Below are 72,089 nucleotides of genomic sequence, written 5' to 3'. Positions count from 1 at the left end.
GAATCCTATTGTACCTGAACAAATGAACTTGTTCAATTTTCTTTTGTTGTGTATTTATTTACATTTCGCGTACTAAAACTGTATGAAAAAATAACTGGCTAATTACCTATTATTTAAAAGCTTTGTCCACTCTTTAGTACTAACGCGTGAGGATTTGAAATTCATTCTAAGAGCCAGCTATAATGATGGTTGCCGTTGCCGTTGCCATATGGCAACAGTGAGTGTTAGGAAAACATAATAGATAAGAATGTGAAGAATTCGTCTATCTAAGGAATATAAGTTATACGTTCTATGTCTAATTTCACAGAATTTATATCTTAACAACAAAAGTCTTTGTATTCAAAATTAAATAGGTACATAAAAATATAATATTAACGTGAAAACTGAATGGAGACATAAAAAATAAGTATTACGATAATATGCACAATACCTATATAAATACCGCCATTATCCGGACACTGTTAATACATAGGTACTCGTATATAAACAATATGTATAGTAACGTTTAAAAAATCAAGCACATATGTGTGTTTGTCCATATACCTACTTATTTTTATATACACTCTTTGGACGCCATGTGGTTCCATATGGTATCTCGATTTATCAGGAAAATATAATATTCTAGCAGTATTAAAAATTGGATATCCAATATGTAGTATAGCATCCTTACAGGAAAATACTATCTATTTTTATCCATTTCTTTAAATTGATTATAAATACAGGGTGGGCCATTAATGTGAGAAAGTAAAATAACTCCGTCCCAGCAACAACGAAAATATACTCTTAGCCCTAGACAATCTAACTTAACACCTAGTACAAGGATCATCATTGAATTTTCATTTAAAAAAAAAAGAAAACATGTTAAATATTCTCTGAAGTTGGTTTTTTTAACCTAAATTAAGAAAGTAGTGAGCTTTACTGAATATTTCTGTTTGGTTTGTGATCAAGACGAATCTACGTATGACAAATATAATAAATAGTATTGTAACAAAATCGTTTATTAATTCAAAACATTTGTTTTAAATATCTACATATTAGTACACATAATTTAGAAAATGGCGTTAAAAAACTTAAACCAAGAAAATTTGCTGTTTCAGATGGAATAACTTGTATATTCAAAGCTTATGAGTAGATTCTTTTGTATTCAATGTTAATATTTTTCAAGCTGAAACTACATTTCCGAGACAATTTAAATTAGCAAAGGATCTAATCGACGATTTATTTAGTGGGGTCCGGTGTACCACAAAGTTCAAATTTAGAGCCTCTGAATTTTTAATTTGCATTGACGATTTTCCAACGAAAACGTCAACAGAATATCCCAGATATGCTGATTATTTAAAATTATTATATGTCTCGTTTGAATGTATCGTAAACAATATAATTGCAAATTGGAATATATTAGATAGATGAAATATAAGATTCTTATGTAAGTTATCGAATGGAGGACTTAGCCGTCATTTGTGGTTGTCACAAATAAATAGAAATGTACTTATCGCCTCATTGATCCTACCCAAATAATATTTAGTACCTACTAACTGTATTTCTAACATATTTGAAACTTTTAATAAACAGAAAAAGTTATTTGATATATTTGATACCCCGTTTAAACGATCAGACACGTTTGTTGATATCAATACATTTGTTCTGTTTGTTTGTCTTAGTTCAATACAATAATAACAATTATGCTATTTACTCAATATACACAGTTATTTTGTTTTATAGTAAATATGTCTTTAATGTTAGATGATAAATTTATACATATCCATTTTTTGTATAGTGTTTGTTTCGTATATAAAATAAAATATTTAGGGGCACCTATCTTAATGAATCGAGTGGAAACTAAGAGAAAAATAAATAGAAAAGACAGGTATCTTCTTGCCCTCAACACTTATCAAAGAAAAAAATTAGGATTTATAAATGAAGAATGAGATATATCAAGTTTGTCTCCAAGTTTTAAGTATAATTTAGCAGGAAATGGTAACCAATTAAACAAAGCAGAAATTCTGCACCAGAATAGTTAAATGGTTACATGTATAACTGAATAGGGTAAATATTTTTTTCTGACATTTCTTAATAAATCTACCGTGAATCTCGATATTTTCGGGCGACGAGAAAAAAATGTCGAAAAAAATCGTATGCCTCAGTACCTTGAAACTTCAAATTTAGTTAGTCTAGGAAAACTCTTTGAGAATTTTAGCCAGAAGCTATGTGTTGCCTGTGAAAATTTCCAACAAAAAATTCTCAGAATATAAAAATGTCCAAAGTCTAGATAAATAAACCCAACACAAAAATACACGTTTCTTTCTTAATTAAAGTACTAGAATTAAAATAAAAAGGAAAGGGTAGAAAGATACGTATCTGGACCTGTTGAGTTTGCTGAAAACGGTAAATTAATGTGTCACTCTGCATGATCCTTTAAAATTTTTCAACTGATAGAATAAAATAAATTTCAGTCAAGTATTCCATGCATGTGGACTGGCACGCATGCGATTCCACCAGGTAACATTCAGCACCAGGAGAACATAATGTCTTAGCAATACAAAGAAGCAAATTGAAATTATTTGTAATGTGTAGACTGTAACAACATACGTCTACTGTTAGAAATTCAAAGACGTATTGGAGGAACTGTATTTTCTAATAAATTTAATATAGCGACATAATATTTTATTTTCTAACATTTTTGTTTTATTCGTAAGTTCAGTTGTTTATTTTCTTAGTGAATTTGACAATGTTGCCTGACATATTTAAAAAGTTCGTAAGATGAGTTCAGTTAATGATACGTAAGTTAATGCTTTTGTACAATAATATTTAAATCTAAATATACGTACTTATATATTTTTTAAATAATGCCGCCTAAAAAGTTACACAAATTGGTTATCGCTTTCTTTGTTGCTACATAATAACAGCGTAACGAACAAGCTAATACACTCAATGACTACAAATGTTTGTGCCTTTCCTAAAGCTTAAAGATAAAAGGTATATTTTTTCACTACACTCAGTCAGTCATTCGCCAGGCATCGAATCGTATTCGCGCTCCGTGGAGATACGACTCTTTTCGAGTATTTCATCGACAATTACTATTAGGAGAACAGGACATTGAAGAAGCTTATGGAATGGCAGCGAGAATAGTTCTCAATATGTCGATCTATTTATTATTGCTTGCTGAGGCTTCTTGATTCTTGATCATGAAAACTAGATTAACGTACCACATCGATCAAACAGGTGCTTAACAAAGATTTCCTATTTTTCCAAATTATTTAATCTCGCAAAAATCTAAAAATTTAGGTACCCATTTTAAAGTCGAGTTAAAAACTAAATAAATATGTTTACTACATTTGTACATGTAAAGGTGCTGATTGTTTGTGTACCTATGATTTATGATACAATAATTTTCCCCTGTAAAATAATTTCTTACAAAAGTTAAATGCTCAATGTTTAAAAAATTCTGATATTTATAAATAAACAAATACTTAGTTTCAAATTATACGTCTTGTCACTTTTCAACCATGCGAATAACCAATATCTCTTATCAGGATAGCAGAATGCCGCAAGTCATATTCTAAGTTGAATTGACGCAGCAAAATATAATAAACCAAGAAGAGGTACTTTTTAATATTAGGTCGTTGAACATTGTCTACGGGTAGGATTTTATTTAGGAATATGAACATTGAATATTACTAATAATGCTATTAATTCAATGAGTTTATAATAGTAAGATGTTATTTAGCATGTTTTTATAGGATATATTTATTAAAAGTTGAATTAAAAAAGTTGTGAATAGCATAAAGCAAAATCTATAGATTTTCCGGATGCTGCTAATAATCTGATAAACATTGGACTGGCCAAGACTAACCGGCGATCGCGAGTGTCAAAAATTATTATTTAAAATAGTTATTTTTGTATCTAAAATGCGAAATGGTACTTTTGCAGAGGCAAAATGTCCATTCAAGAACGCAAAAACGTTTAGCGTTCGAGATGCAAACAATATATTTCGAAAACTGCAATAAAATAAGACAACTGTGATGTACAGGGTGTTAGAAATTTGAATGCCTTAATTTTAACAGATAATAGGTCTGGAGCTTGGTAGAAAAACGGCCAATGTCCAAAAATTACATTTAACAGCCAATGAGTCTCCTGGACTATACCCATGTTACATATTTGCATCACAAAAAGGGCCAATGTCAACAAGTATTATAAGCCTAAATTATTTAAATTTTAAAATGGCCTAAGTCCATCTTAGTTTAATAGAAAAAGGGCCAATGTATGGACTTTGGTCCTTGAAATACTTTTAAAACGTTTGACAAACGACCAATATCGACTGCAATGGACATTGGCCCTTTTTCTACCAAGCTCCAGAGATTACATTAAAATAAACAAAAAATTTTATATGACATGGGTCCTAAACTCAACCATTTCCGTGAAAAGAATTAACAAAATCCACAACTTGATGTATAAAACTTCGATTAATTAAGGAATATTGACATAACTGCGTACACAGAATACCATAAAATGCAATGTTTATCAATTTTTTGAACTTCTTTATGCTTTATTCTAAAAAATAATTAGCGTTGTTCGTTGTACAAGTAATGACAGTGAAACTTCTTACACAATGTATTCAACAATTTAATTTATATTTGAAAGCGTTTGAACCGTGTTTGAATCAAGACGGTTTAGGTGCGTGATGAGCTCGGAAAGATAAGACGAGCATTTATATATAGGGGAAGTATTGGAAGCGGCACAAAGTGCTATTTTACAATTATTAATCCCCAGAAAATCGTCGAAACAGTACAAGATTGCCTACAACGAAGTCAAAGGGTGATGTAGTTCGAAGAAAATTGAAAAAGTGTAAGAAATTGAGAGATTTTTACAAGAAGCATTTGATAATAGGTTTTTGCTAGAAAAGGTAATTCAAATTAATGTATACAGGGTGTCCCAAAAGTGACGCCTGTCCTTCTAGGATTTGATTAAGGAGACAAAAACGAATTGAAAATCAAGAGTGGAACATTTTCCGATTGTTTTCCGTTGTTGAGATATTCAAAAAAGTATTCAAAAAACTAAAAAAAGTGAAAATCCATTTTTTTGTCTCAAAACTGAGGTCTGTGCTTATGGGAACCAAGACATATAATTTATAACCAATAGTAGGTAGATAAGTATAGTTTTCGACTGTCGGTTGTACCTGGGTGTAAAGAATTATTTTAACCTGAAAAGGATAGAGAAAAACATTTTTATAATAAAACATAAACTAAAATCATAATGTGCTTAAATAATAGAAATTGTTTTTACAAAAGGTGTTCAAATAAGTTGCCTTCTACTTCAAGACAAAGATTATCACGATTCAACATTGAATCATGAACTTTTTGTAGCATCGCTTGGTCTAATAACGCGACAGCTTTTCTTTTAAATAACCCCAAAAGAAAAATCTAGGGGATTCAGATCTGGTGATCCAGGTAGCCATGGTCCACCTCTTCCAATCCATCTGTCTCGGAAGTTTTGATTCAGATAATTTTATATTCGTAAACCATAATGTGTTTCAATCATGTTGAAACCAATAATTTAGTCTAACGGAACGTCATGCAGCAATGGCAATGGTTAATTTTCATTTAAAAACATACAGCTGCAGCAAATACACCTTTGAACTACATAAATATTTAATAACCCGGCCCAAATGTTTATTTTTAGTTTTTTGAGTAATTTTTTGAATAACTCAGCAAAGAAAAACAATCGGAAAATTTTCCACTATTTGATTTTCGATTTGCTTTTGTCCCCTCAATCAAAACTCATAAGGACGGGCGTCACTTTTGGGACACCCTGTATAATAAAAAATCTATCGGTTTAACTAATTTTGGACAACTTTTCACGTCATTTTAATAATTGGAGTTTGTGGAGCTTTGAGATCAGATTAGCTACTGAAGATAACGATCGATGATATAGAAGATAAAGACTCAATTATTATGATAAGAATTACCGATTCCAAAACTCATACTCCGAGATGTTTTGTGATTTCAAGTGCAGACCAAATAATGAAGGTATACCGCAAATACTGTGCTTTACATCTGGCAATTACTACAAGTCGAAGATTTTTTGTGAAGTATGTCAGGGAAAAATGTGTTAACCAAGTGGTTGGCGTCAACAAAATTGGGAATGTGCCAAAAAAAATAGCAACTTATCTCAATTTGCCTCATCCGGAAACTTATACAGGGCGCTGCTTTAGACGTTTTTCCACCACTCTGTTAGCTGACAGCACTGGATCTGGCATAAATTTAACTCACTGCAATATCGGCACTTTCAATTTACATGTAGTGCAAAATAAATTGTATTGGTCCTGTTTAAAATAGTTACTGTTTTGTATTGAAATATTATATTAGGTACTTAAAATGTATATTGTTTAATTAATAAAATTATAAATGTTTCGATAAAACAAATGACAAATTATTTTGACATTTGTTTTATGTTCTAGAACGAAAAAAGACTTAGGCGTTCTAGAACATAAAAGTATGTTGCAGCTAGGTGATAAGACTCACTTTGTCAACTGAAAATTTTACAAAAATATCTAGTTTTGATGACAGTTTTTGAAAAATAATATTTTTTTAGCTAACTGCCAAATTTTAACTTAACATTATTTTGTTATTGGCACTAGTAGTTAAAGCTGTCAGAAAACACTCTGTACATCTGAAATGTTGGAAAAAGCTTGGTTTTTCTTAACTATGATATTGCATATTATTGTGTTCTAAAGATAAAATCATCTAGTTTCTCGTACATGTTCACCAACATAAAATAACATTTTTAAATTCCTAATTTTACTTTTGTCAGTATAGTATGTTATCATCAAATTATTTTGAGAAAAATGTAAATGAAATTAAGTTAAGAATCCTACTGGTGCTTGAATTGCAAAGCACCTTATGAAGTTAGTCGTTAAACTTGTCGGCCTGCCTCAGGTGTAAGTCTCAAATATTTTCGAAAAATACCAAATTTCCGTCCGTTGTGTTAAAATGCAATAAACAAATATTTTTGACTCTTATTACTCTGCCGTATCTTAAAAAGGGGCCCTTCGAGAAAATTAGGGAAGAGTGACTAGTGACAATCAAAATAAGTTGAAAAATTTGAAAGGGCACAGAATAATATAAAAATTTTCATAACTTATAAATGAAACAAATTAACATAATTAAGGTATTAGGATCTTATTAATTATTTCTGTTCCGAGTAATCTATATTAACAGTGATTTTTCTCCCAACAAGAAATCATGATTTCAGAGTATTTCTTCAAAGAAGCGAGAAAGTTTAAGAAGTCAAGCATAATAAAATTACTGTCTCTTTCATTAGGCTCATCTTAAATTATGATGCGATTTGGATTCCGTGCCATAGTCATTTTCGTTATGTTAAATTTTTAATGGGTCTTATGGAGATCCTCAAATGCAAAGTCGCATATTCGAGTATAAAAATTAAATATTCCATCACTTTTAATTGGTGCTCCGGATACGAATCCGACAACGTGTAAATGAACTAATGAGGGACGAAATGAATTTTTTAGAACTTTGTAAATGTTTTATGAGGCGGATTGCATTTCTGCATAATTTTAATTTGGTTTAACGTCCAATCCTGTTAGGACGACCGTTATTTGTGTAACTGGGCTGTGATTTTGTTAATGCATTATTAATCGCATTAAAAACATAGTAATAAGCGTATTCGGGTAATTTATATTTATTTTTCAATTTCACGGGATGTTAAGGATTCGTTTTATGTATTAATAATGGGTGCAGTACTTTAAAAACGGACTATAATGTAATTTTATTTGTTTACAAGTTAGTTACATTGTGACGAATCCATTCGACTAAATAATACGCTGTGAAAACTGTCTTGTTTTTTACTTAAAGAATTTGCATTCATTTTTGTATATTATTTTCAATGATTCTTTGAATACATCTGAAAAAACCTTAGATTTAAATTACTACTTGATAAAATATCTGTTTTTTGTAAAAAATAACCTTCATGACAATTTGGCCGCGTTTATATGTACAGTGTCTCAAACCCGATAGTATGGACCTACCGTGAGGATACAAAAATTTTTTATTTAAATTTGGGACAGGTGGTGTTAAATGGGATGAGGTTAGCTCCATTTTCAATTGAAAATATTATCTTTGGGATTTGACAGAAACGACTAATGACGTCATCAATCATATTTTTTCCAGAAACATTTATTTCCTGTTAAAAAGTTCTCTTTTTTCTAATAAACTTTTATTAGAGAAATTTTTCTGTATTCCCGTTTAAAACTTATAAGCAATATCGTCCTAAAGCAGGGATGCACAGACTTATAGGGAACAGAGGCCACTCGGGAAAAAATATAAGCCTAGGACGGGCCACTACAAACAATATTTATTAACACAAACACAATTTTTTTTATTTTTAATTAGTGTGAAATACAATGATAAAAATAAAATAACCTTTAAAAATGTTTGTTGTAATAATTATGTAATCATTACAATGTAATATTTCATGTTTTATTATTTTGATGCATGACATTGCATTGAACTAACAAGTTTTTTTATATTTGGCTCCACATTACTTGTAGCCACACGTATAATTGCTTCCAAATTTTCATTTGCCAGACGGTTTCGGTTTTTCGTTTTGTTAAGTTTCATCACTGAAAACGTTTGTTCACAAATATACGTCGATCCAAATAAGCTTGCGCATTTCAATGCATTTATTCGCAACTCTTTATAAGCGTTTTTATCAACGCAACGGTAGAAGTTGAGTAAATTACCTTCATTAAATTTGTTTCTTAAATTATCATCATTTTGCATGTCTATTAATTCCAGCTGCATTAATTCCGGCGCATTTTCGGGTGAAATGTTGAAAGGATTGCTGAAAATGTCCAATAGCGGTTTAACTTTTTTGAAGTCTACAAAACGATTTTCAAAAGCTTGTATCAAAATATCAATTTTTTCAACATGAGCGAAATTGACGTCAGTTTTATTGAACTTCTCCATAATTTTTTTGTAGTTCGGAAAATGGCCGTAATTGGCTGAATTGATTTGTGTCCTGAAAAGACTCAATTTGCATTGAAAGGACGAAACATGAGAGTATAGCTGCGAAATCAATTGATCTTTGCCTTGGAGTCGCGTATTTAAGACATTCAAGTGATTTGTGATGTCTACAAGAAACGCTAAGTCACACAGCCAATCAGGGTTGTCGAGTTCGGGGACGTCGTTTTTCTTTTCCGCCAGAAATAGTTGGATTTCTTCAATCAAGTTAAGAAATCGCTGTAGTGTCAACCCACGACTTAGCCACCTTACTTCAGTGTAAAACAGGAGATCACCATATTCGCTTTCAATATCCTCGAGAAATTGTTTGAATTGTCGGTGATTGAGACCTCGTGATTTTATAAAGTTTACGGTAGGTACTACAACTTTCATAACATTTTCAAATCCCAATAATTTTGAACAGAGGGCCTCTTGATGTATAATACAATGAAACTGCATTAATTCCTTGGTATTTATGTTTTTAGTTTGTAAATATGTTTTTAACAGAGTTACTATCCCAGATGTACTTCCAACCATTGAAGGTGCTCCGTCAGTTGTAATTCCAGATATTTTCGTTAAATCCAAATCCATTATAGAACATTTTTCTAGAAGAGCTTTGAGCATGTCACTTCCCCTGGTTTGACTTGTCAAAGAACTCATACCAATCAGTTCTTCACTCACTTCAAAATTTTGCGTTACACCTCGTAAAAATATTAATAGTTGAGCAGTTGAACTTATATCTGTAGATTCGTCGAGCGCTATAGAAAAATACTCAAAACTTCTCGATTTCGTAGCTAATTGCTCTTCTATATTATCTGCTAATGCGGTAATTCTTCTTTGAACAGTCATCCGATTTAACTGAATTTTTTCAAACTTCTTTACATTTTCCGGACAAATTTTTTTTGCGGCGATATCCAAACATTGCTTAACAAACTCACCATCTTTAAAAGGCCGACAAGTTTTCGCTATTATTCGAGATATTTCAAAGCTAACTTCAGTGGCTGTTTCAGCATCTTGAATTGGTTTTGTAAACATAGATTGCTGGCCTATTAGTTCCCGTTGTAAAGTGGAAATTCTTTGCGTTCGATTTTCGCCAGTTAATTTGGTAAAAGTTGGATGCTGGGTTTCATAGTGCCTTTTCACATTATATTCCTTCGGAATAGAAACACTACTCTTGCATATTAAACAGACAATTTTGTTATGCGATGAAATAAAAAAGTATTTTTCGGTCCAAATATCATGAAACTGTCGATTTTCATCTTCAACCTTACGACTACGTTTGTTACTGGGGCCTGGTTTATCCATATCAAAATTAATATTATATGTTACAGTCGGTAAAAGCGAAGTTCGAACGACGAAATATTTACTCGTCACAGATTACAGTTCTCAAACAGTATAACGTTCGCTTATCCGTAGTCAAATCTTAACTGCCCCGGTAGCTGGCGATGCGTCGTATTTATACGAGTTACCAAACATCGAGAACCATCCACTTTGTTCGGGGATCGACGTGTTTCGCGAATCTGTAATCTAGTTGATGCGACAGATTTCTAGTCTCGTAATAATATGCTTGGACCGGAGCGCGGCGAGTAGAATACTTTTAAAATTCGTTGGAGGGCCGCATAAACATCGATAGCGGGCCGCATGCGGCCCACGGGCCGCGGTATGTGCACCCATTTCCTAAAGAGTCTCAAAAGAAATACCACCTAAAAATCACATTAGCTGTGGAAGGATCAAGTAGTCGTTGGAAAATAATTGAATGGTCGTTGTTTAAAGTTCATAAATGTCACAAAATACTTGTCATTACTCAATACGAATGTCAAACGTATAACTTTTGTGCTTACAAAATGTTTTCTTATTTAGAAAAGTTGATATGTTGCTAATTTACGGCGAGCCACAAAAAAATTCAAGAAAAGCTGTAGAGTTATATGGAGAAAGGTATCCAGAGCGCCTCGTCTTTACAAGATTGGAGGCGACCTTGCGACGAAATGAAGATGCATTTCGGTTCGGAAAAATCAAATAATTGACCGAAGGGTAAGAAACAATGTTAATACAGCTAAACTGTTACAGTATTTCGAACAAAATCCACGGAATTCTACATACGGCAGGCTAGCTGGGAATTGAATTTGGATAAAGCAGCCGTTCAACGAATTTTAAAGGCCAATGGGTATCATAACTACAAAATTCACAATTTGGAGTATTTTCCTGAGCGCCACATTGAAAACAGACTTAATTATATAGCTCATATTGTAGTAAATGTGGAAACTGTTGATCAGAACCTTTTTCGGCATGTTTTTTGGATGGACGAAAGTCGTTTTGTCAGTAATGGTTTGCTAAACAGGCGCAACGAACACTACTGGTCCTTTGAAAGTCCTCACATTGTAAATCCAGTCCAAAAGCAAGGCCATTTTGGAGTACATGTATTGTGCGGCTTCATCGGTAGGCATTTAGTTGGGTCTTATTTTTATGAACATACATTGAATAGTGTGAGTTACCTAAATTTTCTACAAGGAGAACTTCTTGCACTTCTGGAGAATGTGCCTTTGCAGCTAAGGAGAAACTTATGGTTTCAGCACGACAGGCCTCTACTCCACAAGGTCAGGATTGTGCAACAATATTTAGATAACACTTTCTCAGAAAAATGCATTGGACTTAGTGGACCTATTCAGTGGCTCGGAAAAACATCAGATCTAACACCCCTCGATTTTTTTATGGAGGGTTTTAAAAAATAAGGGTTACAAATCGCCTTTGCGAGATATTAATCATTTGAAAGAAAAAATCACAAACGCTTGTAATGAGTTAAACGGCGAAATGTTAATAATCGCAACTCAAAAAGAAGTCAGACGAAGATTGGGTATGTGTCTTGAAATGAAAGGAGGTCATATAGAGAATATATTGTAATATGTATGTAGTATGAAAGCGTTTGCCTCATTTCTTAATTTAGTTATTGTTATCATCACCTTTTGTTTTAACTGTACAGGGCGTACCAAAATGAATATCGGGGTTTTAAAGCTTTATAGAATTTATTACAGTAACCTTACCATTACAAATTATACATCAAATGAACGAGCAACTCAAACAGTTTGTTCTACAAGTGTTCAATGTGAGCACCCTCCGTCACACGGCACCCATCGAGTCGATAGCCGAGTTCGTCCCAAACCTTGCTCAGTGTGTCTGGAGTAATTGATGCAACTGCAGCTTCAATCCTATGTCGTAGGTCGTTTAGGTCAGCTGGTGGTGGAGGCACATACAACCGATTCTTTACAAACCCCCAAAGGTAAAAAATCGGATGGTATCAGATCTGGCGAACGTGGAGGCCATGCGAAACAAGCTCTGTCATCCGGCTCCTTGCGACCAATCCACCTGTCGGGAACAACGTTGTTTAACCAATCGTGTACGAAGGCATGCCAATGAGGTGGCGCACCATTTTGCTGTCAAATAAAGTTCTCTGGTTCAGCTTTGTGTAATTGAGGAAAAAGCCATTGTTGTAGCACATCAAGATAAGAAACACCAGTTACAGTTGCTTCAGCTTCAGCAACATTTAATTTAGGGGAGTCTCGTTGCAACTGTACCATCTGATCTTGCTTGCTGACCCCCAGATCAGAGCATGTGCACGCGCACGAATACTTGTAGGACAAACTGTTTGAGTTGCTCGTTCATTTGATGTATACTTTGTAATTGTAAGTTAACCGTAATAACTTCTACAAAGCTTTAAAACTCCGATATTCATTTTGGTACACCCTGTATTAAATAATTATCGAGTATAATCCTTTTATTTATTCTTAATGACATTTATGCACTTTAAACAAGGAACATTCAATTACTTTCCAACGACTACCTGATCCTTCCACCGCTAATGTGATTTTTAGGTGGTATTTCTTTTGAGATTCTTTGGTACGATATTGCTTATAATTTTTTGACGGTAACTAATACAGAAAAATTTCTCTAATAAAAGTTTATTAGAAAAAAGAGAGCTTTTTAACAGGAAAAAATTTGGATATGTTTCTGGAACAAATATAATTGATGACGTCATTAGTCGTTACTGTCAAATCCCAAATAATTTCTATTGAACATGGAGCTTACCTTATCCCATTTAACACCATGTATTCCAAATTTTATTTAATTTTTTTGTATCCTCACAGTATAGTATCAAGTTTGAGACGTCAAATTCAAAATAAAATATTTTCATAATAATCATAAATTAGCCATATAATAAAGAGTTAATTAAGCATAACTAGTGTTTTGTTTATCATGTTTCGTCGAGGTTCCTTCAACATTGTTAAAGCGGGGGAATGACGATATATTTTCTGAAAAATAAAAAATTTCTAAATCTAAGGAGAGGAAATTTATTTTGCCTCGAGAAAAGTAAAGCTGTTAAACTATTTAGCGTTCTTATGCCAAATCAAATTAATTTTGCTCGAAGTACATTTTCATCTTACCAATCAATTGACAGATAAATCTGGGGAAAGAAGAATCCCAGAGAATGCTTTATATACAGAAAAGAAAAGCAAAAACAAGCAGATGAAGAAAGTTGAGAAAGAGCTTCTGGAAAACATCATAAATAGGTCTGGAAAGGTCTAGATAGCTAGTTATTGAGACTACACATGTAATTGGTATGGACCTAAACTTCGTCAAAGGATGATCTAAAGGAGGAAATCCCTGAAAATCGCGTGTCGACGTCTCCGCTAACCACTTTCGGAAGAAGTAAGAACTAAGGTAGCATACACCTTTGACACTAAATTTGATCAGAAAAAAAGTTCAAGCCATAAAAGGGCATACCCCCTGGCGAGCGACATAGGAAATGTAATCTTCTTTTTGGACATAACAGAGTACATCACCAAATGGAGAACCTATTACAGGATTTGGTGATAGCAAGACTAAAAACAACCCAATCAAGGAAATCGAGAGAAAAATTGCTTCTATAACTTGAGTCTATAAACACTAATACATGAATGCTCCAATTTATTATTTTCCAAAAGTTTACAGAATAAACATATCACTCCGTCCTACAGCTAGTGCAGTTGTTTACGCGTTCATGCGCACCCCATACTTGTTGCATGCTGCTAGATATATAATGGAAAGGTGGAACACCATGTCAAAAACTTGAAGATTTTATCGAGAGGTCATGAGAACACAATTAGAACCAGTTGATATTCTACTGAAATTTGTTGTATTGTTTTTTACCCAAGTAGCATTGAAAGAATTTAGGAGAATGAATTGGCAAAAATGTGGAATAGATGGACGTTCTTTTCCTTTATAGATCAGTTTAATGAATATTTAGAAGAAGTTACTAAGGTTATCTTTACTTCTTCTCAATCTACATAGAAACTTTCAAAAAAACTCCTGGAGTAAGCAACTTTAACATCGAAGTGGTGGTTCAGATATGCTGGTGATACACTGACATTATGAATGTAACAATATTCAAAGATATTGGACATTATTAAGTTTCTATTACTTTTAGATTATTGGACAATGTGACAATGTTCCCTAAGGATTTGCCGAACAAGACTTTCTGACATTTCCACCAAAATTTTCTCTTCCATCTGGGATGTAGAGATCTTCCTTTTGACAAATTTTGACAAATTTTCCACTATTTCGGAATGTCGTTAGGTGTAGTAGCATACACCTTGCTTTTTAAATATCCCCATAAAAAATTTAATGGGGTTAAGATCGGGTGATCTTGCTGGCCACTCAATTAGGCCCCTTCTTCCAATTCACCTATTCGGAAACACTTGGAGGTATCTAAAAAGCAAGGTCTATGCTACTAAAAGCAATGATTATGCTACTAAACCTAACGACATAATATATCGCCGAGCTTCAATAAATCAGGTATGAAATTAGGCTAATTTCGCCGGAAGTGTTACAAAATGAATGATTTTTATTATCGACTAGAGTATTTTCAGCAACAAGGTGGAGGTCACTTTGAAAATTTTTTGCAATAACGTTGTTTCAGTAAACATTTCCTTATTTTATTTTTTCCAAAACATTGCTTATAAAAAGTAACAAAAAAATAGACTTCTGGTGGTGCCTCGAAATGTTTTCAGTTTTATCCTTGTCCTCAGGTACCTACTTTTATTACCCTATTCTAATTAACACTTATCCGGCTCATTACCTATTCGGTTTGTGCTTATGTACCCTAATAAACAACAACTAATTTATGTTTACAGCCTACTTATTCTAATCTCTTTTGCTAAGTACATTTATTAGAGATAATCTCGAATAATTCAAAGTATAATTTATATGACTAAAAATTGACGTGTTTCAGGAATTTTGCGACAAACCTTTAGATTTATTAAGTTATAGAATTTGTTCCAGTTAAATTTTCCACTCTGTATATTAAATTGTATGAAACTATGCCCTCCCACAGGAAGTCTGACTTAAGTGGAACCAAAAAAGTAAAAATGCAATCCTTTTGATATCGAAAATAGCGTGACTCACATTAGCCCATGTACATGTACGGCTATAAAGCAAATATCCCAAATAAAATTTATTTTATACTCGCTATAATTAAAAAGACCAAACTCGACCCATAACATTCCATCTTGCTGACTTTTATACTCCTCCGGTGAAATTAAGGTAAAATTATCCAGCTTCTGGTTGATATTTACGAGGAAAATACTCAAATGCGATCACCGCGACTGCATACTTCTGCAAGCGGAGCCACACACTGGGTGACAAAACAGGTCCACCAACCTGCCATAAATTACGCACATTATAGAGACCGCGACACTAAAGTCGCCTTTTTATGGATTTGGTTACCGCGACGGACTCATATTGACTCTTTATAATCGTTTTCGAGAAATCCGAGATATTAATTTAGTGAATTATGCTTTTATTTGTCATCCTTTTTGGCGCTGTTTGGGATTCGAGGTGATTCGAAAACAATCTGCGTAAATTGTATTATCGCGTTAGCCTTTCTCTCTGTTCGGTCCAAAATCTACACAGTTTGTTCCGCGTTTTATGGTTTTAATTTGCACCGCGTCCTCTTCCTGAAATAGTTAAAATCTAAATGAGTTTTTACTGCATATTGGAAACGGCAAGCTAGAATTGGTGTTGTCCTCGTAAATTTGTTTACCTTAAATAAAATAAAATATTTATTTCCGCTTTGGTATCAGGCTCGGATAGCATACATAGTGTAAATGTAACAAAAAACTCAAAACAACGATTTCTAGTATCAAAATACATAAAAGACTAATATTTTTTAAGATGGGAATTTAAATATTTCTGGTTGCCAATATGCTACTAAAAAAAAAAACAATTTATGTTCCAGGGTATTTTTCTAAAACAGTGAAAAAAATATATAAGATTCTACACTAGCAGGAGGCAAAGGATAGACAAGATACAGTTTGACCAAATATCGTATCCACGAGGTGAACAATTAAGAAGAGGGTCCCCAGTAGAATTGACAAAGACTGTGCAAAAAGTTTACTTAGGCACAACCACTTTTTGCACTTTTGATACCTAGTTCTTGTCATCATAATTATCCCTGACTATCCTCGTATAAATCGATCGAAAAATCTATTTTTTATTACACAAATCAAAAGTATAACATTTCAGGAATACAGTTTTAAAATTTTAAAGCAAAATTCGAAATAGTTTAGCTGCTAAGGCTATTTCGCAAACGTCCTTCGGGGAGCGGTCAATTAGCGAAAAAAATGAGAACTGTTGCCGAATCACAACAATTTGAACAGGAAGAAGGTCTCCTTCATGGTGCAGGCATTGCTGATTAGGCGAAAAATGGATAAATTGTCGTTAGTATAAAAAAAATCGCAATTTTCGTTTACAGCTAACATTTTTCTCGAAATGAAAATTTTGAATTTTCCGATTTATGCCGGCGATTACTGAATTTCCAACCTATGAAAAAAAATTAATACCATTTTAAAGGAAATTTAATTAACTAATCCACTAAGCTAAAGGATTTTGTTAAAAATAATTATTTAAAACTTTTTTGTAAAAACAATGAAAAAACTTTTGTAAATTTTTTTCAAATGTCCGCCATTTTGTTAACAATACTTTTTCAACTTTTAAATGAAGTTCATGGATGAGATATAAGTGTTATAATAACAAAAAACTTCGATTGGTAGCGGTTGTGATATGTGGCATAAATGAAGAGAAAAAAAACGCCTCCTATTTCATCACTTCAATACGCTTTAATTAATTTAAATTTTATCATAGATTTTTTTTATGTTTTTTTAAACTACAAATAAAAGAGTGTCAATGTTTCAAATAAAAATATTGTATAGTATTCTCAAAAAAAATTCCTGAAGTTCGCATTAATTTTTTGCAATATATACGAGGAAAATTGTTCTCGTGTTTGGTACAAAACCATTTTAGTATAGTATAGTAGGATCATATTCGATGCAAAGTAATACATCATTGCCTGTCAAGGGATCCAGTGCAGTACGGTTTTAAGGTGTTTAGAAATTATATAATTATATAATTTCTTTATGCATTATGAAGGGATGAAGGAACCAGTTTACGTCTGGCACCCATGTTCCTTCAAAAATTCCTTTATTCTCATAAACTATTTATTTTAAATGTAATTTATTATAAATCCAATTTGTTTTTTAAATTCCACATATGTACTACATTTTACCTCTGTACGCGCCACTGTTGTTTACTTGTTTTTTGGAGACGGTCTCTGATTTACGACCAAGCTCGCCAGGTTAGTATTTGACGTATAACCGACCACTTCGTACACTCGATGCTCCTGACCGACTACAGCTACTACCAGAACACAATGCGTATGATGCGGTATTTCAGATTTTACATTCACCTTCATTTTAAATTTGAAATGGTTCATCTTACGTGTCCTAAAAATGATGACACGATTTTTCTTTGATAAAAGACCGACAATTTTTTGCTCTACTTCGCATCGAATACAATCCTACTATATATCTAGAAGTTATCCCTTTGATAAAGGTCTTCGGAGCTCTGTTGCTTTCATCACACCAATTCATTTTCATGGGTATGTAAAGAATGAATGTACGAGGTATGATCCGAAAATAACCCAACTTTTTTAAATTACGTGCTAATGGAGATATTTAGTGATATGCGATTGGCAGCATTGCGTCGTGCATAACCTCCTCTGCAAACACATGTTCTTGGATTGTTGATATTTCATTTAGTTTTCGTGATATTGTTATTTGAGTGCAACGTGTTTAAATGTTAGTGATGATTTTTGAAATGTGCTATTTTCTGTAGCAACGTGCAAGGTAAAATTTTGCGTGAAACTGGGGAAAAATTTCACGGAAACTGTTGCTTACGGAGATGATGCTGTAGGTCGTATGTAATATTACCAATGATTTTCACGATTTAAAAGTGGTAGTCAGTCAATTGAAGATGATTCTCGTGCAGGAACCTTCGACTTCAACTAATGAATCGCACGTTCAAAAAGTTAAAGATCTGGTGCACGTAAATCGCCGATTGAGTCAGAGAAATAGCAGAAGAGGTTAGTCATGAAATTTTGACTGAAAAATTGAACATACATCGAGTTGCTGCAAAATTTGTTCTTCGTTTGATGACCGAACAACAGAAATAAAATCATGTAGATGTTTGTTAGCAACTCCTTGAACAAATTAATGACCATAAAATATGTATTCAAAGGATCATAACGGAAGATGAAAGCTGGATTTACGGCTACGACATTGAGAGTTTAATCATCACAATGGATTGGCAAAGGATCTCCACGACATAAGAAATCTCGATCCAATGTCAAAGTGGTGCTCACTATCTTTTTTCGACTTTAATAGAATTGTGCATTTTGAATTCTAACGTTTTATTAATAGTTGCCGGTAGATTTTGTTTTACGCCATCGGAATCCTATTTACTTGCCACCAGTATATCCCACATCTTTACAGAACTTTCTGTGGTATCTACGTCTAAGTGTAGGCGCCGTTTTTTGAACAACAACCAACAAACCATTTTTGAACTGTCCTTTGTAGCTACATGATCAAAGTCATGCAAATTTCCGTTTGGGAAATTTTTATATTTATTATGCTTTTTGTTAAATGTTAATAGTTGTCTCAATAATATATAAGATCTCTTTAACGTCACTTAGCTTCTTTAAATCTCTTAAACCCATACTATCCGAATTTCATTGCGTAGACTGCTTAGTTATTGTGGGAGAACAGCTCTGTACAGGTTTGAGGTATATAACCACAACAATTTTTTGACTAATAACTGTATTTCACATGCCATCTCTAAATAATCATATAGTTCCTTGGAATCAATTTAGAAAAAATCGTGCATTTTATTAAAAAAAAAAAACTATTATGAAATTATATGTTGGGACTAGTTTACACTAGCTTCCTCATTATTTTTCTGTTAAAATTGGGTAGGATGATATATTCTTGCATGCTTCCAAAATAGTCGTGGCTAAAACATGAGCTTCTTGAAAAAATTTTTGTCATTCTCAGGCCATTTTATTTTTAAATTGATACTTTAAAGAAAATACTTATTCCACTAAGACATTTAAGTATAGGTATAATTGAACTCGAATTACAAAAGGTTTCGAGAAGTAGATTACTAAGTTGGAATATGGATTTTTCTTGTGTCTTTTCCAGTACCTACCTGTTGGTGCAAAACCTCGTCTTTGTTACTTAATAGTTGAACGAGTGCAGTTGAAGTAAACTCCCGATCGTTTCCAGAAGTTTCTACGAGAAAACTATGCTAATTTCATTAGAATCAAATCAGTCGTTTTCAGCTAAGAATAAAGCTGCAGATTTTATTAATTAGCGGAGATCGTTTAGATGCTACCAGTATATTGAAATAATAATAAAAGGGATTCAGTCAGCTGAAATGATGAGTAAGACTAAGGTTTAATTCTAACAGTAAGAATGAATGAAGTTACATAAATTAAGATTTACATTTTAATTCTCTGTGACACCAGGTGTTTTGCAAGTATAACTATAACTGAAATTTATATTATCACTGAAATACATAGGGAAATTCTAGTTATAGAGAAACAAGAAATAAACTGAAATTAGTTACCCAAAATAACAGCATCTTTAAAATAAAAAACATCCATTTACAACAAGCTATTATAAAGAAATTATTACAGTAAAAGTATTTATTTCCAGTGATAATGTAGTTTTATTATGAGGTCATCCACATGTAGGTAATAATTTTTGTTGTCCTATATACTTTTATGGTCAACGTACATGTAAAACTTGCTTCATATTCTGTGCTAGATTTATATATTCAAAGTATCCTATTACTCCAGATATTAGATGTAATATGATATCATTATCAATGTTTATAATTCGCTTAAGGTAACATTCTTCATATAGATGTTTTTTTATTTCAGTGTATTTCCCAACAGAAAATATTCAGGTTTACAGAAATTATAAAAATCCAATTAAATATGCAATGAAGTAGGTACTATAAAAAACAGAAAAATATAATTATTGAATGCATTTCTATTTAAAAGTATGAATAAAATAGTAATAGTGACTATTTTTTAGAAAATTCATATTATTTAGACACCGTATGACGATTTGTTGTCTTTACACCAGTTCATTTTGCTGTTTTTATTTTCAAATTACGGAAAACAAAATACAACTTCCTTGCATACCATTGTAAGGCAAAAATTCATGTTACTGACAGACCCACGAATTATACCCAAAAGTTAAAAGCAAAAAAATCAAACAAGTAAGGTTTGCTTTTCAATCATAACCATATCAGTCAAATCACAATCGATTGCATCCTTGCCACTTGATTTACAGTTAATCTAATTCAATAACTTAGCTGGTAAATATAGGAACGTAGATAATAATGTGATACAAAATTGTAACAATAGCAATTTTTTAACCAAACATGAGTGGTTTTACAAATTGCATAGGTAATGGAAGCACCGGTGAGTTCTACAACCATTAGAAGAAAATCTTAAAACTAAACTCGCTTATATTTAGAGTTTTCAAAGTCAAATCCAATACTGGCGTGTGCTTTTTGGATCGCACAGTAATTCGTTGATTCTTTTTTTTGTTTGGTTTTGTGCTGGATTCATTATATCCACTATATTTTTTTTGTTTTCGTATTATGAGCTGCATAAATATTTCTGTTGTTTATATTTGGCTATTTGTTGACTTTCCTCAGGTAAGTTAATGCCAAATTTTTTTATTTTATTTATAATCTTAACTTCTGCTTTGATTTTGATTTTATTTTATATTACAACAACCTATTTAAATTGTATTTTTAACTTACTGCAAATTGATGTTCAGGCTTCTGACGTTTGACAGACTGATTCTGCCAAATTTTGCATTTCTTATATAAATTTTACTAAGACAAATGAACGTTGCATTTATTTCTAGAATGCTATTTACAATCAATATTTTTATAGAAAATTCTGTCACTACACTCAATCTGTTTTGAAATCTGCTAATAGTCCCTTTTCTGTATTTTTTAACTTTCTTTTGGTAATTATTATTATAATGCAATTTTTTGAGTTTCGGTTTTTTTCAATATTTTTCCTTTAAACTAAATCATTTTAAGTTTCTCTCACATAAATACTTTTTACATAACATTCAAATAAGTTTTTGGAAATATTTTCCCAAATTCTTCTTTTTACAACAAATTTTTTTGTTTTATGGATTTGTCTTTACTAAATTTCGTTTTTCTATTATTTTTTTCTTATTGATTTCTAAATACATTTTAACTATTTACTGAAATTATCCACTTCATGCTTGTTATTTGACGATTGTGGTTATTCAACTATAAATTTGAAATTTTGAAAATTTTTGAATATTTTCTGGTGTCGACAGTTCAATTAAATGATTTTGCAAAATTCTACTGTTCTAATCAAGTTCAAATGTATACGTTCTAAAATAATGTATTTGTACGAGAATACGCTTCTAGACAAGTGCATCAAAACAGTATCCTGTTTTATATAATGCTTTTTATGTTTCCGCAACACATGCAAATCTTTTTGTTTGAATTTATATTAATTTTTGTTTATTATTTTTATTTCTCATTTAAAAAATTTGGTTCTACAGCCCTTCGTTTCTGCTTTCTGAAGTTTCCAGTAATCACGTGTGCTTTTTCTGTTCTTATTAATTCTAATTTGAATTTCCGATTCATTTTTAATAAATTCATCTTATATCTTATATTTTGTATATTCCACAGTATAGCAATAATATGTGGCACACTGTGCCTCAATATGTTTCTGTAGACATTCTAACGGATGTGTTAAAAATATTAAATCCAAAACAGCTTATTTCTTAATAAGAATATTTTCTTTTGTCAGTTTAAATTCATCACCATCGTTAAATTAAAATCATTTCTAATAAAACAATCAAAGGCCATTGTAGTTTAATTTCTTGAATTTGTTCTATTTTTATTCTATTCGTTGATACAAATATCTTAAGCTCTTTGTATGTGCATAAACCAGTCGGCCTTTTGCAGCGCCAGCAACTGGAAAGGTGGATAAATATTTGACCCTCTTGTAGCTACCCAAACAAACGTAAAAGTAAAAACAAATGATAACCAAATAGCAAGTTGTTTGACTAAGGGCGCCACTGTTTTAAAAATATTCCTATACAAATACAAAATTTGTATGGTTTTAAAGAATTTAGTATCTCTTCAAATTTGTTAACGTACCACTCGGCCTCTACCGAATTTTTTGTTTCCCCCGTATTCAGGTAGAAAATAAATAGAACAGGCTGACATTCTTTTGTTATTTAATTATATTTTAAGGCATGTAAGGTACGTAGAGTAAATAAATCACAGTTTTTAAATTTTTTATACATTTTTATACAAGATGGTTGAGTAGATGTAAAAAATTAACTTAGTGTATAACTGTTAATATGTTTCCTTAAAAATTACGTTGTTTATTTTTGTTACCATAAATCTAAAGATATTTCAATGAAACAGGAGAGTTTTTAGGATAGCCAAACATTACTATAGGGATCGAAGCAAATAAGTTTGCGTTTCTGACTCGGACCGAGCTGCACGTAATTGACAAAGAACGCAGACGGCTAGAAGGAGTAAGACATAGCGACTCTTCCCCTGTCATGTCCAGTGTGCACTGTCATGTCCAAAACGTCTGAATCTGGTTCGGGCTCAGGCAGTACAGTATTGGGGGTTATGAAGGCTTGCAAAAAATGTAATAAAATTTCTTGGGTCGTATTTAAAAAAAATATGTTGAAGGTGGTCTGGAGAGACAAAACGTTACATATAAAAATTGATTATACCATTCGATAGAAGGTAAAAAGTGGCCATGAGAAAGTGTTCTTTTTTTTCAATATCACCTCAAACAAGGCTGAAGTGAAACATAAACGGATTTCCAAAATTTCGTCTTTTTTTCATATATTTCGAAAACTAATCATGTTAGTCTTGATTTTTTAGATGCATTATGTTGGTCCCCTGATTACGCAACTTTGCTCCCATTTAAGCTACCTCTTACCGTTTCCAAGATCCCTGTAGTGAGAAGCGAATTTGTAACCTGTATTGCCTGTATTTTGACCCCCCCTTCACTAATCACCCTGCATAATACAGTTTGTTCCTAAATATCATGTACATAGGAAGGGAGCAATTATTTGGCTTATTTCATGAGTAAAAGTTCATATAAACATAGGTCCGCAAACGCTTCGTTATTGATCTACAGGGTGTTGAAATTTTAAGATTTTTTTAGTTTTTTCTCTATAGCTCCCACAGTTTTTGAGATATTTAGATCAAATTTGGCTGTTGGGATTACATCATTGGACATGCCAAATGGTCGTGATATTCTACAGTGTGATATTTTTTCGGGATTCATGCCCCCTTTTCTTACCTTGAACTTTTGTGCGGTGCGCCGCTGGCAGATTCTAAAATCAAAATTGGATTTTATGTTTTGTTGAGAAACTTTTTTGCCTCTTATGATTTTTTCATATCTGCGACCGTTATCGAAAAAAAAAAAAATAAAAACGATTTTATGTAATTCGTTAGATGAAATTTAAATTCTTAAAATGGTCCAGNTATGTTGAAGGTGGTCTGGAGAGACAAAACGTTACATATAAAAATTGATTATACCATTCGATAGAAGGTAAAAAGTGGCCATGAGAAAGTGTTCTTTTTTTTCAATATCACCTCAAACAAGGCTGAAGTGAAACATAAACGGATTTCCAAAATTTCGTTTTTTTTTTCATATATTTCGAAAACTAATCATGTTAGTCTTGATTTTTTAGATGCATAATGTTGGTCCCCTGATTACGCAACTTTGCTCCCATTTAAGCTAACTCTTACCGTTTCCAAGATCCCTGTAGTGAGAAGCGAATTTGTAACAGCCTGTATTTTGACCCCCCTTCACTAATCACCCTGCATAATACAGGGTGTTCCTAAATATCATGTACATAGGGAAGGGGGCATATATTTGGCTTATTTCATGAGTAAAAGTTCATATAAACATAAGTCCGCAAACGATTCATTATTGATCTACAGGGTGTTGAAATTTTAAGATTTTTTTAGTTTTTTCTCTATAGCTCCCACAGTTTTTGAGATATTTAGCTCAAATTTGGCTGTTGGGCTTACATCATTGGACATGCCAAATGGTCGTGATATTATACAGAGTGATATTTTTTCGGGATTCATGCCCCCCTTTTCTTACCTTGAACTTTTGTGCGGTGCGCCGCTGGTAGATTCTAAAATCATAATTGGATTTTATGTTTTGTTGAGAAACTGTTTTGCCTCTTATGATTTTTTCATATCTGCGACCGTTATCGAGAAAAAAAAAATAAAAAACGATTTTATGTAATTCGTTAGATGAAATTTAAATTCTTAAAATGGTCCAGTAGGCTCTGTCTTTATTTATATAATCTCTTGTTTCTATTAATTTTGACAGTTTATTCGCCACTACCTGTTAAAAATTAAAGCTGGGATGACCCATTCCAAAATTCATAAAATTTGGCATTGTTATGAGATTATAATGAGTATTTAAAACATTTTTACACCTTACAGTTTGTAACATAAACCTTTAATTTTTAAACATATGCAGACCCAAGTTACTATTTCAAATGCGAACTGTCAAAACTGTCAAAGTGAACGTGATTTTTTGGTAAAACAAAATTTTGAAAGTAACTTTTCATTATTTTAAATAATCAATCGAATGCCATAGAAAAAAATTGTTTTAGTGTTGAATCATAAAAATTAACGATTAAAAAATTGATGTTATAATTTTTTTATTAAAAATTAAAAAATATCTTATCTATTTCTCTGAAAAAAGAAAGTTTACATTTTTTAGAATAGATTAAAAAGAATCATAAAATTCATTCATTTGTCTACTTATGATTTTTTCTAGCCACCCTAAATCTGTTAATTTTAATAGGACAAGAAAAAGTCAATAGACCATTTTTATGTAGAATTTTATGCTCTACAGCTTTTATAAGAAACTTTCTTTTCTAGATCTTATCCCTTTTGAGTTATCATGAAAACCCCTTTATTTCACTTACTGCTTACTGTTATTATATACCACAAACTAACTTATATACCAAATTCGGGCAAGTTGACCAAAATTGCGATTTAAAGGCCCATTTAATTGAACAATATTGGTCCGATTTTATCTTTAAATATTTTTAGATCACATCAGAACTAAAATATTTACCTACATCTGTACATAACCATACATAAAATCACTTGAGAATGGATGGACTGATTTTGCTAATTTTTGTTTAAATGTTCGTAATAGTCCGAATTACGTTTTTAGGGAAAAAAAAATGGAAAAGTTGCCCGGAAAATTGAAAAATTCGGGAATAACTGAAAATGCTTTTTTCTATAGGATATTTGTATGAACTCAAGACCATAACTCACGATTAGAACGATGGATATTCGTAATTTTTTCTTTATTTTGTTCGTTATGGTCTTGGAAAAGTTTTCAGGGAAAAAATTCGGGACAATTACAAACGAAAAGTCGCCAAATTCGAAAAAATGCAGAACTCATAATTTTTATATACATTCTGGATCATAACTGACCATAGGAACGACATACATTGACACTTTTTTTTTATTTGTTCTCAATTGAAAAAAATAAAAATCTGAAAGATCTGGTAAAAATCTAGAAAACCCATTCCAGCGTAACGCATGTAAACTTTCCCATTGGCGTACTTCTGAATGTACTCCTCCTCAAATTGAATATCCATGGCCACAATCATTAATAGATACAATGATCGGTCGGAAATAGGTTTTTCACATTTCCAATAGCTTTTCACAAATGCACAAAACGATCACAAACAAATTTATTGAAATTTGGCAGGACAACGTCTGTCGGGTCAGCTAGTATTTCAATAAATTATTGGGTCATTCCAATTTGCACTGAACGTCGCGTAAATCTCAGTCTCAGACAAAATGTTGTATTTATCTGTAGTACATTCCCGCAAGACGGAGTAAATTTGTTATTTCTTTGCGGTGATTCTGTCTTAGTGTCTCCATCTTCAAGCGATTACAGCTTAGGCCTACTAATCTCCGCAGCAAATTTGTCTCCCATGACTCTTTCCTTCTGTAATTTAATCCGCATTCTGTTGTGTATATTTGCCGTATGATGAGTTCAGCGTAGATGTTTAGATATTTCCTCGTCTCCCGGCTTTATAAAATGTTTTCTTACTGTCTCACCAGGCAATGTAGAACGTTTTAAATGTCTTCTTTGATGGACACATTCTACGTTTGCGTCTAATGTTACAATCGTTAAAAAGAAACGGCTCTCAGCTTGAGGGAATGGGATTATTTTGGTTCAACAAAGGCTGCAATGTTTTACATCGTGCTTTTTATTGGAGCTGTCCCCAGGGAATGTTCTACTCGGGTGAAAGTTTTGAATGTGCGATGATTGTGTGGTATTTGGTTATAAAACTATTGAACTGTTGTATTTTTAATTATTTAGTAATTTGCATAATTCAATAAGAAAATTATTATTTTTATTTGAAGAATAGAAGAAAAGAAATATTGAAACAAATAAGGAGGTAGCAAATCATTTCCAAAAAAGGATTGGATTAAATAAACATATAAAGTTAAATTAATTAATTTATTATAATTTTAATTTATATACAGGGTGTAACACGAAGAGGGCCCAGTACGATTATCTCAAAAAGTAGTCAAAATTTATATCTGAAAATTTGTATACAGAGATTTATCAAAAAGATCTATTTAATGAAAATAGTATCAACATTGTGGTGCTTTCAGTTATACCGGAAGTCATAATTGACTCTATTATTTCAAATAGAATGTATATTTTTGCATTTTTTTAATTCTACGGTAAAATAACGAGCGTTCAAATAAAAACGTGGTCAAGTTGGTTCTGAAAATTTGGACGTAGGGCGTAGCGTATAGCGAATAAACGTCATCTGTCAAAGCGTTATATCGCCGCTATCAATTTGAATATTTTCGTTTTAAAAAGCGTTTAAAATGGTGTTTTCTCAAGAACAAAAAGTGTTTATCATATAGTCCTACTTTAGAAATGGACGCAAGATTGATGGAATATGGAAGTATTCTATTGAGGAATGTTTCATAGAATTTCAAAATCAATTTCCCGGCGTTGTTGAGTACAAAATTTTTCAAAGCGCAGTTCAGCGTTGTGGTAATGTTTTTCGTGAAACGGGCAGTGTAACAAGAAAAGAAGGAAGCGGCCGACCTAAAAAGCGGACAGAAGAATTAAAAGAAAATGTCCAACAAATAATGGAAAATGCGCCAAGAACTTCTGTACGTGTTTTATCACAAATGGTGGGAGTATCAGTCGGTACCTACCACACAGTGTTAAAAAAAGATTTGCGTTTGTTCTCCTATCGTTTAACTTGTCAGCAAGAACTTCATGAAGTTGATTTTCCGCGACGGGCTGTATTTTGTAAATGGTTTTTAAACAACTACGGTGAACTTCATAATATCACCTTTTTTTCTGATGAAGGCTGGTTTTATTTAAGTGGTTACGTAAACTCACAGAATATGAGAATGTGGTTTTCTGAAAAACCAGATAACTTTTTTGTCGAGGGACCTCTACACGCTCAAAAAATTGGAGTTTGGTGTGCTCTCAATCGAAGGAGGATTTATGGACCTATTTTTTTTAATGGTACTCTTACTGCGCAAAGGTATAGAGAAGAAATTATCGCTCCTTTTGTTAACCAGCTGGAAGAAAACGAAATTACAAACTTTTACTTTCAACAAGATGGCGCAAGGGCACATACGGCAGGCGAGACGATGAATATGTTGAGGGAAGTTTTCCAAAATCGACTAATAAGTCTCAATGCTGAACATGAATTTCCACCGAGGTCATGTGATATTACGCCGTGTGATTTCTTTTTGTGGCTTTACCTTAAAAACACTATTTTTGAACTGCCTATTCCTGATTTAAACCATCTGCAGGCTCGACTTATAGACAAGATTCGTGAAATTAACAATACCCCGAGCATCTTAGAAAATGTCTTTAATTCTTTGAGGAACAGGTGTGAAAAGTGCTTGGAACAAGGAGGGGGACACTTTCAGCAGCTGCTTTAATTTATTGTTATAACAAGGAGGGGGACACTTTCCGCAGCTCCGTTAATTGTTTGTTATTGTTATCACGATTATTCTTTAAAATAAAGTTATATAGTCATTAACGTTATTGAAACTGACAGCTGCTATACAGCTCGTTGAGAAATGAGGTTAAGTTGGTCGCTATAAGCTACACCCTACGTCCAATGTGTCAGAGTCAACTTCGACCACGTTTTTATTTGAACGCTCGTTATATAAGGACTATAGGCCAAAATGTGACAGTTTTCAAGTTATTATCAATTTTCGAAAAAGTGATTTTTTAAAACAGAATACTTAATTCCGACATTTAGCTTTATTTTTTAATGAAATTTGGCACGGATAATTTAAAAGCAGTGGAATTCAACCAGTTTGTGTCAAACTTGCAAAAATTCATTCAGAGTGTTTAAGAACGTGTGACCAAGATTGTGACGTTAAAGTTGAATTTACTCAAATATTTCAAATGGTACAGAAATTTCTCAATACGGATTTAAATCTGTGTCAAGTATGATGAGTCGAGTTTACCCTGTATATTATTACATTGATGAATGCACAATTAAATTTACTTTAAAATGATACTATAGTTCCCTATAGGTACCTAAAGTTAACAGTTTTTGTGTAAATTGGAAATTATTGATTTCAACACAGAAAATTGTACATAATATACATTTTTATTCTAAGCAACCTTTCATAATAACATACTTTTGTATTGTTAAAAACAAAGGCAATTTATTCTTGAACGATTTTTATATTTACCGGCTTTCTGATCACCTTGTACATGCAAGATGAAAGTTCTTCATGCCAACCGCATTTTAAAAATAAGCACAAATTTTTATCAAGAATGCCTGTTTCTCGTAAAATGAACGATAAAATATTTTACTGTCCGTCTGTATCAAAGTAGGCTGATTCATACACAAATGGAAATCATAAATATAAAGTTAATTCTAAGCAACTTTCCTTAATAACATGTTTCTGTATTGTTAAAAACAAAGGCAATTTATTCTTGAACGATTTTTATATTTACCGATTTTCCGATCATCCTGTACATGTAAAATGAAAGTTTTCCATGCCAATCGGATTTTAAAGACAAGCAAACATTTCAATCAAGAATGTCTTTTTCTCGCAAAATGAAAAATAAAAATATTTTCCGTCTTTTCTACATCAATCGTGAACATACTGTATATATAACATAAAAACATTGTTTGCTTAGCAGACGTTTTCCTAATCTTGTATGTTATTTAGCTTATTTGTTCTATGTCTGTTACGTTTTACACTTAAGTTCATTTATCTCGATTTTATAATTTCATTGTTCTATTTTGTGTAGTACTTAATTTAAAGTTTTCTCTTTTATCTTATCCTTTAACTAGGACTTTGGTCTTTTGGATATTGTAATTTCTAAATAAAGGACTCCACCCAAAATGAATGGAAATTGGGTCCCGCTAAATTTGGCTGAAATTGGGATATGTTATAGTTCTCGACATTCTGATGAAAAGTTGTTACGGGCCCAAAGTGATCCTATGGATAGTTTCAGAGATATAGGAAGTGTGTGATTTTAGCTGTAGGACTGAGTAAGCTTCACGATGTTTGAAGTTGATGGATTCAAAAACTGAGGCATGTAATGAATTTTTACCAGTAGGTACAATGGTTTTGGGATCGCTGAACCTGAATTCTTGGATAGATTAGCTATCTAAGGTCACCTGGAGATCAGGTAAAGGTCGTTTCAAGGTCAAACTGAAGAAAAGACTTGTATTGAATTTTGACCAGTGAGTGTATAGGTTTTTGGGTTCGCAGATTCTGAATATGGATATCACAATTTCAGCCAAATTTAGCGGGACCCAATTTCCATTCATTTTGTGCGGGGTCCTTTAGGTTTCTGTTATTCCTGTTAAAGTAAGTAAAGGTGAAAGAATATTGTCATTTTTCATAGTTAGTTGTTGCACTATTTATTGTCTTTGGATACTTAAAGATACAACAAACTGATTACGCCGTTGAAGAAAATGTTAGATTAAAAGCCTTAAAACTCGAAAACTTTACGAACTGTCAATATCACCAACAATGTTTTAATTAATAACGTACTATTAAAAAATATATCTAAAAACATTTAGATAAACGATTTTATATTAAGGATAAATACCCTTAACGGAAGTAATACTTTAATGTACTATTTTGTCCATCCTTGTTGTTAAAACTCTACTTGATCTACTGTTTCGAATTGAAAAAAGTTAATTTTACCATCTGCTGTAGAATAAACAAATTATCTTTCTTGCCACTCAGCGCAGCCTATATGTATGTATTAGTCAGGGCCATATCTACTTATTTAATCCTACCTCATTGTTCTTCGACCTGGCTTATGGCAGTATTAGTTTGGACTTTATCGCCGGCGTCACCCATAAGCGATAGTTGGGAGCCTTGTAAACGTCGCCATCAATAACACCAGCTAATTGCCAGCCGACGTATACGCTGAAGTCAAGTGGAAGTTTCATATAGCAACTAATGCACCAAGTAATGCCCAAGATATGGTAACGAGCATTAATATGTAACATTAGAAATATTTAGGTGGGTGTATTAAGATATCGACGTATAAGGCTGCCAAAGTAAGTCTCTGGCAATTGTTACTCGCAAATTATCAATTTGATTTGACAAGTCTTATTCATGGGTGCAGATAATAAATATTTATTAATCAATTATTTTGCGAGTTGGTCGTACAATGCGGTGTGGTAGATAAAATTAAATTATGTAGTGCACTGTTATGCCTTTGTGCATTAATATGTAGATATCGTTGGTAGATTTTATGTGCGATAAGGGATACGTGGGTGATTGCAATTTAAGTGTGCTAAATACATATTAGACTATATATTGCTTTGAAATCCTCGAGAAAATTAATTTGCTTCTAAGAACTTGAAATGTACTTATTTAATTAAACAAAACTAGTTATTAGTTATTTCTTTTAAGTATAAACAGGCGATAAGCTATATTGTCTGTGTATAAACATTGTAGATCTAATCCCTATAAGTCTAATCCCCAATATGTATACGGAGTAACAGATGGTTTACTAAAACAACTTATTTCTTATTTACGAAATAGAACATTCTTAGTAAAATATAATGGCATCATTTCAAATTAATATAAAGCTTATTCAGGTATTCCCCAAGGTTCCAGCTTAGGACCGCTACTGTTCCATAAAAGCGTCATAAAAAAGGTAGGCTGGGCCGTGAATCAATCCATATATCCTATAGTGTTTTGACCCGCTAAAGCTTAATCTAAAGCCATAATTCCGGAATTGCTTCATGTTTTGACAGTAACATCAAAAAACTTCTCTGCATAGCGGTTTTCAAGATCTCGAACCAACATGAGTTGTCAGTGATTGAAAAAATTATATTGGAATTCACGATTTCATTGCACCATAATATAACATAACCTAATAACATCGCAATCCCAGAACCTGGAATGTATGTAGAACCACGACACTTTGAGGAAACATGGACCCTCATACATAAAAAATCCGCGACCATATAATCTCGCCATCCCAATGTTTGGGACGTACAATCCCTATGAAGGTTTGTGCATAGGTATTCTGTCACTAATCATCTGAGGATTTTTCTTTCTAATTCCTATTATCTCCAGTTTCAATTTTGGCAATTTATTCATTCTTTCATTTCAAGAATCAAGCTCAAGAAAAGAGTGATATGTTTCTCATATTGTCAAAACTAAACCGACGATGTGACAACTAAACCAGAAATTACCAATATGAGTTGTACAATATCGTTCACTCCTAATTAAAGATTATATGTTTTTGTTATGAGTATCGTCTGAGTTATCTAGTTTTTTTTCGAAAATTTCCGTTTTCTCTTTCTCTAAATTTTTAAATCTTTAGCGTGCATGTTAAGAAAATTCCACATGACTCATTATACCTGTGCCACAGGAATTGTATCTGAAGCAGCTTATGCAATTTGTATATATTTGCTTTGCTAAGTTTCTACCTGAAATTAGCCAAAGCTGTTTCCTAATTGCAAGTAATAATGTTTGTGGTGGCTTGTTTACCCACCCAAACAAAGTGGTTGGTATATTGTGTGCATATATACATGCTTTGATATATGTAAATAAATACCTAATGCTATCGCTGACTATTTTCTTATACAGTGTGAATCAATTTGGTGATGCATGTATTGGTATCTTGTAAATTATAAAAGATAGGAAAATGGTTGGATGGGGAAAATTTTAGACAGTTCTGTACTTAACTTAATGGCGCTTGCAGAGCGGCCCTACCCCTTCAGTTTTTTGAGTTATTTTGAAAAGAATAAATAAATGTGGCGTTTTCGAAATTCGTCTGTAATTTTTTTATTTAGAGGAATTTTTAAAATCTGAAAACACTTTCTTCAGGGCAAGTTTTTCGAGGAATTTCACTGTATACTTGGATTTTGATTACGACGTTTAGGTTGCGAGAAATCATCATCAAATTTCTTTTTTCTTATTGGTGCCATAAATATTGAATTGAGTTCAGCAAATTTTTCTAGCTTTTCAATGATGAAAAAACTTCAAAAACAAGCTCAAAAATCGATATTTTAACATATTTTTAATAAATCTGGCAACATCGTATACATTTTCGAAACTATTATAGAATAGTCTGGAATTTTTGTAAAACGTTATCATTATTGTTATGTCGTTGATTGAAAAAATGATAGTAATGGCCACATGTTTACGAAGAAAACCCGTTAGGTACGATACACATTTCTCATTTGTTTCAATGAACTATTGTTAATGCTAGAGTTAATTGTTAACAGCTAGAGTGACACTTGTTTTAAAATAGTCAAAATGGCTTTGAGTTATTCCAATGAAGAAAAATCAGATATGTTATAGTGCAATATTAAAAATAATAGAAATACAACTATGGCTTTATACACTATATGTAGGAAATATCGCTTATTTGGTAATTGTATTTCGGAATAATATTAAAAATGCTGTGAAATATATATTAAAGATACTTATATGGAATTGCCAATTTATAAAATGTAAATTAGAACTAAAAGCATCAGATGTCAGACCTATAGAGAGAAGTCCTCTTTCTAAAATTATCTTCTATAAAAAGTTAAGTAATTCAACCAGATGTTGCGCACTACTGTAATGTATTATCGAGGAATGTGACAAAATTCAAATTTATATATACATACTATATACAAACAAATTCTAACATAACAATTCAAATACAAACCAACATAAAATACAAACGACAATATACAATACATATACAAACTTCATAAAAAACCTTAAAAATGCACAAAATAGACTCTTTTTGCCAATTTCCAAATAAATAAACGAAAAATATTTCGCATTTCTATGGGTTTAAATCCATGTTTATTAAATTTAAATANATCTGCCACTAGGGGATTGTATTGGTATGAATAATTTGAGAACGGTGAACTTTAGGGAAAAAATTCAAGTTACCTTTTTTACTTATTTTATACATTAAAATATAAATCCGTAGCAATAGCTTGTAAATAATACAGTGGCGTAGATTTTTTTTTATAAAAAGGGGGTGACCCTGTCCAGTTGTACACCACTGGGCGATCCTTTAGAGCTCATATTTTAAGGAATACTGTCATGCATTATCTGTGCCAAATTTTATTGAAATCGGTTAATAGATTCCGGAGATATAAACAAAAAATCAATTTTTTTCAACAACTTCAACACCCTATATCTCTAAAACGAGACCGTTCCAGACCTATGTTTATAAGACAAACACCTATTATTTTAAAGAGATCTATCTGCCCTCGAAGTTTCCTGCATAAAATTCGGATATATAGGAAATATCGCTTATTTGGTAATTGTATTTCGGAATAATATTAAAAATGCTGTGAAATATATATTAAAGATAAAGGTAAATTAGAACTAAATGCATCAGATGTCAGTCCTATAGAGAGAAGTCCTCTTTCTAAAATTATCTTCTATAAAAAGTTTATGTAATTCAACCAGAATGTGTTGCGCACTACTGTAATGTATTATCGAGGAATGTGACAAAATTCAAATTTATATATACATACTATATACAAACAAATATAACATAATACAAATACAAACAAACATAAAATACAAAGAACAATATACAATACATATACAAACTTCATAAAAAACCTTAAAAATGCACAAAATAGACTCTTTTTGCCAATTTCCAAATAAATAAACGAAAAATATTTCGCATTTCTATGGGTTTAAATCCATGTTTATTAAATTTAAATATATGTCTCGTTAGCTGCAATGAATATTTTGGATAATTCCTAAACTCGAACATGAAAATGAATTTAATTAAACATTTTAATATCTCACAATTTAGGTTTAATTATTCAACTTCTTTATATAGTGCAACATATTTGCTGAACAAATACATCGAGAAATATTTTCAGTAAATAATAATTTTTAATACTTACTGGCTTACCACATTGATACGATGAAAATTTGGACCGCTGCCTACATCGATATTTGCACCTGTGTTTGTAAGTGTCACCTATAAGGGAGTCTTTTTACATAAAGATGTACAGTTAACTCACTATTTTCGTCAGTGTTCCATTCGTCACCACCATGTTCACTAATCTATTGTAACTGTTTTAATGGACAATTTGAATATGTTTATTCTCACTTAATATAAATAACAACTCCATTGGTACTCTTAAAAGCAAACACACTTGAAAGTAAGAATTTAGAAAAATAAATTACTTCAATTAAACATTTGCTTACGAATAATTTTTATAACAAAAAACACACATCTTTGTCGTAAAAACTAAAGTAGAATTGGATTATTTAGATCAGAAATAGCAATTGTGCTGTTTACTATAAAAACAACACGCTATTTACGGTCACAACTATTCACCATTTTTACGTATGTAGTACGTAAATCGTGTACGGTTCCAGATGTTCTCAATAAGTTTTACCGATTCTGATTATTACGAGGATTATTTTATGCACAATTTTAGTTATATACATTTTAATATTAATATCTTTTACCTACCATAAAAACAATACCATAACTACCAAGTAAACAATATACAGGGTGTAACTTTGAGTGGACGTCCTATTTATACAGAGGCTTCCTTTGACCTTTAGAAACACGTATCAATAGTTTATTATTACAAATTTGTAAAAACGTAAAACTTATTTTTTAAAATTTCTTCATAGTAATTCGTACCCCGCCGCTGGAGAAGCTGGTGTAACCTCAAATAACGGCGTGCTTCAGTTAGACCGCAAGCACAATTCCACACTATTCGCCGCGAGTTACTTTTGCTGAGATAAGGGTAAATGAAATACAAAAAAATAAATACTCTGTTGATGACTTACAGTTATTAAAAACATTCAAATTCACAGTTAAATGTACTGTCTCCAAATGCGGAACAACAACTGACGCCTTTCACTTCGTAACCGTTGACCTGCACTATCTCCCTTCACATGCAATGTAGGTTGCCTACAATTCACGTATTAGTAATACATGAATATTACAGTGGCGGCGTACACAAGTATTAAAGTGCATTTTAAAAAACTAATCGTAACTCGACTATTTATTTGATTAAAAAAAAAAAGAATTTTACATTCGTTTTCAGGAGAACACGTACGTACATGTACCCCTAAAAAATTGACCCCCACTTAAAGTTACACCCTCTATGTATAATACTATAGCAGACTGGTTTCGTCAGTAAATTATTTTGGAGGTTTTAAATTTTTCTGGTAATTACAAGTGAAAAAACTATATCAGCGATAAGTTTTCAGGAAATTTGTGTTTTGTCAGTACAATGAGGTGATTGGTTCAAGATACAAGAAAGTGACATTTGATGAACTGTAACAATAACGAATTAAATTAAATAACCAGTTGAATTTAACTAACTAAGAATATGTCATATTCAATATCTAAATGTCTGCTGGATCTTTTTTTTTTTTTTCAAGAAGTTACAAGAAGTTTAGTAAAAGAATCACGTTAATGTGATGGATGGCGTTTTTATTGCGGACCAAACTTATATGGAATTTTAAGGAATGGTAGGCGTTTTCAACTAACAATAAGTTAAAGTCGAAAATATTTAAAAATTCGTGCAATAACCCGATTTCGTCACGTTACACATGCCCGATTGAGCCCATGTTCCACATTCTGCATTAAGTAATTGCGTAACGAGCTACTTTAGTTTGATTAAATTGCAGTTGCCGATGATTTATGTGCTCCATATATCGACTGCGAAATGCACAATTGAAATAATTAGCATAAATATATGATCGAGTTGGCCGCCGCCGTGATGCATTGTACTTATGTGAATTTCGCGGAAAGGCATGATCTGAAATGTGTACGAGACTATCCGGCAAATAAATGCTAATTCAGATGACTTACTTTGATCCAATTACAGACGCTTACGCAACGCAGTCAGTGGCTTAAGGTTTAAGCCAGTGTAATAATACGTTTACGTTAAGTGGCCCTCGCGTGATTGATTCGCTGCTGCCCGCTCGAGTATCAAGTTTCGGCCGGAGTCCATTCGATGGATTCCTCTAGATTAGGGGAGAAAAATTGAACTTACGGTTGCCTAAATTCCTCGGACGCGGCGATCTGGAATGGATCTATTTCATACATAACTTTAATACCTATTCGGATTGAAATAGCACCACTTGAAATGCAGAAATACGTATCTATTTTATCGTGGCTGAATTATGTTAAAGCCTTTGTTTAAAGTTATTTAAAAACAAAAACGGAATAAGAAATAATTCATGTGAACGTTTGCAGAATTATTTAAAGCACATATTTCAATACGAGATGTCTTTCCTTTTTTTTTGGCTAGTTGGGATCCGACACTAGCGTACGGCAACTTTTCGTCAGAGAGCATTAGTGTCGCGGATTGTAATAACTTTCTGGTATCATTGAGGTAGGTTGGGCACCACGTAACTTCACATGAAATGTGTTACTATTCTCGATTTTGTTAAGTTACGAAATTCAAAATCATGCAACAAAGATATGATAAAAAACAAAGTAATGGTAGAGTAAATAAGATAAACAAAAATAGAAGTACATAAAATTTAAAACTATTTATTTCAACTCCCAAAATTTGCACCTGATTCCAGTAAATCAAAAAAATATATATAAAGTTTAGTGATGGAATAAAAAAATTAAATGGTTTTAACACAACTATTTTGACAGGTTGTACTGTTATAAACAAAACAGATACAGTTATTATTGTATCTAGTGCGAGAAATGCTAACGAGGCGAAGCCGAGTTAAAAAATTCAATTCTCGATCACCAAAGTAGTTCGCGCACGAGATGCAAACAATATTTTTTCTACAAACGTCAAAATCTATCTCTTAAAAATATTATAAATAAGTAAAATGTCTAATTTATTATAGAAAATAGTGTTGAGCTGGCTTAAAATGTCTTTCCTAATCAAATTTTCACTGTTACTATGGAAACAAAGTGGCTGTTGTTGACAACAATAATAATTATTTTAAAGTGACGTTTGTGCTCGCGTCTTCAATTTTTAAATGCCAGATATTATTTAAAATAATGGAAATTGCTAGTGACGATGAACTAAGTAGTACCCCAGCTAATTTGGCAGATGCGACCAATTTGGTAACTTCAAATCTTTTACCGGAAAAATCGAAGCGCTAATATGAAAATGCATATCGGCAATTTAAGGAGTGGTGTGAAACAAATAAAGCAAGAAAAGCATCCGAAAATGTGCTGTTAGCATATTTTGCAGAAAGATCCAAGAAGGTGAAGCCTTCCACATTATGGGCAGTATATTCTATGCTAAAATCAACACTTAATGCTAAGGAAAACGTAGATACCCTAAGAAATCCAAGGTATTAACTCGAGAAGAAGTAAATCAATTCATAAGAGAGGCAGATGATGAAATATATTTGATGGCTAAGGTATATTTTTAATCATTGTTTTATATGTATTTTAAATTACTAAATATCGATATCCTTTTAGGTCGTTTTAATATTGGGTATTTCTGGTGCTTGCCGCCGTGAAGAACTCACTAAAATGAGTGTCGATGACATAGAAGATAAAGGTTCCATCTTGATTGTGAAAGTACCGAATACAAAAACGAACATACAACGAATTTTTACGGTTTCGAATCTAGATTATATCGATATTTACCGAAAATACGTGGCTCTTCGTCCAAGTTATGCTAGCAGTCGCCGATTGTTTTTGAAGTATCAAAATAAGAGATGCATTAACCAAGTTGTTGGAATAAATTCTATTGGAGGGATGCCCAGCTTAATAGTAAAATACTTAAAATTACCAAATTCTGATGCTTACACAGGTCACTGTTTTCGGAGAACCTCGGCCACACTTCTTGCTAATGCTGGGGGTGATATATGTAGTTTGAAGAGACACGGGGGATGGAAATCTTCCACCGTGGCCGAAGGATACGTGGAAGATTCTATCAATAATAAGTTCAAATATCAAATAAAATTTTAGATTGTGAAATTTCAGGATCACATGGTATCATCTCTGCCTCAAAAATTAGTAGTGTTTCAACCCCCAAAACCCCAATGTTCTGAGCTGAACCTGAGTTATCTGGTTTAGGAATAAATATTGGTTCGTGTACTGGTTGTACGATTAAGTTAATATTGTAAATAATAACTAAAGTTATCGTAAAATTATATCATTATTTTAAAAGTATTTAATTGTTATTCATTTAAAAATAAATAATAATTTGGAGTTTTGCTTCATTTTTTCAAAGATTGAAATACAAAACTATTATTAATTTACATGCAGTGTGCGAAATACTTCTCACCCTAGTGCGCGAAGTATTTCGCGCACGGTGTCATGGTAACGTAAGAATCCGAAAAAAAGTGTCACTTCGCATATTGTTGTCAATTCGCAAACCTTGTCATTTTTTGACGTTTGTAGAAAAAAAATATTAAAACGTGGGCTAAGAGCGTCGCATATTTATAGTATTGTGATCGTGCGTTATATGCGTTTTCAAGATATCGTTTAATATGTTGAATAGTTGTAAAATATTTGTATATAAACAAAAAGAAACATTAATAAATAAACATATGAGGCTTATCTGATTATCCGGGCAGTGAAATAAGATGTTGCTTCTTAGGCGGCAACGAGGACTTGCAAACAAAATAGCATCTATCCAGTCCTAGGTTTTTTGTTAACCAGTATATCATCGGTTGCTGCTGGAAAACTGTAGTAGCTGATGATGTACGTAGCTTTAAGGCCAAAAAAATGTAATGACAACGCCCTTATGGGCAACTAGTGGATACTTCATCGAAGCTAGACTTAGACGAAATGCTGGAATTTATCTAACTTATCCTAAAAACCCTGAAATAGGACAATTACCTAAGTACTATGAACTAAGAAGTGCCTTTAAGTTGCAACTCACTTTCGTTAGAAAGGTTTAAATTGAAGTAACCAAAGCTACCTTCGGATGTAAAGTAAATCTTGGGGCAAAACAAAACTTTTATCCTGGATGAACTTCTGCACAAAAAGATTGTCAGAAAAGTATCTCGGAAAACTTTGAATGAGAGACTTCTGGATATAGAGAAACATCGACGGTACACAGTATAAGCACTAAAAAGGTGGTTTTTCAAATCCCATGAAAATGGAAAACCGTAAAATTGATCACGATCCACCTATTGCTTTTCACTTCAGCAAAACCCGTCCATCTCCACCAGCTAGATGTTATTTTCTGAGGAGACGTAAAGGACACTTTTTGTGGATATAATTTCAGCGATTTTTAGAAGTGGTGCGTTGGTTATCTATCGTATCGAATACCTAAGACAATATTATTAATAGCAGCAACCAGGAAAACAGAAGAGCGTGTAGGTGCAATTCGAAAAAAGTAAAATATGACATAGAATACACGAAGAATATACGAAGAAGAAATACTAAATTAAAATTGTACCGCTGTTAGTAATTATACATACATTAATCCTAATTAACTAATAAATAAGAAAAGTAGCATTTCAAAATGGTACAATAACAAAAATTTAAAATGGGTTGAACTAACCATTTTTCCATTTTTCTTCTTATTTATTGCCTATTTTGCCACCTGCGGAACAAATTTAAAAAATAAAATAATAAAATAAACCCTGACGCCAAAAGGATAATTTTTAATTATTTTTGATTATTTAAGTTTGGGTGTTTTGGCCTGTTTCCATATTTAGATATATCATATAATGTTTATTCTATTATTAGTTACTTACTTCTTCCTTTGGAATTTGTAGACAACAAAGATCCAAAGTCACAAAATAATTTGAAATACACCTTACACCAAAATAATCGGTAATAATTTTTCTTTTAACGGTAGTATATTAGTGAACCCCATGGAATTGTATGACCGTTTTTAAAAACGTGATCACAAATAAACCTACTCTTTCTCAAATTTTCATTTTTTAATGTAATCTTTATGCTCATCCATACTAATTTGTACAGGGCGAGAGTCTCTTCAACCAATAATGTTTAATGCATTCACTAATATGCTCTAAATGCAGTTTTTTGAATGTTGGAAATCATTATCTCAGCATGTCTTTGACAACAAACACTGATCCTTTTGGCTGAACATTTTTTATATTTTTCCGAAAAGTGATAAAATACCCAATAAATAAGGGGGAAAAACGAAATCTGTGATACAAATAAATAGCCCCAGAACAATAGCATAACTGACATTTAATGACAAATATATTAATATGTAATTCATTTTTTTTGTCAAATGGAAACCGCTCAGTAGAAGAAATTCTTATCTCTATACGATATAGTGACTTACAAACTCAAAAAGTTTTTTAAGCGACATGCCAGTTTACTAGAATAGGGTCTGTGTCTTGAATCCTTAGGCAGAAGGGAATTTCTAAATATCCTTTCTAAGCTGACAAAAGAGGCATTACAAACACAATAGCACAACTGACATGACATTGTTTAATTTTTTAGATGTCACTTTGAAGATCACCACTTGCCCTACACCAAGCTCAGATATGACATGATGATGGCAGTTTACTGACTCCATTGCAATCCAGATACTTTAGTAGATGCTGAGACTTACCATGGTAAGACATATTTTCTCGTTAGCCTAAATTATTGATCTCTTTACATAGATCACGATTGTCCAGTTGATGTAATTTATTTAGGCAAAATATATACTCTTAAAACTAAATTATCTTGGAATTCGTGGGCAACTATCTACTTGGATCGGTAGTAACAGAGTTTTTTCAGTTCATGTCGTTTCCGATTACCCTTCTCCCCGTGACGTCTAGTCGGGTGGGCCTCAAGGGTCCGTTTTGGGCCCAGTGCTATTCCTTCTTTACTCAATTGATCTTGATTTGATATCATAACTATACCCCATTCTTTTTATGTGATGATACTAAAATGTATGGCAATCTCTTAGATCATTACTACCTTATTCAGAGTAATCTTAATGATATCGAACAATAGTGTAGTACCTAGATTCTACCTTTTAACACCGCGAAGTGTACAACACTCCACTTAGAAAATAACAATCTTCACCTGTCTTATGAGCTTGATGGAAACTACCAGGCAAGTAACCGTTTTGGAAAATCAGTCTCATCAGGACTGATGTGTAGCACAATTACTAGATCTTGCACATCTATCGGAACGAAGGACAAGAAGTGACCTAACTTTTACATATAAGCTTTGACATAGTTACTTTTGTGATGATGCTAACAGCTTGTTATCACTTAACAGAGATGAGGGACTCCGTAGAACATACGTTTAAACGCCTGAAAGAGAACTTCAAAACATCAAATAAACAGCATTTTTTCAGAATGTTTAATTCGCGGAATCATCTGCACAGCGATATTCTGACTAAGACACTTGTAGGTCTGTTTAAGGAAAAATATAATATATTCAAAGCGTATGAACTAATTTAAGTTAAACGACTGTATATTTAACTGTTTTTATATCTTGCCTTTATACATCTTTTCATGTCTATTTGTGTAATAATATGTATTTACTGTTTGCATTCTAACTATGTATAATTGTTTAGCATTTTTAATTTAAGTATGTAGTTGTATTTTATCTTTATTTAGAGTATAACAGGTTTCGACCTCTGCTCAGTTTAATCAGTTTAATAATATTAATTAATTTACTCATAGCCACAAACCGGTCATCTGCCATGATAGTATTGTCTGGTGCTGAAAAGAAGTCTTACTCTTTCTCTTCACCTAGGGCTTTCCCAACATTTCTGAACGGTACCAACATCGACAGTCATTACAATAGGACATGGGCCTGTCAGAGAATACCTAGATAATTATTAAATAAAGGATTAGTGGCATAAAATACTAAATAAACAGAATACACTGTTTTAACTTCAAGGTCTTTGACTTTGGCCTCTCCATATCCACTCTACTAACGTTTCTATATAATTGGTGCTCATGTTATCGAATTTCAAAGGAACGGTAAATATAAAATATTCAACTTAACTGGTGTCAAAAACTTTCTGATTGACACTTCCAACGTTAATTATATTTATACAAACAAGGCTGTTATTTCTAGGCCCGAACTGAAAAACAACCCTCTAATTAGAACTTAAAGCTGTCTCATTTTCCTTAAGTTCGTCCTATAACCATGGACAAAAAGTGTCAAATTATATATAGACTTCGAATTACAGCTTGTAAAGGACTGATGTAAAATAACACTTCATTAAAGCCTTTGATGTTAGCGTGAACAAATCTACTCTTCCGTTACCTTTTACTTATATTACCGTTCATTGCTGTCGTATGTTTTAAATATAAATAAGTCAAGGGGGCGCATAAATAAAATAATTGGAACCAATTAGGAGAGATTAGTATACTGTTTCAAAGACGCTTTACGCTGGGGAATATTTAGTGTCAACAAAATGTGTTTAAATAGTGAAATATTCATTAGGCAGAAGATGTTATAGGCCACACGCTTCCACTAATTATGACTTGATTTACGATTAGAAGTAATGTTACTTCTTGGAAAGAAACAAATAAATACAATAGTTTGTTTCAATCAAGTTCAAAATCCCTCTGGCAATATTTTCTATCATAGCAAAGGGATATAAATAAATAATATACCTTATCATTTGTATCAATATAACTGGTATATATGGGGTTCTACACTAGTGAGTAATATTTCATTCAGAAACGATATATATGATTGATAGAACTTAATAAAACTATTGCAGTCATAGAATACCTAGTCCTCTTCCTAAAATGAAACCTAACATCTCCACATGTGAAGAAAAACTGACAGTAGTATTCATAGTCGCAAGCCTAATGACAACTTCTTGATGGTAAATAATTCGGCCAATCCTTGAAGTGCATGTTTTACAGATAGTTTCACAGTCAAAACCCACAAAATTATGGTTTGCGAATAGTCATAATGATGATGACCAGAGATGAGCTATGAATACCATCCTAAATTTTCTATAGAAAACATCACCAAAGTCTTCAATTTCATCTTTGACATAATTAAACAAATCAGAATAAAATCTACGAGACGTCAGTTCAATATCACAGTTATTAATTTTAGACATGGAAATGTTTAGATTGAGATAACAATAGCCATAGATATCTTTGAACTTGATGGCCGAAAATATGTTAATATCGTTAGCGAAAAATAAGATATTGTACATAACGAGAGAACATAAATCATTAACGAAGTCAGATAATAGAAATAGGCTCAGATTGGAACCTTGTGGAAAATCTCGAGTAACAGAATTAACGTTAATCGAAATATGTATATTATGAGCAATTTGTTAAATGAAAAGTTAATACTATATATAAGGAAATAACTAGTTCATATCTTTATAATTTTGGTAAAAAAAAAATAAAGTTATATTTAATTATATCCACCATTAGAGTTTTCTTCAATAGCTTATATATTATTCTGACCAGCAAGGTAAGTAATTAATAGGTAATTTTTACTTCATCAATCTTGAAATAATTTTAGTAAGGTATTTCTATTAAATTCGATAACATAACATACAGTCGATTAATGGTCATTTACATCCAATCAGTCTTCTCTAGAAATACAGGGTGTTAGAAGTTTAACTGGCTCAATTTTAACAGACGATAGAATACATTAAAAAAAAAACTTATATGATATGGGTCCTAAACTCAACCATTTACGAGAAAAAATTATGACAATCTCAACTTGATGTACAAAAGTTCGATTAATTAAGGAATATTGACATAACTGCGTGCATGGAATACGATAAAATACAATGTTTATCACTTTTTTGGACTTCTTCATACTTAATTCTAAAAAAGAATTAGCGTTGTAATAAATTTAAAATTCAATAAAATCATACCGAGCAATGTGACAACGGCGCAGCGGTTTATTAACATGAGATACTAAAGTGTTCAGCAACCACCAATACGCAATTCAATTGGTATCTGGATTGGACCGTGACGGAGTGTTTTATGCTTACCACTATTTCCTTTTCTTGAGGTGTTTTTCAGCGAGTGCGCGAAAATTGGATTCGTAGGTGTCGCGTGTGCATCGAAAATGGTGGTGGACATTTTGAGCATATGTTGTAGTTTGTTTTGTACTTGTGCGTTTAAAATTACTGAATTTTGCTTTTTGGTAAGTACCTAAATTATTTTTAATACGTACCTCAATTACATATTTTTCAAATACATAATTTGATTAAAAGTTAAGTTTCTGTTTTAGGAGATTCATAATTACTGAAATTCGAGCTAAAATTTAAGCACAACAGTACTACAAAATCGATACATTTTATTTTATTGATTTAAAAGCGAAAACGGTTGTCTTGAAATTTACTAAATGTTTCACAATAATAGTTGTTTACATTTTTACCGTAGGACAAGTCTGCCGCGTGCACAGGTGGTGTACATCAGCGCTGTTGTCACATTGTGATAGAACTCCCCAATATTAATTCTCTCTGTATTTTGAAAACTCTTAACCTTACGCCCCTGTAATATACAACTTTTTTGTTCATTTATGATTATTCTATCTCATGTTGAAGTAATGGCAGTAAAACTTCTTACACCCTGTATAAACAGTGAGTAAGTACATACAAAGTGCCTACGAAAAGTTGGGAAATCTCGAAGCTGGAGATGGTGGTGGTCAAAATAATTCGATTGAGCCAAATATCCCTCATGCAAAGGTTGCTAGTTTCAGAGATACAGGTCAGAGTATGAACAAAATAATTGGCACTATTATGCTTATTGACATAACAAATAAGAATTTTTAACTAATTTTGGCGTTGCTTGTACAGGGCATCAGTTATGCCCTATTCCTTTGATAAAAAGGGGATTTTTTTTACCTTACTCTTGTTCGTTTTCGATATCTTCCTTGGTTATCGAGATATTTGCATATACAAATATCAATGTATGTATTTCGTTTTTAAGCATAATATTTTTTTTGTTTATTATGTTTTGTATAATATTTGATTAAGGGAACTTTCATTTATTGAAAATAAAAAAATGTTGACTGATTATTTCAGACAGAGCTTTGAAAAAGTAATTAAAAGAAATAAAAAGCAACTACACTAAAAACCAAAAAATGTTCCAATACAATTCAACATAATGATAACACGTACCTAGTTGTCCCTTTCTGCTTTTTGTCCCTTTATCTTTGACGCCCAAACAAACAAAATAATTTTTCCCGTATTGTATACGCTTTAAACTAAAAATTCTATTACGGACAAAATTAAAATCTGCTCTCCATTGTATGCACATTTTATCAGTTCGTCCCATTTCCTGCTACATTCTTACTGTAAAACACTTATTCAAATAGATCCGGCATTTTTCCATACCTCCACACAATAGCTTCCCCAGATTAATCTTGAAAAAGGTAAAATGATACTCCATTCTATGTATAATAAAAAAACGGCTTTATTATTATTTATCTATCGCACTCATCAACTTGTTTTCTTTTCTCCGTTAAGTGCACGGCTATTGTGTACTATTCATCTCGAGCAGCGCAGTCTCCGACGTACTTGAATGCTGACAACTCCGGCTATGTTTGTGTGTGCACCTCGCCCCAACTGTAAACAGACTTTTATTTCAGGACGATTATCATCGCATTTTCTATAACCCTTTTGTCTTTGTTTGCCGTCCTCGGCTGTCAGCAAACCACTGTGTGTACACTGATAAACGGTTTTGGTGAAGTTTGGGGCGGCTTACGACATCAATGCACGACATGTGACGTGAATACAATGCGATATGGGGAAAATTGCAGCGAATCGTTCGAAATTTAGTTACACTATACAGAAATTGTTGAAGCAGAACTCCAAGAAAATAACAAGCCAATAAAGTTCTGTTATCGGAACTACTGTAACAATTTACCGCGGCAGGGACGTTCTTTGAAATTTTCCGCCAATGTCTTTCTACCTCGGGTGTCGAATGGGGTTAATTCCAAAAAAGTGACGCAGATGTCAAAAATGTCAATTAGCAACGTTTCAAAGTTATCCGATTAATTTTTTTATATAAACATTTCACAAAAGTTACTGTTCTTCAAGTAATATTCTACTCATAGTACTTTGCAGCCATCATCAGCAGAACTGACGTAGACCGCTATAAGTAGGAATTAATTAATTTTCGGACCCAAGTACTGTGGAGACATTTGGTCAGTAATACAAAACCAACAACTTACCACAATTTCAACGAAAGTTATTGATGCAAAAGAGTGTCAATCAATAAGTGCCAAAAAATCAATGAGATGATTCCTTGTTGAAGTCTTTCATAGAAAAAAAAATTTTTGCGCCTACTCCCTGCAGTTTTATGTTGTTTCAAAAGGCTAGCTTTCATTTTTTTACTTAAATATGAAGTTATAAAAAATGTAAATATGCACATTTTTTCTATTATCGAACATACTTACACTGGCTAAATTCTTATTTTTATTTTTTTCTCTGCACTTGCAAAACGTAGAAGTAACCACCTCTATATTTTCTTTTTCTTGTATAACTTTTTTTTCTATTACTAATATATTCATTTAAAAACCTATTGTAGATGGTATGATTTATTTGAAAAAACATTGACATTTTTTTCTAAATACAATTCTTATTAATCAAAGTAAAGGTCATTCAATTGACCGAGCATATCTGTAGGCTGGGCGAAGAGACACAATCTGTGCAATGGCAATAAAGAAGCTGCTGAACTAGCCAGGACTGCATCGGGCCTCAATATTTTTGGAACCGGTCCCTCTAGTGTACTTCCACTTTCAGCTTTTGCTAAAATTATCAAGGAAAACACCTACAAACAGTGGGATGAAACAAATAGGTGTCAATATGCTAATGAGTTCGTAGAATACCTTAGCAAGGATACGGCCAAAAAAATACCTGGCTATATCTAAGTCAAATTATTGCCTGGTGACAGGTATTCAAACTGAACACTGTTGGCTAAGAAAACACCACAATTACATGAGGAAGTGTGAAACACCTCTTTGTAGGAGTTATGAACAGAAAGACTACAAGTATGTATGTATGTATGTATGTACATATGTATGTATGTCGGAGGGTGATGGAATTGTTTTTCCACCGCGGCACTTAGGCCTTATTAGGCCCCTTGTACGCCCTCCTTCATTACTCGAGTACTTTTCTTCAAACCATCACACGGGTGGCTTGGTGGCAAAGTTTCGTACAGTTTATGTATGATAGCATGGTCTTGTGTTACAGAGATTTTCTTTGCTCTGTTCTCATTACCATTTATCGGGGACCACACGCATGCGGCAAATGTTGGGTGACCCAGGTCTCTGGTAGGCTGCCACAGCCACGTCCCCGAGCCTACCTTAGGTCACCCATCCAAATTCCAGCCTGCGTCCGTGATGCTTGCCTCGGCAGATCGAAATCCGCCGGCCAAGACACCCGGCTAGGCGGTCCCTTGAAGACTACAAGTACTACAAGTGCTATGTGAATGCACTGCCGTCTCGTCGATAAGAGAATCCGTGTTGGAAGAACGTTGGGCTTCTATGGCCTATATTATCCCCCTGAGTAACGTTACCACATCTTTCCCTTTATTAGGTTGGTTAACGACTCAGATGGATTCATCTTCTAATGGGAGGAAGTACAAGAGGCCCAAGTACTGTAGCGTCTAAGCTACTCTCCCCACAATTCCAAATTGACCCATAATTTCTGACATCCAAATTGAATACTGATATACTCACTGTATCGAAAATGCATTTTCAGAGCATACTCACATAATTGAACTCGTCGTGGCAAGCCCCAGTTTTGACTTCCTTGAACACCTAATTGAAATTCTATAGAGATATTCAAGAATTCAAAATTCAGAAGACGCATATTTGTTTATAGTACTTCAAAATTTGTAACTCAAAATCCTCACACGTTAATCAAAATTTTGACCCATGAGGCCTTGTATAATGGGAGACGGTAATTTTATGTATTTATTATCATATTTTATGGTTTTCCGTTTATAATTAAGTTCCATTTAATTTTCGTTAATTTTAATTTATTTTTGTTGTAATAAAATCCCTATCTTGGGTACACAATGGCTTATTTAATTTTTTATTTCAAATAGATCAATCTATCTAAAACATAATTACCTTATTGACGGTAGAAGTAATTACTTCTACCAGTTGCAAACGAAGAGGAAGATTAGTGAATGTAAATTCCTTTTTGATAGTAGGTAACTTCATTTTTGTAACTTTTCCCATATTTAACGAAAAAATAAAAATTAATTTTTTCTCTCCCCGTTTGAAGGATCTTAAATCTGAAGGGAGGAGGTAAAGATCCACATAGACTGGAGCCCCCTCCTGATTTTCTTGTGTATTTACACTCTGTATATAAATATAGTGGTGGTAACTCCTGTCATTTATCAACTAGAACTTTTAATATATACCTATTTTCCATTTTTCCAAAATGCACATATTTTTCTTTTTATCGTAATACTGGCTTTATCCTTCAATAAGTCGGATTAAAGCAATAAATAATAACATCTTTTATACCGTAAAAAAATTAATCATAGAACGCTATACTTCCAATAAAGTACTCTATTTACAACTGTAGTGGCTTGAAGTAAGAGAGTCCTTTATTCAAGTGCAAATTCATTCATAATGCGGTATATTTGAAAAAAATACTGCTTGGAAATGATTTCACGTGGTTAATTGTTATATTCATTTGGAATAATATTAAATTTAATGTTGATTTTCAATCTTTAAGAATCGTGCTATGAATTACAAAAAATTGTGTTAATAATACCACTAAGATTGTAAGATTTTCAAATATTAATAGTTTATAAAATGAAAAGGCTGGGAAAACATGTCTTAATGGAATATCTCTTTCCTTGCGTTTTGGGGTTACAGTTTACTATTTAGTTGAGAAACATATCTTATTCTTATTCCTTTTTCATTTAAGATAATAGTGGATGGACTGGCTTAGAATTATGACCTAATAGTATTATAAAAACTCGAGTTCTTTGATAGGGAAAAAGACCAGGAATATATTATTTCTGCATAGTTTTTGTCACGAATTTTAAATGATGGAATTTACGAAATATTTTTCCGAGTGTAGACACTATTCGAATACTCCCTCGCTGAACTGCTGTATTTACCAAATATGCATTTACAGCTACTCCAGACACAAAGCCAATTCCGGAATAATTGTCACTTAAGTGCAACCCTTTTCAGCAAAAATTGTAAATCGAGTTATTTTATTTGTACTGGCTCTATACGGCTGCATCTCATCACGTGGCTCACATCAACAGCTGACACGTTTCAGGAGTGCGAAGCGTCAACTGTAACTGTATTTATACACTTCAGTCGCGGAGGAATAACAATGTTAGTAAAGGATGAGGCAAGTATAATTGAACAGGCGGCCGGGTTCCCTTTGGAAATAATATTAAGGTCAGCGACTGGAATTTGCATAATGGGTTCCGAGTTTTACAGATTAAATTAAGTGAGGAAGCAATTCTATTTTGGTGGAATTATTTCACAACTTTAATATTTTGTTCGCATAATTTTGATTAGTGGTAATATCGCTGTTTAATATCATGCAAATTATAACGTAATTATCCTCGTATAAGGAATGGTGTGAGGATCTGTCAGCCATTCCGGGAAAAGAAATAAACATTTTTGTCCTATTTAAAAGAATATGAAATTTCGTTTCTTTATTTCCTGCATTTTCAAGAGAGATGTGGTCAAAAGCTTAGTGCATATACAGGGTGTGTCATTAGTGTGAGAAAGTAAAATAACTCCCTTGTTACTCATAATACAGAAACAAAATTTATACAAAAATTGTACAGAATCAACCCTTCATAAAAAAGAGGAAGCTCTGAAGCTTAAACAGTCCTAGCTTCTCCGGCACATTATTGCTAAGTAGTAACAGTAGTTAATAAACCTTGCATCAAACAAAACCCATGCATACGACATTAACTGTAGGTATACGGCTCGAGAGAGTCACCAAATAAGAATTTGATGGCCAAAGACAAATTAAATATTAGTACTACGAAAGCTACAGAAACCATTCCGAATCGTGCTCTTACCAAGGCAGAAACAAGAATGGGAACATATTGTTGAAAACAAAATTTGTGTCCCGGAAAAGCGACACAACTGTATTCCGAAGTACATACCATTGGGCTCTCTGCAGTAAAATATTAGGAAGGACTATAACGGAAAAAATCTTCTCTGATAGTCAATCAGCAATAAAAGCTCTGGAATTGTTCTGGAACTGTCTTCGAGTTCTGACTACTCACGAAAAGGTATACTTAGATGGATGCCAGGACGTGAGGGATTGTAGACCAATGAAGAAGCAGATGCCCTAGCAAGAAAATAATATGCAGGAACTTTAGAGACTTTGCCTGTACCCTACCAAAAACTTCAGTGAGAAGCATTATAATTGGAAGGATGGTACTACAACACCAGTCATATTGGAGCCACATACCAAAAATACAAGTCTATGGTCAAAAAACTGTAGGAAAATCTGACTGGTGACGTAATAGATATAATCTTCTGGGAACAAACTACCAGGAGGAGTTTGGTAATGAAAATTTAGTGAAAACGTTTCTAAACCTTATGGAGGCAACAATCGTTATTTAGAATATAAAGGCAGCAACGCAGTAAGCCTTTTGGCTTCAGTGTTGGGCCCTTTAGTCCCTACTGGTTATACCTATTACTATAATTTAATGTAATTCCATCTTACGATATGACAATAGTGATATTTGCCTCGACATTTATATTGCACTGTAGATGCTTAAATAATTAAGCACTACTTTGGCCGATGTTGACACTGCCAATTTAGTAACAAAGTAAGAGATGACAAATTTGCTAATGTAGATATAATAAAAGTTTATTAATGTTTTATTTTCCAGTAAAATGATCATCATTGTTCCACTACAATATTATTTTGAGGAATATAATTCCATTTAGGAAATGATGCAAATACATTTTGTTATTTGTAACACAAACTTGTACAGTGTAGTACTTTTTCTGTGGTAACTTACGTAAACCACAATTTAATCTTTTAGAGAAAATAATTCTAGTTCTTTAATCTTAACTCAAGCATTATAGGCAAGCGGTTCACCCCTACAAAAAAGACATCAACCGACTAAATTTTTAAAACAAAAACCTACAGCATGAAACTTTTTTATTTTATAAAGTGTATTTTTCTGATAATTTACATATTTTTTTAATATTTTTCGGCGTGGTCAGTCAATTGTTATAAACAAAAAAGTTGTAAAAAAAATTACTCGCCGAATGGCTTTGACAATAGTTTTTCATTGTAAAATAAACACTTATTGTTCCTTGACAAAAATTCGAAAAATGCTTCGTTTCCGAGATATTTACAATTTAATGTGAAAAAAGTGACGAAATCGACAAACTTTCGGAATTTTTTTCTCAAAAACTACTGAATAGGGTTTAATTCTAAAAAAAATAATCGGCAGATCTTCTACTTTGATATATATTTTTTTGATATAGGTCAATTATTTTATTGAAGGTAGGAAAGCGAGTAAAAAACACAGTATACAAATAGTGAAATTGTAGAGTATTAGATAGTTATTGGATACACCTAACTTCATTATTTACGTACAACAGTCTTCAAATTAAACATATGACAATTAAAAAGAACAACAAAAACATTAACAACCATTTAACATAAAAATGAGAGTGCCAGGCTCACCTAGAGCTCCTGTGGGGAAAGAGCATGGCAGAGAAACCCACGATCGTTGCTCTAACTACCCAAATATAAATACAAAACAACCGATAACAAAAGGCATACATTAAGATCCTTTGCTAATGATAAATAACGCACGACTCATTTAATGTGTCACTAAATGTCACCTCACTCGAATTTGACATACACACTTCCAAGTAAAACTGAAGAGGTTTGGTGTTAGTTAGCCGGCAGGCTTTTTTTTTCAGATTCGTTCCTCAAGGGCGAAAATGTTAGTAATTCAACAAGACTCTTATAGGCGTATGACATTAAGTTAGCATAAGAAACGCCTTCTTACTTGGTTTTCGAACAATGTAATCATGACAAAACAAGTTAGATGTGAAACAAAGGAGTCGTTATTGCAATATCTGCGCAGTCACTACAAAATATATATATATTTTAACATGTAATAAATAATGAGCAATCGTTAATAATAATTGTAACAATTTTACCTTAGAAAAATACACGCCCCTGAAGGTTAAACATACACAGAATTATTATCATGAAACATCTATAATCAACACAATCATAAGATTACATAGAACAATTAACAGAGTACTTAGAGAATAATTACCTGCTAATTAATACCGGTTAAACAATTTTAATTTTTCACTACTTCTATATTTTCACCGTGCACCGATCGTCTTACTTTTCATCCCGCTCTGTTCTCACTTCTACTGTCTAGGCTTCCTTCCAGAATTCCCCACCTAGGCGTTTACTTTTTTGCGCTTCCTTCTACCAACTGTTAATATTACGTTTTCATTATTGTATAACACCCACGTAACAGGTGACGTTGAAGTTGATGCGATAAGTATGGTTTTGCACAACTTTTTTTACATTAAATTATAAATATCTCAGAAACGAAGCATTTTTCGAATTTTTATCAAAGAACAAAATGTGTTTATTTTGGTCCATTTTACAATAAGTGTTTATTTTACAATGAAAAACTATTTTCAAAGACATTAGGCGAGTATTTTTTTTACAACTTTTTTGTTTATAACAATTGACTGACCACGCCGAAAAATATAAAAAAAATTGTAAATTATCAGAAAAATACACTATAAAATAAAAAAAGGTTCATGCTGTAGGTTTTTGTTTTAAAAATTTAGTCGGTTACCTTCATTTAGAAGCATCTTTTTAGGGGTAAACCGCTCGCCTATTAGCTATTAAACACACCCAAGCCTAAACAAAATCAATAATTACACTGTAATCGTTATCATCTGGTGCAAATTAAAACATTTTAAATGTAAAATTATTTATGTCCTTTGCTTTCAATTCCAGGAAACAGTTTAATCTCTAACATACGAGATATTCATTCCTGTCACCTAAATCAGACCTATTTAAAAATCGTTTTTATTTCGATTGTGGTGCAGTTAAGTTTGTTGATTTACAACATAATTCCGTGGCACACAAATAAACAGGTGCCGTCCGTAAATTACGTTTTGCATATGTTTACGCCCCGTTGGCAGATATGATTGTCTAATCGGCGTGTGTGACTTCTGCGGTCGCTTTTTATGTCGCTTTGACAAATGGCACAATTTGTCGCCGCTCAAGCTGCGAACCCGACACTGACGTTTATAAATACTACGGATTTTTAAATACTTTTTGAACGTCGCCACATTCTTTGCGCGTTTTAATCCAAATTGTCGGGCGTGGAGATTTATCAATGACCGCGCTGAACTCTCGCAGGACTATTATTCTCTCCGCTGTCCTGCGAATGAGTCCTTAAATTGTCCTGTTTTGTTTTTCTTTTCCAGGGCATCGTGCAACTCGATTGCGATATCTTTATACCATTGGCTCATTCGATTGTAAAAATATGCTTTCAGTGGCGTACCCAAGGGAGAGATTTGAAACTATCCTATGACAAGTAATTTTGTTGTTAAATTGATGTAATATCATCTATCACAAAACAAAATATGTAATAACAAAATAAATACGACATTGTGGATACACATACCGCAAGTGACCCATTTTAAGTACAACGTCAGTAGCGCCATTCTGACGCCATCCCGGACGCACCAGGGTTCCCGGAAGACGACCCCGGCAGATTGGCGCCAAGGACCAGGTACTTCCGCGAACGACTCCACACCACGAGGACGGATTCTCCAGCAAACCCTCGAACTGACAACACGTCTTTTTTTCACAAGTTCAGTTTTCAATAAAAATAGTTTATTTCTACCGCTGAGAGAGTGTTTTATTTTTGCTGTACAACAAAAGCAACCCTCAACATCTTCAAAGTTGAAAAGTGAAATTTAAAAACGAAAATAAACAGATTTTTGAAACATTAAGCACCTACCTTGAGTCAAGAATATTGTGAAACACGATTATCATTTTATTTGTTTACTTATTTCAGTATGACACTTATGATTTAAATTCTGTAAAGCAAGTGGTAAAATGCCCACAGAAACAGTGAAAATCTTAAACTGAAGTTATACTTATTGAAAAGTTTAATTCAAATATCAAGTAATTAGTTGACTTAATAAGGCTTATTCATTTTTGCCATTATATTTCGTTCGAAAATGGGGGTAAGGTAAGTTAAAATAGGGAGGGAAAGGTAAGTAGTAAGGTAAGCAATAAAGGTAAAATAAGTAGTAAGGTAAGTAATGGGGGGTAAGGTAAGTTACTTTCTTGGATTCCATAAAATCAGCTTGGGTGTAGTTTTGGTCCGTTCTAGTGAGTTGCGAATGTTAGGAAGTGCCGTGATCATCATATTCATGAACAGCACCCTCGAAAACCGAGGGAAGAGATATAGAAGTCATCGCTGCAGCTTGAAATAAAACAGAGGGGTTTTGGCTTATTACGGGAGATGCACAGAGTTAGAAATTAACACATTACATTTCAAACTTTTTTTGTTGGGTTCTGGTATTAATCGATTTAAAATCGTGTCACTCTGTGCATAAGATGAATAAATATATCTCATATGCAAAGTTTGGAGGTTTTTTAGATTACTTTCCAACATATAAGCAATCCAATTTCAAACTTTATCAATAGGGTGTAGATTATTAAAAAGTTGGAAAAGTAAAGTACCCTAGAATGAACCTAACCTTACAAATCCATAACATAACATAACATAACATAAAAATATGTACCTACATAAATACAATTTGTTGGAGTTTTTATTCAAAATCGTATAAATTCGCTATAAAAACTGTAATACTGGAAATGTTTCCTTAAAATTCATTTATACAGGGTGGCCAAATGAAAACGAAACAGAGCCATTTTCAGGAACTGCGTCAAGACTGTAGAAAAACGCTCACACCCGTCGATTTTAGACTAAAGGGGGACATTCTTTGCTGGTATTTTTGACTCCGCCACTTCCACCCCCAAGCAAGGGTAAGCATTACTCCAAAATATTTAAATGGCATTGGGGGTTGAGTAATATTTCTTTTGAAAGCTCTTACAATTCTCTTTACAATTAGTAACGGTAAAAATGTCAGTCATTCGAGTTAAGCACGCCAATGGTATAAACTTAGTATTTCTTGCTTTACATTGGTTATTGTCGATTTGTTATCACTTTCGTAAAAAAAAACACAATTGTAAAAAACAGAAATGAATACTATACACACACATAATGAACGTAAAATTAGTTGATTGCAAACTATTTTCTAATATTATTTGAAAACGTTGGTTGGTAGTTTATTTAAATGTGTTTTTGAAAACTAAACACTATGGTTTACTCCATTTCGGAAAGGGTAGATTTAACTTCGCTTTACTTTATGAACAATAAATGTGCGAATAGAACAGCTTAGCTATTTAATGAACAACATCAAGATCGACATGTCAGAAAGAAGTATGTTCTAGAGTTAGTAAAAAATTCAAGAGACAGAGAACGTAGCCAATAAAAAACGAGAAATTGAAAAACCTATAGTTAATGAAGCTAATGAAGTTGCAGTTTTGGAACAATTCATCTTCCTACATTAAGTACGAGGCAGCTGGCATCTGTGTCTGGAATAAATCGAACTAGCATACAAACCATTTTGAAGAAGAATACATTTAGTCAAGGAACTTCATGAGGATGATTATGACCGCCGTTTGCAATTTTGTGAAATAATGAGTGAGTGAGCAGGGAACGATCCACAGTTCCTTTTTAACATAACAACTGGAATTTTCGGTTACCAGCTTGTGGGTCCTTTTTTTCTACCTGGTAATTTGACTGGCCAAATGAATTTGCAATTATTGGAAGACACTATTGAGCCTGCCTTGACTGATATTATTAAAAATGTTCCAGGGTATGATGAAGATCATTTTTCAACAGGACGGTGCTCATCTGCAATATGCGTTAATTGTCCGTCAGTATTTGGACCAACGTTTTCTACGGAATTGGATTGGGAGAAGAGGCAGCATTGAGTGGCCTCCACAATCACAGGATTTATCGCCCCTTGATTTCTTTTTGTGGGGATACCTAAAAAGTAAAATCTATAAAACACAGCCAGCGTCGCTGGAAGATTTGCGTCAAAGAATCGTCGACGAATGCTGTCGAATCACCCGCAAATGCTTCGGAATGTGCGAGAACGTTTCGAACAAAATCTTTATTCTTGTATGAAAGCGGGCGGTCATCAGTTTGAACATTTAATCAACTAAGTAGTAAGTAAGCAATTAAACATAATTTAAATTTTAAAGTATTGGGCGGAATTATAAAATTTAAAAAATGTCTGTTGTAAAGAGAATTGTAAGAGCTTTCAAAAGAAATATTACTCAACCCCAATGCCATTTAAATATTTTGGAGTGATGCTTACCCTTGCTTGGGGGTGAAAGTGGCGGAGTCAAAATATCAGCAAAGAATATGTCCCCCTTTAATTTAAAATCGACTGGTCTGAGCGTTTTTCTACAATCTTGACGCAGTTCCTGAAAAATGGCTCTGTTTCGTTTTCATTTGGCCACCCTGTATAAATGAAAGTATTAATGTACTGGAAACAGTTATATCCAATTTGTATATTGCACGGTAACATCCATATCATAACAAGACTTACATTTTATTATTGTCTGCGAATGCTTCTAAAAATAATAATTTACAGTGATAAATAGGGTTTATTTAAATTAGAACGCCGAATAAAATTATTAATCTCTCTCATTTGATTTATGTACAAAGCTGCCTATTTACTAGGGTACAAAATTGATGTTTATATTTTAGTCAGCTGAAGAAAAAACGTATAAGTAATTTATCTAGTCAGTTACTTAGGGGTGTTATTGTACATAAATAACTCTAAAAATATCTAGCTATGGCTTAAATTCGTCGCGTCTTAAAAGAGTAATTTAGATACCTTCATTACCGGAAACGCGTTTCGTCTTTTTTTTTTTCTAGGGTTATTTAGGGATATGAAATTTATATTCCAACTGTAATATAAATGAACAAAAAACGTTGATTAAAGCATGAAAACTGCATTATGTTCTGTTTGAAATGGGATATTTATCTATTAAAAGCCATTTAATGGTCTCGTAAAAACGTTTAGCAGTAAAACTAAAAATAAAGAGACCTCAAATATCTTTTTGATTGTTTTTATTGGGTGGTAAATGTGTGTTAATTATCTAGTTTACCCGATACTAAATAATTACGTTAGGAAACTAGCACAAAAATTAGTAAAAACAATTAGTCAAACTTCTATGACGTTAAAAAATAATACAAAATTACAAAGTAGAAGTAAGATTTAAAAAATCCTGGTCGATTTATTAATTCTGGGAGAGAATTTAATGGGAATAATTGAAATAAATATGAATTAATCAAAGTTGCTTTTTCCAGTCTGAGGTGACAAAGTTAAGGAAATTAGAATTTTGTTAATACTTTGAATTTTTATCACGGAAGAAAATATCAAAAATTTATACTGTTGTAGTAGGTACTGTTGACTATAAACTGTACAGAAAATACGACTAACTACTGTTACCAAGAATTTGTATTTACAGTAAATCTTGCTATAGCTATAAAATGGGTTAAGAAGGTTTTGTGTCCGCCATATTGGATTCGGCATTTTGTAATTTAGAATCCTAATGGTAGATTCTTAGAATCACTATTACACGCATATTAGATGTATATTGTACAAATTTGAAGCTGTTTACAATTGTTTTTATTTAATATACCATAATAAAAGTCAATTTCGGACGCCATATTTGATGCGCCATATTGTATTTTTCAGAGCCACATTTTTTCAAAAGTTCTTGCCTAGACGAACATTTAAGATCCTATACGTCTTGATTGGTCAACCCAAATTTTGGGACCATTGGTGATGCGGTTGACATGAAATATGTAAATTGTAATAACTAAATGATAATTATGGATCGCATATCACCCTGTACAGACTGAAAAGAGCCAACATCTGACCACAGCATGTTAGGCAGTGTCTCATAATTCGTAAAGTTGTTGAATTCTATAAATTCATTAATGTGAACCCTGTTTATAATCGTCATTATAAATTTAACATAAAAAATGTTATTTTTTATTGATTTTTTTAAATCACCATCTGAAATAATTACCAGCTACCAAATCCTGCCCCAATTAGCTGACCTATTATATGATTTAAGAGGGGCAGCTATTATATACTTTTCTAGCAATGTTTGAAGGGTATAACAGAAGCACGAAACCAGATTATTAGAAAGCAAGAAACGCCACAATTAAATAAATTCCCCTGTCATAATAAACGTCCTCAGCCAAAGATTTATCAGCTTTGTTAACCGAAACAATCGTCATAAGTTTTGTCGCAGTTAAAATAACTCCGCCTCAACCAGATATAAAGTATTAGCCGTTTATCAGATGATCGGAAGACAGTTTGGTAGAGGACCAGAACCCTTTCAACACGACGGCCAACGTATAATTAATGATTCTTAGAGTAGTAAAGTGTCTCCGTAAAATTTCAAACTTGCTTGGCGAGAGACAGAAAGGTATTTTTTGTGGGGGCTCTCGACATCCCGATTCCCGATAGTATCGCGTTAGAAAGACAAATGGTCGGCCATCCAGATTTTAAAGGCTTGGCAACTTATTGATTGTTTATGATAAACTTTGAGGAATAGGCTTAGATGTGGTCTACGGTGGCGTGAGTATCTGGTTCGAAATAATATTTGGTTAGCTTAAATATTTACATGGTGGTATGACAAGGCGTTTGTTTTCACTGATTTTGACTCGGAAAACATAAGCTAACAAATTAACGTAAGCAGTTTATCATATTCCTACATTTTTTCCCTTTTTTAACTCATATTCGTATCACCATTAGATTGCTTTACCCATTTTACATAAAAGCTTCACACAGGTTCGTAAAGGAAATTGTCAGTTATTGCAAGAATTGCAGAAATTTATTTTCTTTTTAAAATTCGTAATAAACCATTTTCGTCCAGTCATTATAGCCTTTTTTCGGGAAAAAAATACTATTAGAAGTTTCTCTGTGGAATATTGTTCGGAAACGTATTATAAGCAAAATGTCAAAAAATCAACTCAAGACTAGTTGGAAAACTTTATTTAAACAATGGTCAAAGTTATGGAAAAGTGGTTTTTTGACTTGCGTAAAAAAATTGTTATTCATAGCGAAAAAAGGTTTGTATAAAAAAGGTAGGTATTAAATAAACCTGTAAAATGACACAAGTCCGATTAAATTCCGATAATTTGATTATGCGCGAGAACTCAAAAATGGTCGAAAATGGCCGTTTTTTTCAGTTGCTAATAATTAATGCAATTTTCATCGCAGACACTTGTAATTCAGGATTTTTTAAGCTCTTTGCACCCTTAAGAAGTGGTAAAAATTTCGGTGAAAAAGCTCTATTAGTTTGGCGTTGGCGGAATTTGTTAACTAAGAAGATGTTGTTTTCAATTCATTTTTCCCAAGCTCACAGGCTTTGTAGTTTCGATCATTAGTTGCTTTTGTACCTAAATAGTTGTATTGCTGAGAATTAAATTTTTCAAATTTAATTTGTTTAAAAATGACTGATAAAATGTTAATATTTATTAAATTGTTAAGATACGTAATTATTATAAAATGAAATTGTAACCTCTATAGTCTAAGTTGATTAGAAGGTGAAATATATTTTTTATTTATTTAATCGCTGTGTTAATTATTAAGAGCCGAAATAAGATGCATTCAACTATTTAATTCCAAAAAAGAAGATAGACTTCAAAACTTCACATACCTTGTATAAATTATAGTTAATATTACTTATTAATGTAGTGGATATTAAAGCCATGAATAATTTTTTTTATCTTTTTGGGTATTTCGCAATGTGTGAAAAAATTTAAAAATTAGTGAAATAAATTCCAAATGGATCAGTGAAGGGTTATTTTTATGAAAGTAGTCCTGCCTAATCAAAAAATCTCTGGAAAAAGCATACAAATAGAAAATAAAAAAATACTTCACTTATATCGCGCACTTTGAAAACGTTAACAACATTTCTAAATCCACTGTTTTCGCCTTCTGAACTTTTTTTGACTTTTTGTTTTGACAGTTTACGAAACTATACTCATTTGCATTATTTGTGGTCAAGTTATTTAGTAATAGAGTTAACTGCATGTTTTTGTTGAACCAATTTAACATTTAAATACCACAAAATTGCAGTAGAAGGTTAAGCTTATTTTTTACTTCACAACCACGAAAAAACTTGGATCAAAATTTAACAGTGTTAAAAATTATCTACAATTATAAATGATGTGAAAATTACATATTCTTCCATATTCCTGTTAAAAAAGAGTTGTTTATATTTTTAAATAATATATTGTAGCGAATTGGAAATGTACACATACGAATGAAAATTACCTGACCGAACTTTGGATCGTAAATTAAATGAAAAAAATATTAACTATTATTATAGTAACAACAAAATAGTATAAAATTGTTAATATAAACATTCTGAATATAAAACTAGTAATAATTAAGGATATCGCATAGTATAAAAATAATAATGTTCATTTAATTCACAAGTACAAAATAAAATTTTTATAAATAAAATGCATGACATCGACACTTGTTAACACTCAGTACATTGAGAGAACAGAATTTAAACCTAGAGTGACGTAGATCAAATAAAAGCCAAATATCTATAGATGAATTTGATATACATATCCTGGAAAGAGGAGCAAATGCATAGAAGATATCTCAATTTAACTTAAGTCATAGTATGAAAATTTTTATCAATTGTCAAATTAAATTATAATTTCCACAAATGTCAAAACTAAAGTTGGCTTTACAAGTACCTGGAGATGACCTATAAAAAAACATAAAATAAGGAATATTCTAGTAATTAGTTATAGAATTGTATGTTGAAAAAAAGGACATTTATAAAAAAATGTATTAGTCATAAGGAGTGTTGTGGAAAAGTGTTGTTAAAAAAGGACATCTAAGGACTGGAAATTCTGTGAAGGGACGTTAAGCAAAGATAGAACCAGAATAATCCAGAAAGATGAAAAAACAAAAGTTTATTGATTGGTTGCGGCTTGGGTTTGTTGGAGAATGCAGGGGAGAGAGGCAGCTCCAGTAAATTTTAAATTTATACAAGAAAAAAACAGTCAAGTAAGAAAATTTAACTTACCAGTAAGGTTAAAAGTTTGTTTGTCCTCCAATCACAAGGAAGAAATTTGCCATCAAAGAAAAAATTTCCGTTACCAGTAGTAAGCAGTCCATAGAGGTATCCAATGGCCCCATAAATGGTATGTAGGACATCTACGTAGTTTCCAAATACCAGGTACCTAAAAATTAAAAATAAAGTGCACTATAAACAAAATTGATAGCTATAACCTATAAATAATACTTGCATCACATCAAACCTTCGAAAAAGGATTCTAAATAAACTATAGGACTTATCTGAACAAAAGCAAATACCAGCCAATCAATCATATTGTTAAAAACTTCACAAAGTAGACGAGCTCGAACCAAATTATCAAAAGGGACACCATGTTTAGTTTAGTTGAATTTTCTGTCAGTAATATTTAGAAATATGCCCCTGTACGATAGGCAAAATACAATACAAGGATAAGTATTTCGAACTGAAGAAATTAAATTAATTACAAATAAAGTAAATTTTTCTTTGAATGAAAAACAATCCTCATATTGTATGTAATTGCATTAGAATAAAAAAGGCAAATAAATAAAATATTCTTTATTATTGTTATATTAAAAAAAAATAGTATCGAGAGAGGAAGATAGTCACAATTTTAGTTAACAAGTTGTAAGTTTTAATCAAACTCACAAAAATTTAAATAAATATTGTATTAAAGTTATAAACTCTATTTTTTCTGGTGTGTTGCATTGTACTTGTTTGTGTATTAAAAATTAATAGAACCAACTCCTGAGATCACTAATAAAATCTAAAACAAGCATCAAACATCAGCTGGCGAGGGAAAAGATAAAGTACACGGTGAAACAAAGAAAGGTTTGTATTTAACAATCTGCAGTTAACAAAAATAAAAATAAACACAAACAAAACAAATCACACAACACCCACACAAACACACAACTTTGGCAAAATTAATATTTTACAATAATATATTTATCTGAAAAACATCTGATGAATAAAATATAGTTCATGGATTGGTTGATTACATACCATTAAAAATAGAAATCTAGCAATATTATACTAGCATAAATGTTCTATAAAATATAACTACAAAAATGTATATGGCATACTATGTAAAATGTAAAAACCATCCAACTTTACCCTATAAAACATGAAAAGCGTCAAAGCTACTGCGTATGTTGACTCAACTAGTTCTTTTAAAAGTCGCCATTTTGCGTCACAATTCACAACTCAAAGGAAGTATCCTTCTGTAGTTTAGTTTTAAAAGCCATTTTGTATTTACTTAATTTAATGCTAGACAGAAATGTTATTCTATGAACAGTTGTAATACTTACTATTTACACAACTTTCAGAGGAATCTACATAGTATCAGTTATAAGATTTTAATTTTAGATATTTAATATAGGAATCAAATCTTACCGCTTACATTAACTGAAACTAAATTACATGTATTTTTTTCTCCAACAGAAACTTTTAATAACGTGAAGATCATTTTTTTTCTGAGCAAAAAAATCTTTATTCATATACATCGCAGATGGTGTGTTTTTAAGTATTTAAAGTAGTGGTCGTAGGTAAAGTACAGTACGTAATACGTGATGTAATGCAATTACGCACTCATAGAATTACGCACTCGCCGCTACGCGGCGTCGTGCGTAACTTTTCCATTGGTGCGTAAAATGCTTTTTACAACACTTATTACGTAATATACTATTATTACATCCTACCATATAAAAAAGTTTAAATAATATGACTTTTCTTCAAATTATTGAACAATAGGAAGTTTCTCTAAATAGATAAATTTTTCTAAACTCTGCATAAAAATATTGTCGTAGATAGAAATGTCTGTTAAATTACTTCAAAATATATGGAATATTATAGAAATAATTTGTATGTAAATATTGAATATAAAATTATATATCTAAAATAGTTTGTCAGCGGTTCTCAAACTTTTATCACATAACTTGTAGCGGAAATGTGCTTGTTTACTTATTTGCTTATACAGTATGTTTTATTTCTTCATGTTCTTAGTAGCTTAGATATTGTTCTATATTTTTCTTAAAAACAACGGAAAATATGTTTATATATTTGGCCGTGCCAACACGCAGAGGGAGTTTTTGAAATTTAAGTTGTAAATCGTTATTGTTAATTGTCAAAGTTGTCAAAGTTTATAAGGTGCTGTGTATTAATTTAACCAAATGAAGCAAATTTGGCACAAATTGGTGGCAGAAGTGGGATTCTGGAAATTGTTAATTTGCGAAGACAGTGGGTGTAAGATATAAAGTAGCAGAAATCGAAGAGTTAGTAAATCAGATTATGGAAATGATGATGGCAATGAAGATAGTACTACATGCACTAAGATCTTAAGATCTGATATGAAGACAGAATATGAAGCACTGGATGCGTGAGGAACAGATTTGACGACAGGACAGAATGAGATAAGATTCGATGATGTAAAAGACGAACTGAAAAGGGAAGATTAGATGAACAAGCCAGTAGGATAAATAATAGCAAAACAGAAATAGATAACCTGTTGAAAAACGTAGATAACAGAACAATTTTAATTTACATTTATGTCTATATCTGTGTATTCCAATTTTGTCAGTATGGTCCGCTTTCAAAAGTTTGAGAATCTCTGACTACTGCACTAATAAACTCAGAGGAATAAATACAAATGATGCTTGAAAAGTTTTTCATTGTTTTAACTTTCTTGTTTTAGTTTTCTGTTAAGTGAATATGCGATAACATGCATCAAGCAAAATAGTGTAACTAAAAGGTCCAAACAAATAATTGAGCACTGTACAACCCTAGGACATTGTAAAGCCCGTGCTCCCACACAATGGAGCTATGACTTGATGCCATTCGGTCTTTGTTTTATTCAAAATTAATACGCACATTTTATCATGCTCTGCCGCATTTAATTTCACGTGGTCAGTTTGTTTAAATTTGTTTTAGAATCCCACAATGCCGGCTGTATGTATACGGAATAAAATTTTTATTTGTGTTGATGTATAATTAATCTTTTGCTGCAAAAATACCGACCGGGGCTCTGAAGTTACCCCGATTTTTTCCATTTGGGAATGACGGCTGCTGAGAAAACAAATAAAATATCTAGGGCAGAGAGGAAAATTCTTTCAAACAAAAAATGACCCGGATCCATTATAAGAAAAGAATAAATAATAAAACTTCGAAATTTAAGCCAGTGTAGAGTTATTCGAATTCGCAATGTCTGAGAAAAATTATTATTCTTGACTGAATTACTTTTTTTGTTAGTTTAGATATGTTTCTACTCTTGAAATATATACGAGTAGGTACATTTCATTCATGTATTCTCGAAAATATCACCGCAGACAACATAAACAATCTGAAATATTTTTCTGACTAACAAATATAACCTTCGAAACTAATACATATACTGAGCAGGCATTGAGTAACAAAATGTGGACTATTTTTAAATGCATATTATCCAGCCCACTTGGTACTTGACATAAAAGTTGTGCAGACTGTAAAGAAACTGGGTCGTGAAAAAGATTTTAAGGTTATGAAATTAGTATATTAATTTATGATTTAAAAATAAGGTGTTCAGCTATCTCTTTCAATAGCTGCCCTAAGTGTCGTACTTAAATGCTGTTTTATGTTTCAATAACATTTATATGATACATTTTATGATCAGGGTATTAGTGTTTTCGATAAAAATGAAATAGATTATATTTTCCTTTGGGCACGGTGTTTAATGTGATGAAGTTATTGAATATAGTCTAATGTCCATGGAAGAAAAAAATATTTTTTGAAACTACTTACTCGGAAGCTTTAATTTTTTGAAAAAATCAAATATATTATTACATATTATACACATGAATTTTGTCAAGATGAGAATACTTTCCAAATTGGAATAATTTTTTTTCCAAGAGTATTATGTTATACCCGTATTCCATAATAATGGGCAGAGATTCACATCCAACACTTAAGACGAGTTAGGGAGGTGAGGGGTGCAGGAGACAAGATTCCATAGCCGTACTATTTGAGAAGGGGTCAAAGAACAGAAAATTATAAAAAATAAGTTCACGGTGAATATTTACTTTAAATAGGCTCACCTGTCATCCTCTCCAAAATTGTTGAGTGCCGTTCTTTCAGATAGCGATGGCCTGCCACCACCCTCTTACACCTACCTGATGCGCACACTGAACTATATGAATTGTAACGAATTTGAAATGTTAATGTAGAAACTCAGATGAAAATATTGCCTGACCGAACTTAAAGTCGTATAAAATTTTTAATTATTATTATAGCAACACCAAACTGGTATAAAATTGTTAATATGAAAATTCTGGATATTACATAGTATAAAAATAATAATCTTTTAATTTTATTCTCAAGTACTGAATAAATTTTCATAAAAATGCATGACGTCGACACTTGTTAGTAATCAGTACATAAAGAAAAACGAATTTAAACCTATAGTAACTTATATCAAATGAAAGCTTAAAGTCTATAGATTAATCTAAATTAAGACTGAAAATTTTTGTGCATGAACCTTAAGCAAAGCTAGGGACAGAATAATCAGGAAGGTGGAGAAAAACAAAGAAAATATTGATTGGTTACGGCTTGGGTTTTACAAGATGTACAGCGTGGAGACGCAGCTCCCGAAAAATTAAAAATAAAATAAGAAGAAAGAATCCAAGGAAGAAAATTAAATACCTACCAGTAAATCTATAGTTTGCCAGAGTCCAGAAAAAGTTATTTTGGCAGCCCATTTTCCGCTACCAGTAGTAGAAAGCAGTTCCAAGGCAGTTTCCAGTGGCCCCATAAATAGTCTGTAAGGCTTCTACGTAGTTTCCAGCGAAGAAAACTACAAATTTCACAACGTAACAGGTACCTAAAACACAGTGCACTAAAATATCGCTAGCTATTCCAAATAAATCATGCTTTCTCTCGCATCAAATCTTTGCAAAGTATAAATAACAAACCACAGGACTTACCTGTATGAAAATAAGCAGAATCCAATCACTGATAACTTAAATAATTCAATATTTCGAAGAGCTCTGACAAAATCTGTCAAAATGAACAGCCATTTTATTTAATTCTGACTAATGTTCATTCTTGTTTAGATGTAAGGATGCCCCTGAATGATAGGCAACAAATAATATAAGGAGACCTACTCCGGATTGCATAGATAAAGTTAATTAATAGACATTTTTTAATTATTCATTATATTATTTGTAAGCTGAACAGAAAAAGGCAAATTTTGTTGTTAAAAATATTCTTTATTCTGGAAAACATATTCTATATAAAAAAAGGTATTCATAAATTTAAGTTTACAAAGTCTTCAAGTCAAAAAAATTAATATAACAAAATTTTGAATAAACACTATTAAATTTCAAACTATATTAATTCCAAAGTGTGTTGCATTGTACTAGTTTGTGAGAACCGACTCCTGAGAATTTTCTGATATTGTCTATAACAACTAGCCAGGGATACAGTACAAGGTAAGACATAAAAAAATATAGTAGAGGTTTGTATGATACTATTTATAATTTAATTAAAAGTACAATCTAAACTAAAAATCACACACACACATCTAAAATTTATATTTTAATATTATAGTATATACACACCCTGGACCAAAAATCCTGCTATACTTTCAATATGCGTTATTAGTATGCGCCGCCCTCTTCCAGATGGTGACTTCAATAAAGTCGAAAATCCTTACACAAATGCCTGCCGTTTGCTTTGGATATTACCATCGTGCCACACTTTTGTCACCGTATGACTTTCATTTATCCATGTTTCGTCCGTATAATATATTCTACGATTTAATTTTCGACCTTCTAACACTTGTCTTCAATAGTTTCTTCGCCATAACCACTATTTCCTCTTTTTCTATCAGCATACTCTTTCGATTTCGTTTTATAAAACGGAAATTTTTCTAGATATTCTAAGCAAATTTTGATCCTGTGAGATAGCAACCTGTTTTTTTTTACTGTGGGTAGTTCATTTTTAAAATACCATTTAGCTTGAATTACTCTCAATTTTTAAGAACACAAACCCAAAATCACTAATAAATTAATTACAATCACAATTAAATTAACGGTAAAATATTCTCGGACTTTTCCCGCGCGTGCACCTGTTTGCCTGTGCCGACAGAATTGCCCGGAACCGAATAAACGCAACCCAATTGACGTCACGCACCAAACATGAAAGTCTAGAATTTGCTGCAGCAGAAGCATATCTGGTGCACATCAAACGCAGCAGAAGAATATAGCAGTAAAACTGTGCAATATCGACTGCTCTGGGAGAATGCGGCACACACAATTTTATACAAAGAATTTACAAATCAGCTCGTATTTTTCCTTGTGTTGACTGCTAAAAATGGTGAGCCGGATTAAAGATGAAATCACTGCCTATTATTTTGGGATCCAACTGCAGTTATGCAAATGTATTTATCTGAAGAAACTAAATGTTTGTTACTAAACAAGCAATATTAATGATTAAAATATAATCATGTAATTCATAGCGGTAACACATTTTTCAAAGAAATACATCATTTATTTTCTAAATTTAAATATTACTACACTATATAACGCGCAATCGTCTATAGAGCATGTATAGTAGAACAATATCAACCATTACTGTGTATCAATAATATGAGATATGTGCATAGTTGTGAATGAAATAGACAGTCTTATTCGAATAAAGTTTGATGAATCACTGAATTTATATTCACAATGTAATTGTCTGATTAGTTAACCGAATTTTAATCCGAACTGAAAGCATGGGTGCTGGCTGGCAAAAATGTGTTTATTGACTTGTAGAATTATGTATAATTTAAAATTGTCGACTGTGATTTTATAGTTAACTAGTGACATGAAGTTGATACTATGCCAAGTATGTTTAATTGTCTATTAAATGTATGTCTGTCATTCTCTTACGCATTTGTATTTTTTTAGACAGCTGATTCAAACTCGGTGACATGTTGTTCGAAGACAATCATTGCCCGGGTCGTTCTTCCACCTCCAGAACTAATGAAAACGTGGAAAAAATTACGTAGCACCATCTAGCGGGACAAACCCGAAATACAAGAGAGGCGCGCGAAGCGAATTTTGTCCGGTTATTTTTCGATTGTAGGAGAATTAAAAACATTTATGGTGATTAATGAATGAATGTGTTAGGGTAGCCTTTTCAATAATAATCAAAGGTTTTCGCATTCAATTAAATATGCTTTTCAAGAAATAATTATTTAATTGTAATCTTTTTAATCTCAAAGAAATCTTTCATATTCCAAATATAAATAAATGATTTGATTACACCAATACATTTTATTCCTTCCAATTAAATACTTTCTTCTTTTACAGGAAAACGTTAACATATTCAAGTTTCTACCAATGACCTTTTATAGGAATTTTGCATAAATTTTCTCTTATTTATTTGTTCGCAACAAAATGAAGCGACTTTGTTTGAATATACTAGTAATTATAGCAGTGGCGGCTTATGACATTGAGAATAGGTGAAGCATATTCATTGATTGGCTAAAAAGGAAAAAAAAGCGCCGCAAGCGAAAGTTTTCAAGGTCAAACGGATTTAAATGAATCTGGAAATTTTTAGTTGCATTTGCAATATTATCGAAAAACTGACGTTCGCGAGAAGGATTGTCAGTTAGATTTTATAAAAAATAGAAAAACAATTAAAAACGCCATACAGAAAAGTTTTTTAAATAAACACTTCCACACAATCACTTATACTCCGAATACCATTCATTCCGAAACTTTCGAACGTACAGTTTGTCTTTAGACTTCCCCCTTCTTTCAACATCGAGAGAAGGCACAGGTCTCTCGCAATTTAAAAAATCCATTTTGTCCTCAGTTTTTCATCTGGAAACTGGCGTTTCCAATAAAATAGAAAATGGATCATACATAGGAAATATTTCTAAAATTATTGATACAAAACAAATATTAACAAAGAACCATTGTAATCGTGCACTGGGCGACGTATCATACAGGGCGGAAAATTCACATGATCCATCTGCCTTTACATGAGAGCGATAAAGTAAAGTAAAGAAATCCGTGCGATAGACAAGGATGGCTATAGTGAAGACGTTTCATAATCTGAATAAGTTTCGGGTTAGAAGTGGGAGTGACTATTCAGATTAAGAAACGTCTTCAATGTAAGTATACTTGTCTATCACACGAATTTCTATGACTTACTTTATCACTCTCACATAACGGCCGATGTACCATGGGGACTTTCCGAACCTGTATAAAATGTTTAGTTTAGAGTAAAGGCAGGCGATGGGCGATGGCGATGCTGTTTCAATTTCCACGTCACTCGTTCCCGCTCGCCATAGTTTACTCACATCTTGTCCGCCTCGTTGCCATGACAACCGCTGTAAACAACGCTACGAAGTGAAGCGAAATGCAAACTGATTTCGATCCGCGTCGCTTGCTTATAACGAGCGTTCAAATAAAAACGTGGTAAAGTTAGTTCTGAAAATTTGGACGTAGGGTGTAGCGTATAGCAAATGAACTTAAACGTCATCTGTCAAAGCGCTATATCGCCGCTATCAATTTGAATATTTTCGTTTTAAAAAGCGTTTAAAATGGTGTTTTCTCAAGAACAAAAAGTGTTTATCATAGAGTCCTACTTTAGAAATGGACGCAAGATTGATGGAATATGGAAGTATTCTATTGAGGAATGTTTCATAGAATTTCAAAATCAATTTCCCGGCGTTGTTGAGTACAAAATTTTTCAAAGTGCAGTTCAGCGTTGTGTTAATGTTTTTCGTGAAACGGGCAGTGTAACAAGAAAAGAAGGAAGCGGCCGACCTAAAAAGCGGACTGAAGAATTAAAAGAAAATGTCCAACAAATAATGGAAAATGCGCCAAGAACTTCTGTACGTGTTTTATCACAAATGGTGGGAGTATCAGTCGGTACCTGCCACACAGTGTTAAAAAAAGATTTGCGTTTGTTCTCCTATCGTTTAACTTGTCAGCAAGAACTTCATGAAGTTGATTTTCCGCGACGGGCTGTATTTTGTGAATGGTTTTTAAACAACTACGGTGAACTTCATAATATCACCTTTTTTTCTGATGAAGCCTGGTTTCATTTAAGTGGTTACGTAAACTCACAGAATATGAGAATGTGGTCTTCTGAAAAACCAGATAACTTTTTTGTCGAGGGCCCTCTACACGCTCAAAAAATTGGAGTTTGGTGTGCTCTCAATCGAAGGAGGATTTATGGACCTATTTTTTTTAATGGTACTCTTACTGCGCAAAGGTATAGAGAAGAAATTATCGCTCCTTTTGTTAACCAGCTGGAAGAAAACGAAATTACAAACTTTTACTTTCAACAAGATGGCGCAAGGGCACATACGGCAGGCGAGACGATGAATATGTTGAGGGAAGTTTTCCAAAATCGACTAATAAGTCTCAATGCTGAACATGAATTTCCACCGAGGTCATGTGATATTACGCCGTGTGATTTCTTTTTGTGGCCTTACCTTAAAAACACTATTTTTGAACTGCCTATTCCTGATTTAAACCATCTGCAGGCTCGACTTATAGACAAGATTCGGTGAAATTAACAATACCCGAGCATCTTAGAAAATGTCTTTAATTCTTTGAGGAACAGGTGTGAAAAGTGCTTGGAACAAGAAGGGGGGACACTTTCAGCAGCTGCTTTAATTTATTGTTATAACAAGGAGGGGGACACTTTCCGCAGCTCCTAATTGTTTGTTATTGTTATCACGATTATTCTTTAAAGTAAAGTTATATAGTCATTAACGTTATTGAAACTGACAGCTGCTATACAGTGCGTTGAGAAATGAGGTTAAGTTGGTCGCTATAAGCTACTCCCTACGTCCAATGTGTCAGAGCCAACTTATTTGAACACTCGTTACTATACGATGTATGGTACGAGGTTGATGTTCGCGCTCAACGAAGGCAATGTTTTTTTAGAAGGCAATCACTACGCAATTATTCTGTTTAATTCTGCGTATAAATCAAACGAACACAAGACATTTTCGATATAGAATTATACCTAAAATATAAAATTTATA

This window comes from Anoplophora glabripennis, unplaced genomic scaffold (assembly GCF_000390285.2).
Source record: "Anoplophora glabripennis isolate ALB-LARVAE unplaced genomic scaffold, Agla_2.0 scaffold1163, whole genome shotgun sequence".
In the NCBI taxonomy this organism is placed as follows: Eukaryota; Metazoa; Arthropoda; class Insecta; order Coleoptera; family Cerambycidae; genus Anoplophora; species Anoplophora glabripennis.
The sequence above is the reverse complement of the archived record's forward strand: the minus strand, read 5'-3'. Positions refer to the sequence as shown.